Raw genomic sequence first — 72089 nt, 5'->3', positions numbered from 1 at the left:
TATCAAAATTCTCTGTGTATTTTCCATCTTTGTGCCTTTTATTTAAACCTCTATTTTGTTTATTTTAATTTTTTTGCTTTTTGAGACAGGTTCTCTGTTTCTTTGACCTGGAATAACTCTGTAGACCAGGCTGTCCTTGAACTCTCAGAGATCCACCTGTTTCTGCCTCCCAGGCATTGGGATTAAAGGCGTGTGCTACCACACCTAGAAGTCACAGAGGTCAATCTCCCTCTGCCTCCCAAGTGTTGGGATTAAAGGTGTGTACTACTACACACAACAACTCTCTTCCTTTTTTTTTTACTTTAAGAACTTCAACTTTTAGTCTGCATATATTTTTAACACACTGTAAATCACTTAAAAATTTTCTTTGTCTTTGAATCTCTCTTTACTTTATATCTCTCTTTTTCTGACCACATGAGCCTTTAAATTACTGAGCAATATGGGTGGGATTAAAGCTGTGGCTTTGGCAGCTAGATCAAGCCCATTCCTTAGCTTTCAAGCAGTTTCTTTATTTTTTAACCAGTGGCCTTCCTCCATCAATAGAGAACTTTGGTAATTTTTCTCTTCCAGCCTTAAAAATACATGATTATTTGACTAGAAAGCAGTGTATCCTTTTGAAATTAGAACAACACCTTTCTTTTAAATTTTGACAACAATATACAGTCTTAGTTAGGGTTATTGCTATGAAGAGACATCATGACCACAGCAAGTCTTTTACAGAAAAAAAATCTTTTTATCGATTTTTATTGAGCTCTACAGTTTTTCTTTGCTCCTCTCACTGCCTCTCCTCTCCCCCCTTCAATCCTCTTCCAAGGTCCCCATACTCCCAAATTATACAGGAAAACCTACATGGGAAGTGGAAAAAGACAGAAAAAACATTTATTTGAGGGGGCACACTTACAGTTTTAGAGGTTCAGTCCATTATCATCCTGATGAGAAGAATAGCAACATACAGGCAGACTTGGAGCTGCAGGAGTAGCTGAGAGTCCTACATCTTGCTGGCAACAGGAAGTTGACTGACAGTCACACTGAGGGAAGCTTGAGCAAAAGACACCCCAAAGCCTGCCCCCACAGTGACATACTTCCTCTAACAAGGCCACGCCTCCTAATAGTGTTATTCCCTTTGGGGTCTATTTTCTTTCAAATCACCACATATATTCTTTATCCTGCCAGTACTGCATGTGAAACCATAATTATTCTTCATCTCCTTATCTAATATACATTAGTTTTATAAACACATAAATATTCACATATAAATTTTGTTCCATTGCTGCTAGAAAAAGTAAGTAATCAATTGTGGTAGATAATTATTTGAAATTTAAGGCATATTTGCTTGGATAAAATTGTGGAGAGAATAAGCATATTAAAAATGCTAGGTCAAAATACAAATTTTTAAGTGACAAAATTCATTCTTTAATCATCCATTTATTTTCTCAATACTTACTGATTTGTGCTTAGTTAGCTATAAAGGCCTTGCCTTCTAGAAGTCAGAGCTCAAACTCTCTTTTTCTGTCTCCCTGTAAATGTGTTTTATATAGTTCACAAATAGCAAAAACAACCAAGTAACAACAACAACAAAATTCTTATAAATCAGGTTGAGAAGTTAGGAATGGATAGTGGAGGTCTTAAGTTTGGGTCTTTAGGAAAGACAATGAAAAGACATTGAGTAGATGAATGAGATGATGTGAGGGCTGACATGCATGGGTGTTGATCAGTGTGATTCTTAGTAGGGGGAGAAGCAAGAGCAGAGGCTGTGCATGAGGACATCCTGGCTTGCTGGAGAGGAAGCATCCATAGCTTTCTCAGCTTACTTTCTTACAGCACCTAGGACTGATACCTCAGGTGTGGGATTGTCCACAGTGAAATGAGACCTCCCATACCAATCATCAATCAAGAAAAATGCACCACAGACTTGCCAATAGATCAATGTAGTGAGGGCATTTCCTCAACTGGGGTTCCCTCTTTCAAAATGACACTGGCTCATTATCAGTTGATATAGCAAGCATATCTCCTGATGTTATTTTACTGAAGATGGTTACTACCGAGTTCATGGTCCTAATGGAAGTGGATGTCTCCTAGTAACTAAAGGAAGATGTTAGAAAATGGTTAGTGTTTAATCATATGCTGTTATTCTTTCTGAGGTCATGCATCCTATTCCTAACAGAGTATAGCATGTGTATTGCATGTGCTTTTAAGTAATGGTCTATATCAAACAGGGCAGCAAGGTTTGGTAATTTTCCATTTCATTCCCTTTGTTCTGTTTGGGACTTTGCCGAACTGATCCATCATTAACATGTATAATTTTGTATTGTCTTCTGGCACAGTGTGATGCTATCTGTGTTGCTGACAGATTTGTCTTAGTCTTAGTCTTGGGTCTTTCAGCTGTCTGCTCTCCTGGATTTTGCTTATCCAAGCATTTCATTTGTCACACTGCCTGCCACCTTCTCAGCGTTTGTCTTTATCCTCAGTCATTAGTTTCCTATGCTCTATCTTAATCCCATTACCGGGCTTGTTGGTTCTATTTTTATTTGTCACAGTATCTATTTTAGTAACAGATGTAGTTGTCAGGACATCTCCTTTACTCTTGTGCTTGGTGTCACATGTGCATGGAGTGTCAGATTTAGTCTTGGATGCTATTCTGGACATGTCTGGACAGTTGTGAGCCACCTTCATTGTTCTAATAGTATAGAATCTCTTTTCCACCTTCCTAGTGAAGAATAATCACAACTCATTCATATCATCTTGTCCCTTTATGATCTTGCTATCTTGCTTTGTTTCTGGAGGTCACAGATTTAGAAAGTCAGATTGGTGGCACAAGGTGAATGAAAGCAAATTTACAAATGTTTGTTCTGAACATGTGCATTTAGAGAGCTAAGCAGCAGTGTGTGCTCAGGATCATGTGCAGACAGAATGTATTTATTGAGACTTGATTACGTGCCCATCATGTACATTTTAGAAGCATATTCTACCTGATGAGAACTTTTTTTTCTATTGAAAGTTAGTATATTCCTATTGTGAGCAAATATAGGTGGTGTGTTTTATTATTCTTTTTTTTAAAATTTATTTATTTATTAAGGATTTCTGCCTCGTCCCCACAACCGCTTCCCATTTCCCACCCCCTCCCCCGATCAAGTCCCCCTCCCTCATCTGCTCGAAGAGCAATCAGGGTTCCCTGACCTGTGGGAAGCCCAAGGACTGCCCACCTCTATCCAGGTCTCGTAAGGTGAGCATTCAAACTGCCTAGGCTCCCACAAAGCCAGTGGTAGAATGATATAGCAAAGAGAAAGAAGTTTATTCAAAAATGGATTGATGGTCTGTAAAAACCTTACTAAGCTCTGTATGTGTGTGTGTGTAGGGGAAACTAAGGTTATTGGAAACAGAGGAGTGCATGCTGCAAAAACAGTGCTTGCCTTCACAGTGCTGTTTCAGATGTAGTCACCAGACATTTAATATGGTTGTCAAATAACCAAAAAATAATACAAAGTAGATAGTGAACTTTGACTTACTAGAAAATGAAAGGAAAACATTGATTTGTTGTTGTGTGTCCCCTTTCAGAAGAATTAGTGGCTTACTGTTTCCTTAAGGTACATCTAATCCATAATTTGTGAAAGAAAGTGAAGTATCTGGAACCCTTGGAATTCTCTGAGTCTGTGCAATGTTTTCTGTTCCATCAAATGTTTTGTTGCCAGACCTTACTGAATTCATGCAATACTCTCTCTTTCCCTGTCACATGATTAAAAATTGATCTGGAGTTGGTAGTTTTGGGCGTTTTGTCAGTTTTATTTTTGTAAACTGAAAAAAATTAGAATGTCAGTCACTGGTAGAACAGACTAGTCTTTGCCATGAAGAATCAGGAATCAAGGAGTTCAAGAGGGACTATATACTTGAACGTAGAGGACTGTGCATGTCATATGCATCATTAATTCTAATTTTATACAATTTAAACTACTAGGTATGTGATTTAAAGATAAAATTACAGTTTATTAGACTGTAGGTTTTGTAGAACTGACCAGCAGCAGCTACTGTGACTTTGTGAAGGATTTATAAAATTCAAGGAAAGGGAGTATTATTTTTCATGCTCGCACTATGACGTGATGAGATACTCAAAAGAGAGTATTATTCTTCATGTTCAGAATGTGAAGTGATTAGATACTCCAAAGCATTTTACACAGGATGTTCATATATGCATTGATTTGTTGATGTAAATGAGACTTGCTGGAACCTTAAGGTATTTTCTCTGCTAATTGGGAAATAACTCTTTCATTGGACTTTCCAAGTGGATTTTATTCACTTACAGAGAAGGCGCTGGATAGATCAATGACTGAATACAAAACAGATAGGCAGATAGGCAGATTTCATTTTCCAAGCACTAAGAATGTTTAGTATTAGTTTTTTTTAAAACATAGTAATATACCTCATAGTGGTACTTTGAAAAAAAGCTTTATTTAAGGAAATTTGGAGGGCGAAAGTCCAACATTGGGTAGTCCCTGAGTCCCCCATTGGCTATTGTGTGGGAGAATGTGTGGGAGAGAAAGTTACCACAAGGTGAGCTAGAGAAATCAGGGAGGGTGCAAGACTTTTTCATCTAAATATGTGTCTTGGGAACATAACAGAAGAAGTATGCTGCCCTGTAAAGACAGCATCCTCAGAGACCTAAGCACTTCCGCACATCCCAACTTCATAAAATTCCACAACATCCTCCAAATACAAACTCTTGAAGGATATATTAAAATAAAAACATAAATAATTCATAGCATTTAGGATTGGGGTCAGAGAGAAACAAAGTCATAGAATTGTTGGGAGCTGAGTAACATTAATGGAATTTCTTAGAAATGTTTCTTCTCTTGTGCACCAAATAGATCTCAGATGCCTAAAAGCAGAAGCATAGGATTCTACAACAATGTTAGATATAATTTGTATTCCTAAGTAATTTATATAGAGAAATAGAGGGAAGTTGTAATTGAAATATTAAAATAATAAATTGATAAAAATTTAAAAAATGAGAGTCTGAGGAGAAGGTTTAATTGGCAGGAGGCTTGCCATGCAAGCATGATGGCCTAAGTCTTATTCCCAGCACCCTCATAAAACCTGTGAATGAAGGCATACTCTTGTGATTCCAATGTTGGGAGCTGGAATCAGCATCCCTTGGGACTGCTAACTAGCTAGTCTCATAGGCTTTGTTACCTCCAGTTCAGGGAGAGACCCTGTTGAAAAAAAACAAAGTTAGAAAAGGACTGAAGAAAATACTTGCTGATTAGTTATTTCTGTCAACTTGACACAAACTCATGACATCTGGAAAAGGCAACCTCATTTGAGAAAATGCCTCAATCAGATAGGCCTGTGGGCAAGTCTGGGATATTTTCTTGATTAATAATTGGTGAGGGATAGCCCGTCCTACTGTGTACAATGCCAATCCTGAGCAAGTGTTCTTCAATGGGATAATAAAGCAGGCTGAGCAAGCCATGGAAAGAAGCCCATAATCAGGTGGAAGAGGTGTCTGATGTAGAGATGAAAAATTCCATGGAAGGGGAAACAGTGAGAAGAAGGAAGGGATCTTAGAACACGGTGAAATTGGCAGGTAGTGAAAAGTGAGCATGGAGAAGACTTTCTGCCTCGTTAACATTTTGTCTATATTATAATAATCACGGTATATAATGGAAGAATTTTTATCTGGTGTCCTTTAAGTTCAGGGTTGTGATCAAATTTAGTCCAGTGAAAAGTTGATGCTAATTTATTATGACAACTTCACTAGAAAGGTAGGAAAAGTAAATGAGGTTAAAACATATCTTAAAAATCAAGTTAATAGAATAAAATTGATTAATAAGCTATATTTGCTATATGTGTGTGTGTAAAAGAGAGAGAGAGGGAGAGAGAGAGAATGAATAATGAATAATCAATATTGAGCAGTGTGGCATTTTTAATGTGACTTTTTCAGATGTTGGCATGGTGAGATATTTGTTTCTTATACAAAGATGATTAATTATATGAACTTTTATGCTTAATAGTAAAAATATTGGTTACTGAGGATGATGGTCAAATTTCTTAATTTTCTAGAAATTGTGTAAAAGGACGTTACTCAAAGTTAACCAGAAAGACACTTTGAATATTTATATAAGTAGAAGACATATTCTGTTGAAGGACATATTTAGTATATTAGCTATCATTTATTGAGAAATTTTTAAATGCCTTGAGCCTAAGCTAAACATTTATATATTGCATTTTATTTAGTGGCTTATAACATACTGAAATTTATGGTAAAGGAAGTGTACAACGGAATGAAACATGAATGTTTTAAAATATGTTAAGAAGGTTTTACTAGGATAAAGAACTGTACTGGGGTATTGGAAATTTCTTTGGGCCACCAACCAGTTCCCAAATAAAGACAGGCAGACTTATTATTAATTATGAATGCTTGACCTTAGCTTAGCCTTGTCACTCTAGCTCTTTTTAACTTAATTTAACCTGTTTCTGCTCAACAACCTTTTGCCTCAGAGCTGCTTGACTTTCAGTCTTTGAGTCCTACTTTCCTGCTTCCACCATGTCTGTCTGTCTGGCCCCTATTGTCACCTCACCGTTGTCTCCTTTACTTTCTTCCCAAGCCTAAATTTGTCCTCCTATTTATGCTTCCTGCCCAGAAGTTCTGCCTATACCTTCTCCCTTGCTATTGGTCATTCAGCTTTTTATTACACCAATCATGTGCCTTAAGAAGGCAAGGTAAAATAGCAGCACATCTTTATATAAATAAACAAATATTCCACAACATAAACAAATGCAACACATTTTGATATGGTTAACCCAATATGCTGCAACATTTTCCCATTTATATCCAAAAAAGAGAAATATTTTAGCTTTAACATCGTAACACTATATACTATAAGAGCATGTATCGAATAAGAATTATATTCACAATATGCAATCCATTCGCAATTGCACTTGCAATTGGCAAATTAGAGAAAATACTCCATTATTTATCCTATATTGGTGAGTTTAAAGTTGTGTAGTTGTGTACCTAATTTACTTTCTATCCTAATTTGTATTACCTACCAAGAATTATCTTTTTATACCTTAAAACATTTTTTTTAAAATTGATTTTTATTGAGCTCTACATTTTTCTCTACTACCCTCTCTGCTTCCATCCTCCCCTTCAACCCTCTCCCAAGGTCCCCATGTTCCCAATTTACTCAGGAGAGCTTGTCTTTTTCTACTACCCATGTAGAATTATATGGATTTAAAATATTTTCTTAGATAATCAATTTAAGCATTTCTGTTTCTCAACATAATAGATTTTTCTTCAACCTTATAAAAAGTTTACGTATCTTGTATAAGTTTTTTTCTGAATATGGTAACAAGGAAAACAATAACTATACCTAATTTATCTTCAACTACATCAGTGACCCAAGAAGGACATAATAGTACCTGAGTAAAGAGGATGTGCGCAGCAAGTATTTTGTAAAATATAGAAATGACAGAAGAAGCTGTTTGCTTGGACAGTCATTCAAGATTCCTCTGCACCACGGGGAATCCACCTTTTTCCTACAAACCTAGATAATATGACAGACATTTCTGTGAAGCAGGAATTTTGAAGAATTGTTCCACCTTGTCTTGGCAAAGTTCATGAGTCTTTTTCCATTGTGTTTTACTTGTTTAGTTTGTACAGTATACTCTCAGCAGTCTAGGAAAGGGAAGTTTCTTGCTCAAATGGCTAGTTTTGTCACAATAAAAATAAGCTTCATACAGAGTTTCCTCAATGCCCATCATGTTGACTTTTATGAAGTAAAATGGTGTTGCTAAGAGCCAATATGTCTCACTGTCATGAAAAGCTTTAGGTTATTAAACATCATAAATAACATATTTTGTAGGTCTCTGAATCATTTGAAGATAATTTATCTATCTAAAATATCTCTGGTTAAGCTTTGAAACATACCCAATATAATGACAAGTTTGATTTTTATAGATGAACAACTACTAATTTGCATTTAAAATTATCCTAAACAGTTTGTAATAATAGCTATCAAGAACTAAAACTTAATATTGTATTTTAAAATGAACTTTATAGGTACAACACTTCAAGCAAGAGTAGAAGCTTATACACTATATAACAAAAATAACTTTACAAATTTGTATCAATATACAAAAATCCAAACCAATGTAAAATATTTGACATGAATATTTGTCTTTTTATCATATATTCCTATATTTCCACTAAATAAAGAGTGTAGTAGGAGGAGCGGGCTGTGTCCTGTCAATTGTTGAAGAAGAAAGGGCCTGCTTTTCATCCCAGCCACCCAGATAGCTCACATCTGAAATAATCACACAGAAATCGTATTAATTAAATCACTGCTTGGCCCATAAGCTCTAGCCTCTTTGACTAACTCTCAAATCTTGATTCAACTAATTTCTAATAATCTGTATGTTACCATGAGGTCGTTGCTTCCCTGGATAGATTCAGCATGTCTGACCTGGTAGCTTCATGGCAGCTTTCTCAGACTCTGCTTTCTTCCTCCCAGAATTCAGTTTTTTTCTCCCTACCTCAGTTCTGCCTTATCAACAGGCCAAGACAGTTTCTTTATTCAACCAATGAAAGCAACACAAATACAGAAGGACCTCTCAAGGAAATGGTTTATGAACACTGGGAAGTAATTTTTCAAATAGAAGAAAACATATGAAGACTGTGATGTGTTTTGCTCAAGTAAGAAAAAGAAAACAAATAAAAAAGAGAGAACAGTGTGGCTGCTCAGAATAAGAGATGATGGTTATTAATAATAAAAGCTTGAAACACCAGGATGAAGCATTACATGCTTTTGTAGAGTGATTCTGAAGACTCTATTTCCTTTAGGGAGATATTCACTGTTTTCAACAGATGTTTATCATTTCCTTGATGCAAAATATCTGATCCAAAGAAAGATCATGGTCTATTATTGAGGAAAGCCAAGGCCAGATCTCAAACAAGGCAGAAACCTTGAGGCAGGAAGTAGACACTGTGGAGGAATGCTGCTAACTGCTGTCCTCACAAGGTTGTTGAATCTGCCTTCTTATGAAACTCACAACTACCACTCTCAGTGGGAGAGACTCTCTCACATCAATCATTATTCAACTAAAATAATGCCCCATGACTTTCCTATAGGACAATCTGACAGAGAGAGTATTTTAGTTAAGATTCCTTCTTCCCAGACCACCGTAGCTTGTGCCAAGTTGACAAAAATATCTAACCAGTACAGTGTGTGTGTGCATCTCTCTCTCTCTCTCTCTCTCTCTCTCTCTCTCTCTCTCTCTCTCTGTGTGTGTGTGTGAAAGAGAGAGAGAGAGAAAGAGAGACAAAGAGTAAGAGAGACAGAGACACACACACAGAGACAGAGAATGCTCTTGAAAGAGAGTCCGTTGCTCAGAAGGCAACTTTCTAGAGTTAATTCTTTTGTTCTGCAAAGGTAGAATGCCCTAGAGTTATGCACCATGCTCTTTCACCCACTGAGTCATCTTGCCTGACTTAAACTTTATTTTTAAGATTTATTTTTACCTATGTAAATATGCATGTGTGTGTATGTGTGTGTGTCTGCATTGGCCAGTAGAGGGTGTTGCAATCCTCAGAGCAGGAGTTACAGATGCTTGTGAGTTCTCTAATTATGTATGCTGGGTACTGAACTCAGGTCCTGTGGAAAGGCAGGAATCATTCTTAATGAATTCTTGAATAAAATGTGGCATTTGATGTATGCATACCTCGTAGAATTATTTTTTCTGTAGCCAGAGCTTTTGACACAAACTTTATCAGTAACAATGGATTAAAGTCATCCACCCCTTCCTAATGCACAATGAAAAGTAAGAAAAGTAATTTGTTCAAGACCATGCTGAAAAGAAGAAAAGATAAACAGATCCCATTACTTGGGGTACAGTCATCAACGTTAGTTTTAAGTGGAGGAAAAACCGGGGGCAAAGAGGTAAGAAGGATATGCAATTAAAAGTCTGGTCTAATAAGTGACACAGAATGCATCTGAAAGTTGTTCTGATGAAGTTATTATTGCTGTGTTTGTGTTAGGGGAACAGTATCATATCAACAAGATGATCACTTCTGATCCAGCTTACAGCGTCACATCCTGAATACATGGCGAGTGGGTAGAGGAAGGAGGGTGGAGTCTCTCCTGTGAGATTCTGCTGTTCATAGACTCCAAGGTGATTAGGACAATGACTTATCTCTTGAAGGCGGATGATGGGAAGAACATCTATCTACTTAATGAGATGATACAATCTCTCTCCCCAGCTCTCTACTGGGGCACACCTACTGCTGCCCCGCCTCCCTCTTATGTCTTTCCATTTTTCTGAGTCTTGATTGAGGAAAGTGTAACTGTTTTCCCCCCCCCATATTCTCCATCTCTTTCTGATGCTGGTCAAAGATTCAGCATGTTCTCTGTGGCACTTTGGACTTCACCATTCTTTCTCTGTGGCTACTCTGTCTCTTTTGTCTTTTGAATGCTCTTTAACCTCCATGCTGAAAATGTGGACCTAAATAACAAGGTGTGGCCTTTTCCTTTTCTTCCTTTTCTCCTCTGTATTCCTCCTCAGAGTAACACGCAAGACTTACAGCTTGCAGGCTCTGTTTTTTTTTTTCTAAATACCAAGAAAAGAGTCCTCAAGCTTCTCTCTAAGTATGTTTGAAAAATCTTTTATTGAAGAAACTAAGAACCTGCAGAGGGAATAGATCTCCTCAGTAATACAAGATTTCTACCTCAATCTCTTTTTAACTAAAGCACAGACATACAAGAGTTAATTAGCCAAACTGGTTTGGAATTAATGAAAATATGTAAAAGTAAAGTGTAAATATATGCCACAATGAGGCATATGAAATATTTACAATAGTAACAACAAAAGGCTTTAGGATACAGAAAATAAACAGGTGGTTTTAAATTATTTCATTCTATTATATATTTTTATTAAGTACTCCTTTTGAAATTAATCATTTGTTATTGTATATTACTTTGTCTTGAGAATCAGATATAAACTAAAAGTCATATAATCTTTCCATATATGAACATGCGTGCATACATATATATGCGTGTGTTCATGTGCATGTATGTATGTGTATTCCCTTGTACTGCACTCAGATATATATTATGATGCTTGCATACATGATAAGTTCTTTCCTAAAGGTTTTGATTCAGCTTTGCTTATATTTATATACGCTAATGTTAGTTTATTCCTTGTTTTAAAGCTTATAGAACTTAAATAAATCTAGAAAAGTAATTTAACTTTGCTGGTCAGAGAAAATAGAGGTGTCTTCAGAATTTTAAGCAAACTTTGCTTGTGTGGCTAGAGGTAGATATTTAGGATTCATTATCTATATGTCCTCTGTTTTTGAGTTTTCATAAAATAAACAATATTTTCTTTTGTTAAGAAATTGATTTTTTTCTTTCAGTATGTCATTGTGGGTGGGAGAAGCTTCCTAATGCTCCACTCCGAGATGAGGAGCTCTGACCAATCAGTGACTGCTAGAGAGGCAGGACCAGTTTCCTTCAGTGACAAGTCTCCTGATAGGTTGTCCATTCTCAAGTGGTCAGTCCTAAACACATGGACATATACATGAGACACACTTAATGGACTCCATAAGTTGTGTGTGTGGAACGATAATAATTAAAATAGAGTTCATAAATTTTAGGAGTGAGGGGTATGTGAGAAGTTGAAGGGAAGAAAGAGGGAAGAGAATGATGTAAATATGGCCCTCACATGGAATTCTCAAAAAATAAAGGCAAACAGATGATTTTTTTCTAAATCCTCTTTATTTTATTTCATTTTTCCATTCAAAAATTTACATTTCCTCCCCTCCTTCCATTCCCCTCCCGCTCCCCCACTCCCCCTTCTCCCTCTTCCTCCCTCCTTAAGAGAGGGCAGGGAACCCTGCCCTGAGGTAAGTCCAAGCCCCTCCCCCCATCCAGGCCTAGGAAGCTTTGCATCCAAATAGACTAGGGTCTCAAAAAGCCAGTACATGCAGTAGAAACAAGTCCCAGTGCCTTTATCAATGGCTTCTCAGTCAGCCCCCATTTTCAGCCACAGAGAGTCCAGTTTGATCACATGCTCATTCAGTCTCAGTCCAGCTGGTGAGCTCTCATTAGAACAGACACACTGTCTCAGTGGGTGGACCAATCCCTCGCAGTCCAGACTTCCTTGTTCATCTTCTCCCTCCTTCTGCTCTTCAACTGGACCTTGGGGGCTCAGTCCGTTGTTCTGATGAGGGACCTTGTCTCTATCTCCATCAGTCGCCGGACGAAGACTCTGGTGATATTCGAGATAATCATCGGTGTGATAGTGGGGCAAGGCCAGTTCAGGCACCCTCTACTCTGCTACTCAAGGACCTAGCTGAGGACATCCCCATGGACACCTGGAATCTCCTCTAGAGCCAAGTCTCTTGCCAACCCTAAAATGGCTCCCTTAATGTAGATATATTCTTCCCTGCTCCTATACCCGCCCTTCCTCCATCTTCACCCTTTCACTCCCCCAAGCACTTTCCAGTTTTTCCCTTTTCCCTTCTCTCTCCCCTTCTCCCCTTCCCCCACACCCACCCCACACCCACACCCATGCTCCCAACTTTTGCCTGACAATCTTGTTTGCTTCCAATTTCCAAGAGGATCTATATATGTTTTTCTTTGGGTTCATCTTGTTATTTGGCTTGTGAACTATATAGGCTTAATGTCAAAAAAAAAAAGCATAAAGGAGCCATCATTTGTGAAAGAGATATAGCCTTAGAGGTATGTAATGTATTTCCCATAAAACTGGCCAATAAAAATATAAATGGTTTTAGTTGAGAAATTATCCTGTGCATTAAAATAATTTTTATGAAAGTGAGTTCTCATTTAAAATGTAAATAATCATATATAAGTATATAATTGACATTAAGTTCATGAAAGACAACAGTTGAGCATATGTGTCTGATGAAGTACGCAATAATTAGATGTTATCTTAAATACCTTAGGCAAAAATTAAATGCACTGATGTAACTTTAAAAACAACTTTCTATTGACAATAAAGTTTGCGTTTGTAAAGTCTAGGCGTTGAGAACAAGGACTTTATGTTTTATCCTTTCTGTTTATGGCTCATTTGAAACATTGTGGTTAGAACTTATCCAAAGTCCTTACCACCATAATGTAAGTGTCTTACTACACTTTGTATAGTTTCCCACTGGGTTTGAAACTGGGTAGGCCAAGAATTAGCTATGAGTTAAGTGCGTAATATTTCAGCTTCTTCTAAGAGTTATAGTTTCTGATGTCAGAACGGCTCTTTGTAGTTAAGCACTCTTGAAGCTGCAGGTGACTCATTGCTCCTATATCGAGATGAAGGCTCCAGGAAAGTTCCCCATACATGTATTCTTTTTAAGGATCTGAATCCTCAGAAGTCCTGATGTCACTGTAGTATCCCTTGCTTTTAGTTTTGTTACCTCTCCTTTTGGAGCATTTCCTTGAGCAGCATGGAATGCAATGCCCTAAAAGAGACATCAGTCCTCTATGATTTGGAGAAGAAAATTTACCTAATGGTATGACCTTCCTCAAGTGCTCATAAAACCTTTAAAATGCACAGCACAGAACCCCTTGGGCTGTTCCCTGTCTTTGGTATTACATTTCAGTATATTTGGAATTTTTTGCTTTATTTAATTTTGCTAAATAAACTTCTGCCTAAACCATCTATGGCTCTTAAATAAATTATTTAATGAAATCAAGAATTTAGAGAACCCAGTAATGGGATGGAGACTTCTCTTTACGGAATTTACCATCTCAGGGAAAGAAAAATTCTAGTAGAGTTATCCCTATTTAGCTGTCTTAATAAAATAATTTAATGTTTATTCAGTAAGAGTTGGCTAAAATATTCAGAGTTTAGATTGCTAAGGATCTGTTTTAAAATGTTCAAAAGAACTCTCACTTCAATTTAGTTTTGCTTTTTATTATTTATGCTTTGTTGTTGTTATTTTGTTGCTTCTATTTTTAAATAAGGTTTCACTATGTTACTCAAAAATGTCTTCAAGTTGCTAAGTAGACCAGGATGGCCTTAAACTCACAAAGTTCTGCTTAACTTCCTAGTTAAGGAAATAATTGTATGTGCCACAAAGTCTGACTGGATACCTCTGTTTCTAACCAAACTTCTAGCCAAAAGAATAGATTTTCTACTAATAGAAAATGGATACTGATATTACCTGAGTCAAATAAATTAGATGATTTTGTTTCTATTGACACTGAACATATTAAGATGGACAAATTCCTGCTATTATAGTAAGTGTTTTGCTTGTAAGTGCATAATCTATACTGATAATCACAAGTTTTGAAGTATGGCTACCTATCCTTCAGTATTGGACCTACCCATACCTAGTGATCACATAAATTCAATTTATAGGAAAATATAATGGACTAAAATTCCAATGAAACATATATGGTAAAACCTTTACTCTGGGGAGCAATGTGTCACACTCAGGCTATGCCAACTAAGAGGGTCTTCTATTCTATTAACTTATTCAGAATATTTCAAGATTAGGGCCTGATTCTTGATAGTTCAGTTGTACAAACAAAAACAGGCTTCAGTGGTAGCCAAATTCATGATTCCGGTAAAATCAAATCTGTTCAAATGCTATAACTACAAGGACATTGCTGAGGTTTAGGTACCAGCCTAAAGACTTTACGTTAAGTTTCATTTACTAAAGATAATAATGAAAAATATATACTAATAAAGGAGCAATATCTAAAAAGAGCATACAGAGATAATATTATTTTTAGAAAGAGGAAACGGAAACAATGAAGCCATGATTGCTGATTAAATATTTCTTCAGTGTATTCCATAGTTTACTTAGCCATGACTGCAAAATTGCCAACCAAATATAATATTTCATAGTGAGAAATAGAGGGATTGTATTAGGAAATTTTTCTCTATTTTTCTGTTTGTGAATGAAGGGAGAAGATTTGGTTATATCCACAAAATGTATGAAATTGTTGGAATTCTTATAAGTAGGCACATTTGTTTCTACCCTTCACTAACACTATTTGATACATGGGAAAAGGAAATTTTTGCTGGACAAGAATTGAAAATAACTATGTGAGTAATCATTAGCTTCTCAAAACTGGATTCTATAACAGAACACATGAAATTATTCGTCACAAATAAGAGTTACAACAATCTGGTCAATGAAGACTAGCTTCCCTACAGTTAGAGCTAGCCACCCCACATGAGGCTATGGTAACTGTAGAATCAGACTGGACAGAAGAAAACGTGGAAAGAAAATAAATTATTTAAAACATATCAAGTACTAAATGAAATATTTTGTGGTGGGTAAATAACTATATACATGATAGGGGGGAAAACCAGCTTACTTAAAGAATATTATATATTAGAAGATTTTGTTCTAATTAAAAAAACTTGCTTTACCTTGCCAGCATCATAAGCAAACAAAATCCAAAATGTGTAAAAAGAAAACATGTACACCTAGGTCATGATAGATAACAACATTACCAGAATTCATAGACTTCATTGTACACTTTATCTCAGTTTTCAGGTCTTAGGAATGAGCCTTTTTAAGGCTATGGAGCATGAAATAGCATCTGGCTTCTATGTGCATGAAATGTGATGTTTACTTGACCAAAAGAGGGAACTGTAAACATAAGATCCCCAAGAGAACAGCCACGCAGGATTCTTTTTTGTTTACTGTTTATTCCTTATTGTTTTATACATTCCCTGTCCTTCCTCCCCTCTCTCCTCCACCCTCTCCTCTGCCCCCCGCCCATTCTGCAAACTGATTAGAAATTCCATCACTATGGAGAGTTGGGATATTGCAAACTGAGAAGCAAAATTATTTGGGACCCTTTCAGTCTCCTAATAGCCTTTTGCCATCTATTTTTATATCTGATCTAACATCCATTTGACTATCAAAAGGACCATTTTACAGTTTATTCACTTAACAGACGATTAGCTGTTACCAACAAAAGCTGAGAATATCGAAAATACCTGAGAACTACAAAAGAGATTTCTTCAGGTCCTCAAAGAGTACTGTGATATGCAAAGGCTTTAATAGACCTATTATCAACTAAAAGTTTTACTCTTATATAAAAAGGAAAACTTTACCACACTGATTACACTTAAAGAGTTTCTGTGGCCAGACTATAGTGGCACACACCTTTAATCCCAGAACTCGGGAGGTGGAGACAGGCAGATATCTGGGAGCTCAAGGCTAGCATGGTCTACAAAAGAGTTCTAGGACAGACTCCAATGCTACAAAGAAACCCTATCTCAAAAAAATTAAAAAAAAAAGAATTTCTCTGAAGTATGATTTTTTTCTCATGATTTTAAATATTGATGACACATACAAAAACTGTAAACATTGACTAAATTTGTAGGGTTTCTATCCAGTATGTGTTCTTTGTTGGATGTGAAGACTTCTATGACATACAAAGGCTTTACTACATTGATTATATTTATAAGGTTTCTCTCCAGTATATGTTCGTTAGTGACGATGAACACTGACATATGAAAAGGCTTTACCACATTGATTACATTCATAGAGTTTCTAGTGTGGGTATGTGAATGTTCATGCTTGCCCCCAAAAGATTAGACCCTTGTGTATTCCTGTAGCAGGAGCTACAGGAAGTTCTCAAAAACCTGACCTTTTTCTGGTAATGAACTTGACATAACTGCTTGTCCATGTCTCTACTGCTGTAAATATTTTAACAACTTTTTGTATCATCCTGATATCAGGTAATTGGGAAGGGCTCCTGCAGGAAAAAACTCTCTTTATGTAAATAATTTGATAAAGACTTTAGACATCACAGTTGACTTTAGTTTCAAGAAATTCACTCCTGTATTGCTGGTGGGAATGCAAGCTGGTAGAGCCCCTTTGGATGTCAGTGTGGTGATTTCTCAGAAAATTAGGAAACAACCTTCCTCAAGACCCAGTAATACCACTTTTGGGTATATATCTAAAGGATGTTCAATCGTGTCACAAGGATCCGTGCTCAACTATGTTCATAGCAGCATTGTTGGTCATAGCCAGAACCCGGAAACAACCAAAATTCCTCTCGACTGAAGAATGGATAAGGAAAATGTGGTACATTTACACGATGGAGTTCTACGCAGCAGAAAAAAATAACGTCATTGTGATTTTTGCAGTCAAATACATGGAGCTAGCAAACATTATTTTGAGTGAGGTAACCCAGACTCAGAAAGACAATTATCACATGTACTCACTCATAAGTGGTTTTTAAACATAAAGCAAAGAAAACCAGAGCACAGAGAACCTAGAAAGCAATAAGGACCCTAAGAGACATAGACCTAATCTATATGGAAAATAGAAAAAGACAAGATTTCCTGAGTAAATTGAGAGCATGGGGACCTTGGGAGAGGGTTGAAGGGGAGGGGAGAGACAGAGAGGGGTGCAAAGAAAAATGTAGAGCTCAATAAAAATAAAATTCTTGTTTCATGTCCTTTTCATCATGAAGAAAGTTAATTATTTACTATCTTCACTCAATAATGATGGTAGAGATCACTACATTGTGGTTTCTAATTTGCAATGTCTGAGATAGATATTAAAGTGTTCTATATGCTTAGCAAATGCAACAAGAAAAGATTTTCTCCACCTTGCTGCTATTCACCTACCTACATCCCTGGTGAAATGTGTTAGCTCAATGCATTGATTTGCAGCCATTATTTGCTTTATGTCTATAAAAGCTCTTGTGAACTCTTCCACAGTGAGACCTGACATACAGAGCCACCCCAATCTGTGTTCCAGGCAATTGCCACTCACATTTGGCTTTCATAATATCTCCCTGTTTTCTTGGCAGTGAGAGCCATTTTGTTATCTTTTTCTAGTCATCTGAGTGAGTATCATGTAAGGATATTTGATTATGTCAAATACTTTTCTGGTGTTAATTGATGTGATCATATGCTTTCTCTTCTGTTCATGCAGTGGGCTGTATTGACTCATTTTCAAATGTTGGAATAACATTCTACATTTGGAATCATTTTACACAGTTGTGTTTTGTAATTATTTCATGAATTTTTGGATTCAATTTGCTAATATTTTGTTGAGTTTTGTGTATTTGTTTGAGTTACACTTGTCTCTTACATTTCTGTTTTACAATGTCTTTGTCTTGATTGAATATTAGGATGATATTGGCTTTATAGAATTAACTAGAAATGTTTCCTCTTTTCTCTTTTGCTGCACTTTATAAAAGATCGAAGAAAGCAGACATCATTTCTTTCCTTAAATGTTTGATAAGATTCAAAAGGAATCCATCTGGCCTAGCATTTCTATTTTATTATTATTTTTTAATGGAAAGTTATTCATTGCTGGTTCAATATTCTTCTGTTTCCCTATCATGTTTTTTTTCTCTTTTGTTTTATGTTTTGAAAATTAACATACAGATAAATACTAAATTTTGGTCATTTTTAATCACATATATTTTAATTATTTTTATTTCATTTTACATTCCAGAGTTCTCCCCCACCCCTCTTGCCATCTTCCTCACCTTCTCCCAGTCCCCCCTGTCCCCACCACCACCATGGCTCTCTGATGTGGGAGGGTCTTCTGTTTTGTGTTGATTTCATTAGTTAATTAAGAAACTGTGTTGGTCATTTGATGGGACCCTGTAACAACAACTCCACCTGGTTGATATGACATCACGATACTGATAGCGCTACTACAAGACCTGTTTTGGGTACCAGCTGCACAAGACGGTTCCAACTTGGTTAGCTAAAATGGTGCACATTGTACAACATTCTGGCCAGACCTGCACAAAATACTCAGAGAGTATTTGCAATTTTAAAAGACATTGATCTTGAAATTTAACCATCATTTTACTTTCACAGGATCCCCCAGAAAGAATGTTGCCCCCATGACAGCTGGAAGTAATTCTAGAGGACGACGTCCCTTTCCCAGTAAAGTTTGTCCTTGGGTTTAGGGACATCATGTAAGGGTTGATTATAATTAGTAATTAGTATACGGTTGAGTGTTGAGGGGTTGGGGGAGGAATTTTATAAGCTCAGGGATCTTTTTGTAAAAAAATAGGAATAATTGGATGATGGGATAATAGATTTGCAATTGTGAGTTACTGTTTTTAGACAAACATATTGGTATCAATTTTTGTATATTGATACAAAGTTAAATTATATTGACTATTGTATGCATGCATGCTTCTACCTCTGTTTAAAACATTTTTTATGTATTGATATATATTGTATATATTTACCATATTGCAGTGTACATTTCTACCTCTGATTAAGATATATATGGTTTATGTATTGATATATATTTATCATATTTATTGTATATTTGTACATTGTTTTTATTAGGAGATCATATTGTCCTCATTTATTGCACAGTTGTTTATTGTCTTAATCTTTAAGTTAGATAGGTATTGAGAATTATATAGATCAGTGGTCATCTGTTTTTCATTTATAGTTAGACTAATCAGGTTCTTTAGATACATAGAGATTATATTCAGTATAGATAGATAATCTTCAACCTCTTCAAAGAGCTGTAGAAAACGGCCTTTAATCTAACTCAGTGTTCTGTGGTAGTGAGACACAATCGCTCCTGGCAACACTGATCTATTCCCGAAAGAATGTTGATCACCAAAGACACTCCACCTGGAGCCTTTCTTCTTGGCAGAACTGGCCTTTGGGCAAAGAAATGCCCATACCTCAACCACTGACAGAGATACAGAGTATCTGTAAATGGATAAAACAGGACTGTCATATCATGCCAAGACAGAGTAAGATAGTTTTGAAAAGTTTCTTGCCTTTGAAAATGGTATGTCATTTATGTTAGGCCTTAGCCAAAGTTGGTTGCTTCAATGCTGCAATGTGACTTTGGGTGATTGCCCAGGTAGCTAGTTGTCTCTGTGATTTGTTGCATGTTTTGGAAGTTGTTTAATTGCACTTCCTAATTATTCAGGTAACATTATTTCTTTTCTCAGATATTCAATGGGGTTGAAGACTAAATAAATGTAGTTACTTTCCTCTCATGACTTGGCCAAGTTATTTATTATACAGGACTTAAGCTAGTTAGAATAGGATATTTGTACTTATTGTATATAATTTCATAGTAGGTTTAGAACTCTCTTACTTAAACAAAAGGGGGAGGTGTTGCAGGAGCTCCTTCGCGCTCCTTCAGCCAATAGCTGCTGAGATACCAGCCCATTAGGGCGTGGTCTCTCTCTCCTTTAAAAAGCTGCCACTGCCCTCTGCTCTCACTCTGGCTTCCAACTCCTCTTCTGTCAACTAGGCTCCCTTCCTGATTGCACAGAGGGCTGTTGTCTGGAATGGTGATCTGTAAATTTTTCCCCTTTAAATAAATAACCATTCTATTAATCATAATTCCAAACTGGTGTGGGATTGTTTGTGACTTACGCCTTCAGCCCTCTTCCATTTCTTTCTCTTCTTCTTCCTGAAGCCCATCTTCCTTCCCACAAGCCCTCTTCTATTCTGATGATTCATTAATTTTTAAACACTGAGTTTAATTATTGCTCCTTGCATGAGTATGTGGGTTGTGGCCTGTTTGCCAGAACATGGACAACTTGGCAGCAGCTACAGCCCTGATGAAGGTGCCTATTCCTTCTCTGATCACCATATTACTGGCCCTAAATTCCCCAGGGAGGGGCGGGGGTGGATGAGCTCCTCCTACATGTGATGAAATGATGGGTCCAGTCTTATACAGGCCGTGTAAAAGTAGCCATACCTGCTGGGAGTTCATGAGAGCAAAGGCCCTGCCACGTCCAGAGGACACTGTTTCACAGAGCGCCTCTCCAAACTTTAGCTCTTCCGTTCTTTCTGGCAATCTTCTAACATGTTCCCCAAACAGGTCATTTGTGTGTCACCCACCCCCGTGTTCCGGAGTCCTTGATTATCACGTTTATTTGTATGGATGTTGGTAGGTTATATCTTTAATAAAATGTAGCAACATAGTTATTTTTCCTGATGTTCCTAATTACGCTTTCAGTGTCTATGTGATTAAGAGTGAAAATCTCCTTTTCCTTTCTGATATGGCTACTACTCTCTTTTGTTTCTTGGCTAGGTTGGCCAATTAGTCTTATTGATTTTACAAGGAACAAAGTAAGTTTCTGGTAAACCTATTATTTTTCCTGTATTATATATAATTTGTTCTTCAATGTTTATTATTACCTTTGTTTTCTAGCTTCAGGCTTAAGTTGCTTTTCTTCTAGTTTCTCAATATTGAACTTTAGATTATTAATTTTAGATTATTCCTTTTAAAATTTTAAACCATTTTTCTTAGTGTTTTTTAGTTCTCTAAAACTGGGCTTCATTTTCACACATGTATATAGAATAATTTGATCATCTACACCTTATTGATTCCATGAATAGCCTGCTGAGTACTGCTTCTACTGCAGTCTACAAATTTTGATAAATTGTTTTTATTTTTATTAATTCAGTTAAAATTTCCATTTGTTACTTTTCTTTGATCTCATGTGCTCTTAGAAATATGCTGTTTTCATCTTCATTTGTTTTTTAGATTTTCTAATATGCTTTAGCTTTTGATGTGATTCATGGTGGCATTGGTATTATTTCTGTTCTTTTAAGATTATTAAGGTTAGCTCTAAGGACACCAAATATAGTACCGTGCTGATGAATATTGCATGAGAGAAGAATGTGTATTCTATTGTGACTAGACAGACAATTCTATAAATGTAAATTTGGTTAAATTGATTGATTATACTCTTTAGGACAACCATGCTCTTGCTGATTTCTTTCTGCTCTTATACTAATTTCTGGGGGAAAAAAGAATTTTAAAGTCACCAACTGAAAATATCCCTTACAGAAATTCTCTCACCTTTTAATGTAGGCATTAGGAGTCATACTTTTGTGTATGACTGGCCTCTTTATTTTTCTTCTCAAAAATTTCTCATTTTGAAGTACCTGTTTTGCTTATACATATTTGCTTTTTCAGACAGTTTTTCACTTCATGTTAGTATAGTATACATTTACTTGTATTATTCTGAGCAGTCAGAACCTTTTTCAAAGATTACAGGTAAGTCTGGGCTTTTACTTTTTATTGACATTAACTTTTCTGGAAAATACAATCATTTGCATCTACTCAGTTGCTTCATATATGTAGCATTAATACTCACCTCTTTTGGAAAAATAGTCTATATATTTAAGGGAGATTTCTCATAGACAACATATAGTTAGATCTTAACAAATAATACCAAAACACTGAAGTCTCTATGTTTTAATGGGTGAATTTAGACAATCTACATTTAAAACTTTTTTTGATATATTTGGATAATGAAATCTATTGGTGTATGTGCTTGTGTGTGTGTGTGCTATATGGTATATGTATATATGCGCGTGCTATATAGCATGTGTGTGTATGTATGTGCTATGTGTACATTTGTAGTATTAGTTATAAGTTGATTGAAAGAATATACATGCACACACGGCGGGGGACGACTGATTTATGTTTTCTTTTCTTCCATTCCCATTTTCTGCCTTTCTCATTCCTTAGTTTTCTTTGGTGGAGTGAAAATCTTTTGTGTTTTTTGAATGTGTGTAGATAACCCTGTTCCATATACACAAACCACGACTTCTCCAAATGTTTCTGATGTTTTGCATTTGTCCAAAATTGTGATGTGTTCATGTGATGGGTGCTTTACATTTAGAGGGAGGTTATGCTCATTGCAGATTCAACTCTTCATCCTGGAGTAAAACCTATAAAGAGAAGGTGTTCTATAAGTAGTGTACACATGATACTAGTGAAGTATGATTAAGTCACAAAAGAATAGTAAGCTACAATTGACTGTTGCTTGGCTATTATTCTACTTTGAAGTCATACTTAAGACAATAGTTGTAGTCTAGTCTAGATAGTTCTTTGTCATGAATTTGTATGAGGTCATATTTTTCATGGTTTAGGCTAGAAAGTCAAAACTCATAGCGAATAACAAGGTGTGGCTACTGCCCAGTAAGGATTCCTGGTTTCAGCAGCCTTTCCTGAAGCTCACTTTTGTGGTTGCTTGCTTTAAAAATAAAGGGCATGTCTAATAATTATTCATGAGTGTAGATAAAGAATTCTTTCTCTTTGTCCATTTAGAAGTCCCAATTTTTGAGGTAAAAGATATTCAGAACACTATCAATGGCAGAAAATTATGTCTGATGTGAGAAATACAAATGTTGTGGAATATTAGTTTAAGGTGAGTTACATTTGTTTATGCTATAGAATATTTGTTTAATTTATGAAAAGATGTATTACATTTTTTTATGTTACATTTGATTATCTCTATACAGCTGTGTTACTTTGCCTACCTAAAACACTTGATTGGTCTAATAAAGAATTTAACAGCCAACAACTAGGCAGGAGAGAGAAATAGATCGGGCTGGTGAACAGGGCGAATAAATAGGAGAGAGAACAGAAAGAAAGAAGAGGAGGAGTGAGATAAGGAGGAGAGAAGGATGCAAAAGGCCAGCCACCCAGTTGCACAGCAAGTCACATAGTAAGAAGGAAATAAAGGTAAAAAGCCCAGAACAATATAATTTCAGTTAGAAAAGCTAGCTAGAAAACAAGCCAGGCTAAGGCTTGGCATTTATAAGTTAAAAATCTCCAAGTATTTATTTGACAGTTGGAAAGTGAGCCTCCAAAGAAAGCAAACAAACAAACAAAAAAACAGCTACACAGAGAGTACTTGGCAGAATAGCTGACAGTGGGTAATCAAGTTGTGAGGGCTATATACAAATCTAAGTTGTTCCTGAACTACATTCTTTAAAACATTCAATAATACAACAATAAAAGTTTCAACATTGTTTAGTATCTATGAAAAATTTAGAGAAGGCCTTATTCCGTCCTTTCTAAAAGAATGAAAAAAGCGTCCCTAATTATTCAGACTAATGACTTTCAGCTGAGGTTGATTTTGTCTCCCAAGCAGCATTGGTAGTCTCTGAAGACTTCCGCCACCCTTGCAAACACAGCATGGACTCAGCAGACAGGAAAGTACTGATATCCAGAGGGCAGTGTTAGACATGCTGGTAGTCTAGAGGGTGAAGGTCTGCCATTCATAAGAATTATTAATCCTACTTATCGGTGTTTGAGGTTGAAGATCAGTGGGGTTTGGAGGTTTTGGGGGGGGGTCATATGTGGTCTCTGGGAAGCTTGAAGTGCTAATTGTGTTTTGTTTATCCTTATAAGTACATATTTTCCTTATAAATATTGAGCTTCATTATGACATTTTCAAGCATGTATTTAAGATACTTTCATTGTGTTTACCCTGTAGTGCCCATATTTATCCTTCTTTCCCTCTTACTGAATCTCTTTTCATTCCCAAGTAATCTACCTTCTGCTTTACTGCTTTTAAAATTTTCACATATGAGAGGCTATATACAATATTGGTTTTCTTAAAGTTGATTCATTTCATATAATATGATGAAACAAATTATAAGAGAAGGGAATGGGGCATACTTGATATCTACTTACCTGACAGCTCATAGATAGAAAGCAAAAGCAACAGCAAGAGAACAAGTATTTGAGTTAATAAGTGGCAAATGATCTGATTCATTTGTTTAAACAAATATATTTTACCATTACGATCCACATTCTAATTACAGAGTAGTTGCACATATCTGAAATAATTTCTCTCACATTTATCTTTTTGATCATGAGTAGGACATTGACCTTTAAAAATTAAGTTGCGTTTTGTAGTCTTTCATCACCACATGAAAAGGAACTATCAAACTTCAATTAAATCTTTGGTTACAAAAAGCAAGACTATTCATCTTTTAAAAAGAATTTTTTGGCACCTAAAAAATGGAATAGGATTCAACTCTAGAGAAAAATGCAAACACAAAATTTCAGGAAAGTGGTTGAACTTATAATAAAGTATTAAGCAGGATTATATAAACTCAGAAAGATAAACACCACATTTTCTCTCATATGCTGAATCTAGTCAATGATATATATATATATATATATGTAAATAAATATATATGTAAATAAATGACATGTATGAACAGCATAACATGTTGAAAAAAGAACAAGAAAGGTTAAATATTAGGGAATAAGGAAGGACTGAAAGCAGGTAACAGGCATGAGTTATACAAAGATCTATTGATAAATCTGTTCACTGTATGTTCTGTCTCATTTTAAGGGTGGAAAGATAGCCTTATTCTCTGATTTAATTTCTGTGATTATTGGAGAAACAATATCAGGGAATGACTTTCATAGATACTTAGAAACTGGATAAAAATGCTAGAAACAATACACATCTCTCTGTGCCTTTCTGTTCTTTCTTGACCTGTGGTGGTCTTTAGGAATGAGTAGCTCTCAAACGCAGTGACTGCTAGAGGAGTTTGGGAGGCCATATTGCCACTCGCCTGGTGGCTGAGGAACTGCTGTCATGTGATAGGCCTCCCACGGATAGCCATTACCTCCTGTCAGTGAGAAATGTTAAGATTAAAAACAGTGTCTCCAAAAACCAGTACCATCCCGCATTTTTTATTTAAGAGCTGCTGAACGATTTCCTGCGGGCTGATCAAATATGTGAACAGCTGGCTCCTGACCATAGTCTGTCACTTGCAGCACACTGAAAACTGCCTATTTAAGATCAACCCGAGTGTCCCTGGGGCAGTGGAACTTACAAGGAAGCATGAAGTGGGATGAGAACATGCGTAATTCAATCCCTGTTAATTGGTCTGCTTCCAATAGAAATGCAGGTACAGGGAGGCCTCAGATTGGTTTAGCCATGAGTTGCGTTGCTGGCCATTCAAACTGTTGTGAATGATTAGATAGAAATCTGTGTTACTAGTACATTGCCTGAGTAGCAGAAATGGTTGCCTGGAAATTCCAAAAAATAGTTCTCTATATGTGCCTGAGGATCTCATTAAGAACTTATTTCTTTAAGAGATTTGTAAGTTTTTAAAAAGTGTGTGTGTTTGTTGTGTTCTTTTCTAGTGACCCAAATTAATCGTACTCTTCTCTATCCCTCAGCAAATGAAGTGCCAGTCTGGCTGATATCCCTGTAATAGAAAGTCTCGTTTGAATTGATTGATCAGCTGGGTAACTTAGATAAAATGCAGTCTTCTTGTATTCATCTTCTGTTTATAATGAGCTGCCTGGAGTTTCACCCCCTGTGATATATGATGTATTCTAATAAAAAGCAATCAGCTGCAGTTTGCTCAGTTCTGTGCTTTTGGTTTCTTGATAACATCGAAGTTCTCTTGCTGTTGTGATGTTAAGACGCTAGCTGGAATTGAGTGCCTGTGTGAGGCTTTTTAAAATGAGTACTTGCAAATTATCGATTCTCAGCCTAAATATTGGTGTCCTTCTTTGACGACCTCCCAAATGTCATCCTAGAACAGTTAGTTCCATCTGCCTCTATAATATTAGGCTGGAAAAGTAAGTAAGAACTCATCTGTGAAAGGCCTTATTTTTCCAAGATACAACACTTTATCCTGTCCTGTGTGATGGTGAGCTTCAGGGAGATGATATAGTCCCAGACAAAGTGAAAATTATGATTAAATCAGAAGCCAGATTTTTGAGGTGGTCAACTAAGTTTTTTTTGGTAGATTAAAACAAACTTATCTGAAATTTCATCCATGAAGTTGTCAATAGAATATATTACTATTTTAAATGATATGGTACACAGTCTTTCATCAATATATATTTCTATACAGAACAGGCAAAATACTTGAGAGCACATATGTTATTAAGTTCTTTTATTCAACAAAGAGTAGAATTTATTTTCTGTGTCCTATTTATTCTGCATCTGTTTGTTGGTCTCACGGATGGAAAATGTGTTCTTTATAGAAGAATATGAAATGATAGAGGAAAATAAATGAACAGTAAAAAGTTGAATATGATAAGCTCAAAGAAAATGGTAAATATCCTTAAATTCACATTACATAGATGGTTATGGCTTTAATTATGGATTTTGAGACACTGAAGTGCCTAAGTATCTGAACATTTGAAAGTATTAATATTTTTTTGCATTTATCTTGTCTCTCCAAAAACATTACAAGATTTTTTTTTTGATTTTTATAGACAGAATTTTTCTATGCAGTCCTGACTGTTCTGAAACTCTCTCTGCTACCAGGCTGGCCTTGAACTCAAAATGACCTGCCTGAGGGTGCCTCCTGAGTGCTGGGATTAAAGGTGTGCACCACCACTGTTAGGCACATTACAGGATTCTTAAAGCAGTTTATTTTCTGTCATGCAAAGCACAATATACCGAACATGTTAAGTAATTCTTAGTGACTGACAAACTCTTCTCATTCATGCTTTGAAGCCTGTGTCTGAACTGGATGCTGTTGAGGATTTAAAGGGATGTCAGATAGAGTCACCGCCTCTCAGTATTGCATTGTCTCAAAGTAGAATTGGGAGACCTGAGATTTAAGGTCCCCAGGATTTTCATATATGTTCTATGCCCAAAAGTTTGAGAGACTGTCAGAGTTTCAGAAAATTGTCTTTATGTCATAGTGAGTCATAAACTTGATAAAAAAGAACAACAAAGTATCCCAGTGTTCCTACAGTAGTTGAGGAAACAATTGAAAGTAGTATATGCTCCAAAGTGCAGTCTGTAAGAATTGCAGTTTTTTAAACATACACAGGCCTGATTGACTCACTGTCGCTATTAGACCTGTTCCCTGTACATCTGCAGAGAAGACATCTTTTGAGGGACTGATGCAACATTCCCAAAGCAGATACTTTCACATTTTATCAACTATGGAGAAAAGACAAGAGCTCTGGGTTGTGGTCCTCCTTGCTGCTGATGGAGAGCCAGGGCAGACTCTGTTGAGTACATCTGAGAGCATCTCACATCTTTCTTCAAACTTTGCTGGAATTTTTTTGCTTCATTTTCTAACCTTATTGCATTGTGTAATGATAACTTTCGAATGAATCTTTATAATATGGGGACATGTCCTACAAATTTAATAATGGTCACTGCGAACAGCAGTATGCAATAAGGTTTCCTCAGCAGGGACATATTCTTTCTGGAAGGGAAATTTAATTATCTAGCTTGACTACTGTGTAATTCAAGTGCTTGATACTGCAGCTTTCGTGCTGCACATGGGTGTTAGTTGTGCACAGAAGAGTGATGGTTTCCAACCCATAGGCAAACTCAGAAAGCTGAACTGCCCAATAGTTTGCTATCACTAAAGTTTGGAATTAGCATTCAGGTCTTTAAGCCTAATTCCCTTATAAATCAAATGTGATAACACAGAATGTTAATTATAGGATTAAATGCCATCTTCATTCCTTATGTTCTTTCTGTTATCACTTGGTAGGTACAGAGGATCCAAAAGGGAAAACATCAGAGTCAAACAGCTTAGACTAGAAGGAAAGGCAGTTGTACTACAACGTCTTTCTACCAATCCCCTGAAGCAATTGCCAAAACCTTTTTGAGTATATAGAAGAAAAATATTATATGAATGTAAAGTTGTTTTTCTTATGATGCTAGTATTCTTAAGAACACAATTAAACCATGGGAAGAGAAGTAATGCTAGGGGAGGAGCAAGCAGAGTGAAAAGAAGCCAGATGAAAGATAAAGTTTGGCTAAGATTGTGGTGAAGGTCAGAGTGTCCCATGGGCTTGACTTTATAATGATCTGCTTTACCTGACTTTCCAGTATCTGAGACCAGAAACTGAATGGAGGTCTTGAGGGAAGCTTGGCCAGTCAATCAAAAAATGAGCCAGCTGCTTGCAAAACTACTTGGTTGTAATAGCATAGGCTGTGCATGGTTCATTACTTTCCTTCAGATGTAGTATTCAGTGGAAAACTGAAATAAACTCTAATGTGGAAAATAAAAGTTCTAGAAATATGACTTGATTTTGTAACTTCTTAAATTCATAGTCTTGTTACTATATTAAAAAAAGTCGGAAGTAAAGCATGGTTTCTGCACACCTGTTGACAACCTGGCTGGGATGCCATGTTGGTTATATGAGATACTGAACTTGAAAGCGATGTAATATTTATAAAGATTTTGAAAATGTGACAACATTTTCAATAATAACTAAGGAGAAAATAGTGCCTAGTACAAAATTAAAAAATCATGTCTCTATCAATTCCTGTAGTGCATATACAGTTCTATACAGTTTTGCTGTATAGGATGATGGTGCTAATTAACTTATCCTGACTTTTTCTTTTTTACAGAAATATCACTTTTAAGTATCGTAAAAGATTTGTGATGGTATTTACTTTTAATTGTGTCTAATTGCTGAAGCAAGACAAGAGGTCTCTCTCTCTCTCTCTTTCTCTCTCTCTCTATGTAGCTATATTTGAAGTGTTATATTATCATAGTACTTTTGTGTAAAGTATATGACAAGGCAAGGAGCAATTCAACACACATGGATTCTGAATATTCTGGTTGCGATAATCTTCACTTCATGATCAGTGTATAATGCTGATCTGGTTATACTCCTTGTTGCAGAAAATCCGTCATTGTAAGATAAAAACCCAGTATCATTTGAGCTGCACACAGCTCATAGCTGGAGCCCTTTCTTACTAGAGTTACCTCTTGGTTTTTATGCATTTAGCTTTTTGGCTTGTTTTTCACAGTTCTCTCTTTTCAGTGCTTTTGTATGCGCTGTTTCGGTTGTCAGTGGTGCTCTTGCTGATTTGTTCCAGTGAAAAATGCTTTTCTAGTCTTCAAGGGCAAGTTCACAGTTACCAAACCATGACAATGTATTTATATCATGTGTATAATATGATGTTAATATTATACACATTAATATTATATATCATATAAGATGATGATAATACAATATGTGTTCTACTTTTTCCCTCTAGAGAATGGAAATTATTAGTATTCTAGGACTGGAACACGCTGATGTTGGATAGTGTTGTACAAGGGAACAGGGCCATCTCTTACATTGTAACATTTCTACAGATACAACAACACTGGTAATGACAGAATTGTATGCAATCATTTTTAACTTGATCAGGAAGTAGAACTAGAAGACAGATGACTCCTTCAATCAGGGCTGAATATAATTTCTGCTCTTACTGGGATCAAGGAAGAATGCTGGAAATAAATCTCATGTGCATGTAGATAATCAAGAGATATTGTGTGTGTGTGTGTGTGTGTGTGTGTGACAGAGAGAGAGAGAGAGAGACAGAGAGAGAGACAGAGAGAGACAGAGGGAGACAGAGAGAGAGAGTTCTCTGTTCAACAAAACATAGCATTTGAGCCTCAATTACAGTTTTTTCATTATACAATAATTCAATACTATTTGTTCTGGTAATGTAAAGCCCTCTGATGTACCATATTCTAGAATGCTTTGGCTCTTTAAGGGGGTTGGGGTTCTGGGAACAGTTACAATAAAACTGTGTGTCATTATTTCAAATTACACCCTGATTCATAATTCAGTTCTCAAACTGCAGGCTTATAAGAAATGGCATATATGCTAATGATTCTCATATTTTGGCATAGTGTTGTTGTATTTGATATGAAACTGGGGTACTTTAAATCCAAGAGGACCACTTCTTGTAATCATGCCAATACCTGTGAAGCTTTGCAGTATACACTTGTGGAGGAGAGCAGACTTGATTGGGGTTAAGTGTCCTGCAATCCAGAAAAGTCACCTCAAAAGTGAAATGCCGAGAGAATGCCTGACCTCTAAGCTTTTATGCATCATCTTGGCAACAAAGACTTTTAGAGAGAGTGAATACAAAGTTACATGGCTCAAGAATTTCTGTGGTAAAACTGAAGAACTGTGTACCCACCCAATTGTTTTAAAATAATGATGTATTTCTACATTAAGCAACATCAAGCCTGTTATATTTTCATGTGAATCACATCAGTTAAGTATTCCAAGTTCACCTACTTGAACAGGTACAATGTTGATAGCCTTCCTGTAATCTAACCCTGAGAACAGGGAATAATGAAGCAGTCTCCTTTCTGTGGTCAGGGACCACTTTTATTAGAAAAAATGGTAAGATGTCTATCAGGGATGTATTTTAAGAATATTTTCTCCAATTGACCTATACCTGAGTTAAGTGGCCTTTCAGACAATGTGCATGTATGAACACCAATGCTGGTCACAGAGTGACATTGGTCTTTAATCCTTTGTATGGGCGGGGGGGAGGTAAAAATTTATGCAATTGTCTCCACATGTAAATTAAGATGTCAAATTTACCTTCATTCTATGTAGTGTTTGGTCACTTCTACCACTGATGTTTCTAATTGCTATGCATTGGGCATATTTTTCTTTGTAAACATAATATTGGAGTATTCCATCTCTATTGAAGATTCAAACTACACACTACGGAGGTGATTATCAAATAGTATTGGCAATTTAAATATGTATCTTGAATTTGCCTCTTAATATCTACTTTCTTGCCAGATCAACCTGAATTTACCCCAAATCTGAAAGTAGCCAAAATGTTCTTTCCACAGCTCCCTGATCTCTCTTCACTAAACTCTCTCTGATCTGCTTCCCATGTCAGGAAAGGGGACCAGCAACAAACTTTAAAAGTCAGTCAGAAAGGGGATCATTCCTATTCTCCATGACATTATCAGCCCAACCAGCCTAGCCTGACTGCCACTCAGTCAGTCATTACTTTGATTTTTTGTCTGTTATGAGATCTCTATTACATACAAGTTTATCAATGAATAAACATATCCATGTTAATTTTCTATGTGAGTATTTTAATCAAGATTCACTGAAGGAACAGAACCAAAAGAATTTATAAGATTGGTTCATATCATGTTGTCTGAATAATCTAATGATTATTATTCCCATAGCCAAGAAGATGAGAACCCAGTAGTTGTTTAGTTATGACATTCCATTCCTAACTCATCCAAATCTGGTGCCAAGGGACTAGAATATTCCTGGAGAGCTGCTGGTCTTTACTCCACATTTGAAGTCCAGATGAGCTGGTTCTAATATCAGTTATGGAATCAGAGTGGCAGTATTTGGGCTGATGAACCTGTCAGCAAGAGTAAACACAAGATAAGCAAAACACAGAAGCTTTCTGTCTTCTATACCAATTTATCTGGACTGATACCAGAAGGGGATGTGCACATTTAGGGTGGGTTTTGCTGTAATAATTAATGTGATCAAGAAAATGCCCCACAGACATTCCCACAGACCAGTCTGAGGGAGACAGTCTCTCTTGAGATTTTGTAACTCACTCAATGATTCCCAGTGTGTCAAGTTGATATTAGTATTAACATCACAGTGAATAATATCAAATTAGTTTCTAATTTGTAGACAACAGTTTTTTGTTTTACCCTATGGCCTACTATTACTCCTAGGACTTAACTCATGTGCCTGCTTAATTTGCTCTTATACCAACCTCTGATTACTACATTATGAAAATAAAATATTAAACTAGTTGAATTATAATTTTTTCAGAGCCTTCAAATTTTTGTTTATGAACTGCCACCAAAGGACCATGTTTAAGGGCTTAGTTCCCATACTATGGTGTTATTGAGAGGTAATTGGATTATAAGGTCTCTTGCCTGATCAAAGGATTTATATACTCTATTCATGGGTGAATGGACTACTGAGAAGGCAGGGTCTTTCAGAAGTTATGTGACTGTAAAGGATATATTTTGGACTTGATCCTTATTTTCCACATGTCACCTGCCATATGAAGTTCCTCTACCATGCCCTTCAGCATGGGGCTCTGCTTTGCGATAGGCTTAAAGGCAATGAAGCCAAAATAAATCTTTTCAGTTGTTTTGTTCAGATATTTTATCATGGTAACAAAAAGCTTCCAGCAAAGCCTTTAAAAAAAGTAAATTCCTAGCCCTCATCTGGGTTTTTAATAGTAAACTATATAATGATGTTCTGGACAATATACTTTTAAAAATGCATTTTTCCATTCATTATATGAAAAAAATGTGTCAGGCACTAGAAATACAAAATTAAAGCAGTGAAAAATATTCTTATCCTGTGGAATTACATTTTTGTAAGAGAAATAGACAATAGGAAAAAGTCACAGAGAAAAAAATATAAAAATCCTTTACAGTTGATCACTGATATTTTGTGAAATGAAACAGAGAAGAATACCAAGAAACGTGCTGGAAATATACAGTATTGAAAGTGTACTTGAAATAGAATGCACTGATAAGCCCACACACGTACCACCCAGCAAGACTAAATAGATGCAGCAGGTTGTATGTACACATGTAGTATAGTGTGATGTGGTGTGTGTGTGTGTGTGTGTGTGTGTGTGTAACGATAACAAAGAAGGAAATTTAACAAGTTGGAGAGGAAGTGGGGAGTCATGGGAAGAGTTGGGATGTGGAGAGAAATGGCTGGAAATGGTCTAAGTACAGAGATCACATATGTGATTCTCAAGAAATAATTAAAAAATAATTAAAAAATAAAATGAATGTTTACTCAGAGTGATGATTGATGGAGATTAAAGGACATCGATGGAGAAAACCATACCAATATCTCAATGCCATGAGGTGTCTTGGGAGAAAGAAGACAGGTAAAAAGAGTCTACTGGGGATTATAAAACTAAATTTCAATGTAGTCATGGGACTAAACCGCTGTGTTGGAGGGCCTGAAGGTGTGGCTAAGGGGGAAGAGATAATGAAATCCAAACATCTAAACTGTAGACTTCCGACTCTTTGCCTGAGAAACTGAAAGTTTAGATGCATTGAGATGACATCATCCTTCTTGTTTAAATTGGGTAACTGAGTGCAGAATATGTGGAAGCAGGGAAAATTCTTAAAAGATTTCCCCCTCCCTCAGTAATTCCAACAAGAGCTAGTGATGACTGTGAACATATGGTTAATTGGTTTGGAAGTGATTAAAACCGATTCTCTGTCTTTGTGGATAAGAAACAGTATTGCAATATGTTGGACAAGAACAAGATGAGAGAAGATTGGCAAAAGGTGATGAAGAAGGGAGGGAGAACAGCAAGAAAAGGGTGAGAGCCCAAGCCACTTAGGCGGCTGGATGAAGACAGCTAGGGGAAGAGGTGTGGCTGGGCATGAGCAGATGAGGTGACCCTTGGATGTGCCAGATGTGAGATATGTTTTCACACTCAAGTAGAGATATCAATATGTAGTAGGATAAGCCAGTATTAAGCTGAAGAGCAAGGTTTAGGTTCGAGGTGAGTTTCAGCACTTAAATCAGTTTTAAACACTAGGTTACGTCGTACTTTGGTTCACAGCAAGTCCGGCTCTGGTGAGGTGCCTTTGGGTTGTTTACTTATGTACAGGTCCCGGTTCACCTCATACTGGAGAACCACTGGCCCTGTGGTAAAGTGAAATTTGCAAATATATATATATATATATATATATATATTGACAATAGAGGCAAGAAGACAAGACCGCATGAATATTTGCTTAGGAGACAGTGGGGTTTAGGGTCATTCCGTGACACTAGCAGATGTCAGTTGCCCCTTTTTATCATGTGGGTCCCAATTATTGAACTCAGGTTGTCATATTTGGGGCAGACTGCTTAAACTGCTTAAATTGACCCATCCTGTTAGCCCCCCTTTATAAATTGTTTTACTGCATTTATTTTATTTAAATGAATTATTAACATGCTTTTCTTTTTATATTTCTTATGAATTTTAGTAATGAATATAAGTTAGTGGCTCGTATTGGTATAAGTAAATATTTATGGATTCAGAGGGTATTAGGTTTTGAGTCACGTTTCTAGTACTTAGTCCCCAGGATGTGTTTTATTTTGGGAGGCCACTGTGACTTTCAGAGGTGGGACACAGGTGATGGAGGCAGGCCACTAGGGGTAAATATTTGTGAGTTGTACCCTGCCTAGAGTTCCTAGGACTCCCTGTGGTTCCTAGTTATTCATAGTGGGAAGAGCTGCTGCTTTATGCTCTTGGAATCATGTATGATAGACACTTGCGTGCCTTCTTGAAGTGATAGACTGAGACCCTCTGAAACTGTGAACGAACTAAACTTTTTATCCTTTACACCTTCCTATCAGCTATTCTGTCACATCCCTGAGAAAAGTAACTAATACAGAAAAGTGACTGTAAATATGGAGTCACTGCTTTCATTAAACTGAGCATGAGTGCCTTAGGAATTAGTTTATAGGTACAATTTGGAAGTATGGAAATGTGTGCTAGACCTTCCCAGATTATTGAAATCTCTGTTTAAAGGGCAATGTTGGTGGCAGTTAGAAGTATAGAATGCTAAAACAAGCATAGACAATAAAATCTGTCCATAAAGTTTTAGGGGGTAACAAGCATTTTATTAGGAACAGGGATAGAAGTCATTCATGTTACATAATGGCAAAGAACCTGTGTCTGCTTTGCCACAGACTGAAAACTTAGATAAGGCTGAATTTTAAAATAACAGACTCATGTATTTCAATGTTATCTGTTTAGGTTTTGTCGTGGTCACTGCTCACTGCTTTTAGCCAGACTGACTGTGTGAACTGAGAGTAAAGAGCAGAGAAGGAGGGTGTAAAATGTGTAGTTTGAGATTGTGAGTGCAGATGAAATGCAAAACAAACGGGAAAAGCTGAGGAAGTTGTTGAAGAAATTAGTGTATCTGAAGAGAAGCTGTAATGGGACAATAGGAAAGGTGCCTGGAGTCTGACACCCCTGCCGTCAAAGCCTCTAGGATATAAAAGGTAAAACTATTTCAATTAATTTACAAGGACAGTGCTTTCAAAGGGAGCAATGAAAGGAGCAAGGTATGTCAGTGTCCCACGTGAAGGGAGCCTCCTAAGAAAGTGGTTGATTCTATGAAGCAGTACTGGCATCTGAGGCCACAGAAGCCATGGTTCAAGGAGGTCAAATGACTTTTCGAGCTGGCAGAGGAATTGGTGTAAACCACATGCTGCTACTTCTTTAGGCGTCTTGAATACAAGAATTAAGGATTCATGATGGCATAGCTCAATGTTCTCAGATAAGACAACAGAGACTAATCTAACCAGCCACATTCTTATAAGTACTGCATAAACCACGCTTCCATGGTTTTGTCCCATTCATGGTTTCTAATGCCAGGTCAGGAAGTAGAGATTCCTAGGATACCATAAAACTCACTTTGTGTGACACTATTTTTGGAGAGACATGAGCAAATGTCTTTTCAACCAATTGTTATGATGATGGTTTTCTTTATAGGGACCACAAGAATTTCCAAAACTTCATGAGTGTTTTTTTTTTTTTGTTTTTGACAGTATATTGAGGAGATAATCTTGCATTGGATTGGTAGTAAAAGTCTTCTTCAGAGGTAGGACCAGATATCTTTTATTTTCTTGCTGTATTTTTCTAAGGTTTTACCAAGAAATTATCAACTTTGAGTTTTATAGTCAGTACCTATGACTTTACTTACTCTAATGTTATTGACATTCAAAGAAACTAAAATATTGAATAGATCTCCTCCAAAACTGACTGGATACTTGTGCTAATGTCAATGCCCTCTTAGAGTACTTTATGTATTTTGTAGGTTGCTACCTAACTTATCCTTCCAGATAACTGTGGAAAAATGTAAAATAAAATATGAAAACATGCAACGTTGTGGCATGTAACATATCTAGCCATGCTTTATGGAGAGGAAATAAGTCTTTCCGTAGGGCAGTCCCAAGCACTGAGTGCCTTCCAAACTCTCATATTGCAATGTCTTCAAGATCAACTGGGCATGTGAATGGTCATGACTCTGTCATCAGTCAGCTTTTGAATCTCAGCTGGGATTCTAATCTAATGAATTTCAAGAATTTACATCTCATATAATCTAAGAATGTCTACAGAATTAAACTAGGTGGTGGTGGCGGCAGCGCACACCTTTAATCCCAGCACTTGGGAGGCAGAGGCAGGTGTATCTCTGAGGAAGAAGCCCTGTCTCAAAAAACCAAAACCAAAATAATGACTGTCTACAGAATTAAAATGACAGTGTTTGCATATCCATTACAAAAGGAAATATTGGTGACTGTCAGAGAGTATAATCAGCAAAGCTGAAAGCCAGTCACCTTAGCCTGATTTGTATCCCTTAGTATTTTTTTTTTCCTTTAGCTGTCCAAGATCCAAGTTCTCATAGTGTTCTTTCTTCCAGTTTGGTCTCAATGATGATCCCCCCTCTTGCATAATATTCTGCTGTAGCCTTTCCAAACTTATATATCTTTATTATTTAAATTCGGTTAAGTTCCCTCTTTTCAATTAATGTCTTTATCTTCTTTCTTCCTGCTCCCTCCTCTCTCCCTTTCCCTCACTCTCTACTTCCACCCAGTCTCTTTTGTGCCCTTTCTCCCTTTCCCACCCCTGCCCCTTTCATTCTGTAATTATAACCTGTCCTAGGGTAGTAATTGGGTAGTTGATAATTTCTCAGCACTACATCTTTGATATACTTTTACGCCCATTATCTATCACCTTTAAATTTTACCACCTTGTTTACATAAAACAATTTATTTTCAAATAACTGGTTAAAAGTATTTAGAAAGATAAGAAACAAATGTTCCAATTACTATACCAACATATATGTTAAAACCAAGTAGATGTAAACCAACAGCAAAGAATAAAAAGTTACTCAAATTTGAAATGTGTCTTAATAAACTTGTAGAAGCAATACAGAGCCTGAGCTATTTTTCTGAAGAAGAATAAAGTCTGCACATCATTGAACTCCAGGTTTTGGGGGAAAGTTCTAGCCCACTGCTCTTCAGTACTTGAATCAGCTTACAGGGAATTGTCTGCTGTGCTCGGTGGTTTGGTGAATCTGGAAGCTGCCGGATGTTCTGGACTCAATGGGGTGGAACAGCATGGGCTAACACTGATTCATGATCCACTTAGTGAGGAAGGAAAGGCTTCACCTGGGGAGCTGTCGTTTCTGTAAGGGTGAGCCTGACTTGTGGCTTGGAATAATGGCACAAAATATTTCCAAGTGAGAATCTTTTCTGCTTGCTTTCAGTATTAGGGCCAGCACATTTGGGATTTCTCCATAACATTACTCTTTAAAATTAACTGTATTTAAGATGTTAAGAAATGAGACTTGCAAAGACTTAGAAAAAAAAAAGATCTTTCTTTTCAGCTCATTAAACCAAAAGTTATTTTGAGAAGTCTACAAAAATACATTTGATATTTTAAATAATAGAGTATCTTACAAATGTGTGTGTGCAGACGATCTTATTTGATAGTGTCCCTACAAAGGGGTTCAATCAGTGCATGTCCCTTAAGCTACACAAGAGGAAACTGAGACCCCACAGAGGGACCTGTTAATATCATCTTTGCTGTCTCTTCTGCATCTCTAAGATTCAGACACTGCCTTTTGGGGTTCACTCTTCAGATACTGTGAATCACTTCTTTAATCTGAAAACCTTTCTGTCCCCTTCTTTCCATTATGTCTTGAAAATTTAGCTGGAAAATGAGTCAACCCTCCTTAGTTTTGGCCATGTTGAAGTTTTCTCACACACTCATTTCTTTAGCTGTTCTTACCTTTTGACCTTTCAACTTCTCTTTTATCTTTACAAAAAGGAAATGTCTTGAAAAGACATTGATATACATATCTGCTAGTCATTACTGTCCTGCTTGGAATCTTTCATAGAGTGTGTGGAACATAGCTGAGTATCACATTTGAATCTCTCTGATGGTTTTTATCACATTATTCAAAAACCATGAGAAACTAGAGTGTCAGAACACAGTCAAAGGAAAGATGCACAGGGTGTTGAGGTTCCAGGACACAAGGCAGAGAGCCTTTTGTTCTCTGGATTGTTTTTGGACATTATTTCAAGCTTCCTGTGTTACATTTTATATTCAGTTCATAAGACATGTTTATTCTTTTGGATATCTAAGCATCCTGTGACTGTACCCTGAATCTGGAAAGGGCCCTTTGCCTTGTTTCCATACTTTCCCAGATATAATCCATAGAATGTGTCAGACAATAGTGTTTCACTTGTTCTATCTTGAGACAATTCTGAAAAATAGCCGCCCTGTTAATATTTAGTATGCGCTTATTGTAAACAGAGACTGCTCATTTGTTCCCAGCTGCCCAGGCCCAAATAATCATACAGAAACTGTATTAATTATAGCGCTGCTTAGTCAGTGATTCAGACATATTTCTAGCTAGCTCTTACATCTTACAATAACCCATTTCTATTAATCTGTGTATTTTCATGAGGCCGTGGCTTACCAGAAAGTTTCTAGTGGCAGAGTCTTTCTCCTTTGGCAGCTACATGGCATTTCCCTGACTCCACCTAGTCTCTCTTTTTATCTCTGTTCAGATTTCCCACCTGACTTTATTCTGCTAAGCCATTGACCGAAATAGCTTTTTTATTAATCAACAATAATAAAACATATTCACAGCATACAGAGGGGAATCCCACATCAGCTTATGGATATTTATTTATATATTTTTTCTGATTATGCATTTCTGATCATGTCATCCTGAACTCAAATAACCTTCCTTGGATCATTACCTTCTATGTTACATTCGGATATAAAAAAACACTGAAACTGAAGTAAAGTTGTCTACAGTATTAGACTATTCTTCACCCTAATCTTTCAGTTCATCAGATCCCAGGTCCAGCAGACAAGATCTGCACAGGATGGCTGAGAAGCTGAAGATGAAGTTTCAGTCCTGTTCGGTCCCACAGACATTCATTCCCAAAGAAACACACAGAGGCTTATATTAATTATAAATGGACCTATTAGCTCAGGCTTATTATTATCTAGAACTTATACCTTAAATTAAACTATAATTCTTATCTATGTTTAGCCACATGACTTGGTACCTTTTCTCAGTGCAACATTTTCATCTTGATTCCTCTGCATCTGGGTTGCAACTGCAGACTGAACTTTTCCTCTTCCCAGAATTCTCCTAGTGTGGTCACCCTGCCTAGACTTCCTGCCTGGTTACTGTGCAAACAATGTTTTATTAAACCAATACAAGTGACAAATCTTTACAGGGTACAAGAGCATTATCCCACAACAGATATTATAGAAAATTACTACTAATTTCAACCAAAAATAACCTGAGTGACTTGCTCAATCCTGCCTAATAATTTTTCCTTTTTAATTTGAAGTCTGGAATTCATGTTTTAAAGTTTATCTGGTGACAACCTACCTCCTAGAAAAGTCTTTATTTCAATGCTTTCTTCTCTTTTATTAGAGAATTAGAATAATTAGAATGTAAAGGATCACCTTCACCAGGAAAGCTCCTTGAGCAATAGCAGTAATTCCATTTTTTTGTACATGCTTATGAGCAATATTTTTTTATTTTTCTAAAACAACATCATTTTTAGTGCATCTTTTCTCTTTCCCAATCCCAAAGCAAGTTTTTTGTTCAACCTACAGGAGTGTGGCTTAAGGTTTGTTAACCAGATTGTGTGGGAATTTGTTCTCAAGTCTTCCTCTGAGAAGAACCAGAATATACTAGAAACGATGGTGATATTAAAATGTATTGGATATACCACAGTGCAATGAATTGTCACACAGTGTAAGAGAGGTAAATGAAAACTTAGGTACTCCCTATATTTGTCTCAGCTTAGAGATTCAATTCTGCTTAGGAGAATTTAAAATTGTTTATTTTCTTTTGAATTTCCATAGACACAGAGAAATGCCTAAGATAACACTGGTATGAAAAATTGCTTTGTGTCACTACCACATAGCATAAAAAACATAGCATACCACAGAAAGTCTCTGCAATGTTCTTTGCACCTCTGCTGAATTTTCTGTTGCCCTGTTCTTTGCTTTCCTTTAAAGTCTGTGTCAGCTACACTGATGGATGCAGTTCATTCTCTACACTGTCTCCTATATCTCCTTTATCAAGTACTATAAGTTTTAGATGGTATAGGCCACAGATATCCATTTAAGTAGAATGTTGCCTTTGTCAAGTGAGAATTTTATCCCAGGAGGCCATGGGGTCCCCTATACCTGTAGCTGTCATGTTGACTATGGCTTTAAAGGCCATTTCCCTCACTGGTAGCAGAGAAAGCATGGATGCTCCAGTGCTTTACATTGACAATAGACTAAAATAATTCCATAACTGAGATCTAATCCTTGAAGACTTCTTTTTCTTACCCCTTTCTTCTTCCTTCAATGGCACTTCAGTAAAATGAATCTCTTGAAGAATTCCTTTTTCAGGTTTTGATTATAATACATTCAATCTTAGTACTCCACTGCTATATAACATGGCACAACAGACTTACGGATTAAAATAGCACATATTTATTACCTGCTAGATCCCATGGGTCTGAACCATTTAGAAGGAGCTTAGCTAGTTTCTTTCCAGGACTGTGGTGAAGATGTGTGCTAAGGATATTGTTTCACATGAATCCCAGTCTTCAAAGCTTGTTCCCAAGCTTACTTGGACTGAAGGAAGAACTTGTTCTGACATTTCTCTCTGTATGTAAGTCAGCTGGAATCCTTCCTTCATGGAGCCTCAAGAAACAGCAAGTGAGAGAGAGGAGATTAAAGTAAGACTAACACTTTTAAAACATGCTTTAAAAATTAATTGATTAGTAGTCATACAATTCAAATATTTATTTGATGCTATAGGATGTTTGGATCAATGCCTATTCTGTAATTTTTAATCTTTGGAAATAACTGAAAGATTGTTCAGCAGTTAAGAGCATGTACTGCTTTTGGAGAGATCCTTAGTTCACTTCCCAGAACTCACATAGGATACCCGACAACTACCTGTAGCTTCAGCTCCAGGAGAACCAATGTGTTCTGACCTCTGAGGACACTGTATTCATGGATGTAGATGCACACATACACATAATTTAAAATAAATCTTATACCAGGAGAGACATATCTTTGTCCTCACACATTATTTCTTTGTGATAGAAACATTAAAAAAAATCATTCATTTTAATAATTTTGAAAGATATGGTTTCTTACTGATATCTCTAGTGATATTCCTGGTAAAAGGTGCTCAGTAGTCACATTCATATAGTTGGACATATCCCCAGGCTTATTCCACCTTATCCTTTGAAAGAAAGTCACTGACATGCATTGATATGTGCAACTGACCTTCTACCTATGTGAGTGCCCATGTTTCTTAAACCTTAGCAAGCAGAGGAATCATGGTGAAGACATTAAACTACAAGGGCTGCATCTGAAGTCTAGAGCATCCACAGGACTGTCATATCATTGTTCCAAGGATACTGATGTCATGGGTCTACAATGAGGACCATTTGCTGTACAACAAAGGCCATCCTCAAGTGTAGTGACATAACAATCATAGTCCAGGGTCATGCCATTACACTCAAAATCAGTAGCACCTAAAATTCTCCGGTAGTAGAAACAGTAAGGTTTTTAGTGTGTTGAAGTCTAGCAACTGTATACTGGAATGTTAGTCTAGTTCGTTTCACCAAGTCTTTTTTTAAAAATAGGTTTTTCTTTAGGTTATATGGCATGCCTCTACAAGTATACATTTTTCTTTCTCTACCTATCTTTTTTATTGAGTTAATTATTTATTGAGTTTTTTTATGTATTTTGAATACCACTTAGTTGATTTTTAATACTGCAACAAAATTTCTCATTTTGGCATGATCTGAAACCTTACAGGTATTTTTCTGAAAAGAAATTCTTGGGCTAGTGAGATGGCTTGGCTGGTATAGGTGTATTGTGCCCAGGCCTCATAATCTGAATTTGGTTCCCAGATTCACCCAAAATATCGGGAGACAAGTGACCCCCAGGAATTATTTTCCAAGCTCCAAATGTGTGTTTTTCCACCCCTCCTATATACCTCACAGTGAAATTGTTTTATTTTCAAAAAAGAAATTGTTTATTTTTGAAAAGTATTTTTTTTTAAAAAAAAACTACACACACACACACACACACACATATGTAGGCATGGAAACATTTTCTGTAATCTTTTCAGAAAGTTAAGTTGCTGTTCTCACTGCTTCTGTTTTTCATATTATAACACATGATTCACCTGGAATAGAGTTTTGTGTGAAGTATAAGATTGAGAATTAATTTATCTCTATTCATGTGTGTCTGGTTGTCCCGCGATAATTTTTCAAAGTGTTTTCTTTGTCATAGTGAAGTGTGATGATCTATGTGTCACTTTCTCTGCTCTCTATTCTGGCAATTTGTCTACTACAATCTTGGGCATCTTAGCAGACTGTCTGCATAGTTTAGTTTTATTGTAAACCTGGAGTTTGACAATATATATTTCTGTTGAATGTAACACATCTTTCTTTATGTAACAACCATTTTTATTTAACTCTCTACCTTACAATAACTTTTTAAATTTTATTGCTATTAGATTTGAATTTTTGGCTTAACTTTTCTTTCATCATTTTTTTTCAGATTTATATAAACTCCTATTTCAAGTATGTAGACTTAAAAGGGTTTGTAGCTAGTCAACAATTTTAAAACTCCATAGAAGAAACAATACTTGTAACTAAAGTAGGTGATTAATTTATTTTTAATGCAATTACTAAAATATTTTGGTTTAAATTGATTGTAATCTTCTCTAATTAGTAATTTATTTCCCTTTTCTCAATTCCCCTTATCCTTTTTGTTGGTATGCATCAAACAAATATTTTATGAACTAGGAAGTTACCTTTCTGTATTGTGTTGCCATATTTTTGATTTCTAACAGATTACTACCTGAGCTACCCTTCAGTAAAGTCTTGGATCCTAGAAACCCTTATTCTAACACCTTTCCCAATAATATGCTGTTGTTATGTGTGCTTGAATTTACTCTGTATCAAATCTCTTAATACATTTGCTTTTGTTTTTAATAATCCTTGTTTAACTTTACCAGGTGTAGATCACTTTTTTCCTTCACAGGGGTAGCAATTCTGACATGTATGTAGTATGAGTAGATCTGTTATTTTCTGTTCCTGGTTAATTCTAGGCTTTCAAAGGCCTCCTTTGCCTACTATTCCTCTGTGTTTGGCTCATCCTGCATCACCTTGACTCTGATACCTTCTTATGTTTAATAAAGTGTTCAAAACTTACTTTCAGACAGCCCTTAAGGCCTAAGATATTATTGTATTTATGATTTCTAGGGAGAGAGTAGTCAGACTTCCTGGAAGCAGTAGGATTCACTGCAGTAAAGAACTTTGCGCTTGGACACTAAAGAAGACTGCCTGGTGACTGACTGTAAACAGGCCCAAAAGAAACTGGCTGAGCTCTTTGCCTGTGCCATTTTAGTTGTGCTTGGATACAACCCCTTTCTGAACTTGCACCAAGGCTAGAATATGGCAGTAATTCCGGGACATCTAATTTACCTATCCACTGGTCTAATACTTTCCTTTATCTATCCTGACCAGAAGCCAGAAGTCAAGTGAACCTTGTTGATGCATACAGTAAAGGCCCAATGGCTTGAGAAAGAACAGAGAAGAGAAAAGGGCCGAATAGATCTGGATGGCAAATAGGAGAAAACACAGATGTTGGACAGGTTTTCTCTTCTTAAGCTCCTTTCAGGAGCCAGGCCTTGAGCTTGTGTAGCTCACACACCCTGGGATATAAACAATGCAACTTAGGACTTCCAGGGTGGAGAGTCCTCCAGATCAGAGTACAGAGGCTGCTGATCCCCAGAGTCTGCTGCCTTGGTGTATGTTATACTCTGTGAACCCACAAAAGCAAAGCAAAGGTTCCCTGAAGTTCATGTAAATCTTCAGGACTGAAACTTGCTCAGCTCCATTGTTTTCTGATCTACAAATGGAGATGGCTAAATCTCCAGTCTCTGTTATGATTGACAGTTGGTGGAGGAATGAAACTACTCCCTGATTTTTTAATAAGATAAATAATAAATAATAAAAGACAGGGGCTTTGACTAGCCATCACTACTCAGCCAGATTTAGTCCAATGACTGCTTTGCTAAATAAAGTGTATTGGAAAAAGATATTTCCACTACAGCAGAATTGAATAGTTGTGGTCATGACTGACTCACTCAACAATTCCTAACGTTGACTATCTAGCCCTTTACAGAAATAAGTTTTCTGAATCCCATTGGACATGTATACCATCACCGAAACCCCTAAGAACAACATGTAGGCTCACACCAGTCACCAGTGTGAGTCATCTTCATCTGTATTAGCTCATTCAACTTCAGTTTCAAAATTGACTGGACTAAGTTTCTTTCACTTATTTATCTAATAATGGTGATGCTAATAAGTTGTCAAATATTAAAAATGAAGGAAATTGGAAGAAAAGTAAGTACAAATAAGTGTCCAGGACCTGAGGAAAACAGATCAAATTACTTCTGACAGAGATAAATGGAAAACAATAACTTTAAAGTGATTAAAATCTGATTAGTGGTTTAATTAAATGTGTACACAAATAAATTTGGCTACATAGTCCTCTGAATACTGTTTGATGCTATGTGGTACCTAGTACATATGATGCTGATATGCTGTGAGTATTATAGAATCATTGTCCAGGTCAAGAACTAACCTCTTTTGAGTTAATTATAAATCTTTTCTAAATAGGTAGCCTGACTTCTAGAAAGTTCAGCTTCCTTGATTGCAATCTCAAGCTTACATACAAGCAATTGTGCAGAACTGCAAAAGGCCATGTCTGTGTTTCCTTCAACAGGCCTGAGAGGCTCTGTAAGCTTTGTTTAAACAAAACACAATGGTAATCCTGTCTCTGACTTTCCCTTCCAGTTTTAACGTGGAAAAAAAAGCAACCAAATGACAAAGGAATACTGTTCCCCTCTAAGACGCACTAGGACGACCCAGCTTGATTTGAGCTGAGGAGTACTGACAACCCCACAGCAGCTAGCTCAAACTGCCTTTCCATCGAACTGCTTAAGCCTGGCCTAGAGCATTTTCTCAGCTCACACCTGCTGCTGTACCAACAACCCTGTGTGGCTTCAGAGGCGACGAGAGTCTTTGAGGTATCTTCTGACTGTGTTATGTATTTATGATGTTCATGAATATCAAAGCAGGGAAGGACAAGTCTGGAAGCCTCAAATAAATGGCAGGGAGGCTCTTGGACCTTCTAATCACATGGTGAGAGTCCTCTTTCATTTGCATTCTCTATAAAGCCTTAAAAAATAATTTCCTAGGAGACTCACCTCAGCCTGGACAATTAGAACGTTATGTTTTGTTCTGTTCTATTGGCTTTCAAGTTTTTCTGCCTTTATAATGTCCTTGATTGCTTTCTAAGCAAGTATTAGCACTTTTGCTCTAACTTTGCCAAACATTTTCCCCGAGTCTGAGGCCAAATAGGAATTAATTTAGTCCCTAGATAAATGATTTCACTTTGACTGATAAGTAATTAAAAAAAAATAGGATTATGCAGATGTCTTACAGGCTTGATTTTAATAGCTGTGAACTGAACAATAGATTAAAATGTTTTTGTTTTTAAAAGTAATTCAGTAAAAATGTGTGATTAAACTGCAAAGGCTATCAAAATGGTACACACGTTTACATATTGTGATTTGTCTGAGATAAGAGATGGGTCAGGTAAGTTCCTCATTCACAGTGTTCCTCTTTCGTCTCACCCTTTCCTTCTCCAGTGTTATTTTTTGGGCATTAATTAAAGGCCCGTCTCAGCACAAACTTGGTGCCAGAATAGTGCTTGTGCTAGGGGTAGCGGGATCTTTAAGGATGCGGGGTAAAGAGAGAAAGTGAGATTTCTGGAGTGGTCCCCATGATAGACTTATTGGCCTTGGCTTCTCCTTTTCCAGAATGTCCCAGGATTAACTTTGGCATCTTGTACTGTGCAACCAGAGCTCAGATCGTCAGGTTCAAGTGATCATTGCCCCAAAACTATGAAACCAAGATGTATAATAAGTTTTTTTTCTTTTAAGCTGATTGTCTCTGGTATTTTGTTACAGTAAAATCACGGACTAGTACACACATTTTCTGTTCTATCTACTTAGCTTCCTACACCTTAGCACACTGCTGAGGAAAACAAAGAAACAAAGAGGAAGAAATTATTAAAAGGCAGAAACATCTAGGTTTTTAACAGGAAAACTCAAGTCATAAAACATCAGTGATGAACCAATTTACTCAGAGATTTAAATGTCTCCTCTTAGTATAAAATAACAAATTTTATGCAATATTCAGAACAATCTTGTAGTCTTGACAGAAATCCAAAATCGCACCCAAACTCCTACCCTTTGCATTAGGGTAAACTTACATTATGGGAAACTGATCTATGAAAATTACATGTATGATTGTGAAAGGTGAAGTTAAGTGAAAACATTGGAGGAACCTAAAGAAAAGCTCCCATCCTAGCTATGCATGATCTCAGTAGACCAATCACTCACCTGTAAATAAATGGAATGTTTTTAAGAATATAACTATGTCAGATTTAGCATTTTCTTTTATATATTAAATATATATCTTTCAAAAAATAATATGGTGGCTTAGTTTTACATATTTTCTATGAGGTCAACATAAGATAAGGAGGTATCCTGGGCTACTGTTGAAATGACAATGAAATAGGTTTATGCTATTGCAGTCTCCTTTATTGTCTTATAACAGGATCCTCTTAGCCAGCCAATTTAAGAAGAAAAGATACTTAGGCTTTACAGTTCTGAAGTCCAAAATGGAAAGGCCCACTTCTTGTATCATCTCATGGTGAAGATGAAAATATATGAGAGTGTTGGAAGCATTAGAGAGAGGCTTGATCCTTTCGTCATAAATTCAGAGACTTGAATCCACTCTCACAACTGAACAAAATCATTCATGAGGGCAGAGTTCTAATAACATAGTACTTGCTTTTATTAGTGTGTGTGTATGTGTGTGTGTGTGTATTTGTGTGCCACATGTGTGTAAGTGTTCAGACAGGCCAGAGAGGGTGACAAATTATCCGAAGCTAAAATTACAGGGAATTTTAAGGTGCTTGAGATGGATGTTAGGAATTAAACTCGTATTGTTTGGAAAAGCAGTAAGGGCTCTTAGCTACTGAGCTATTTCTTTAGCTACTTTGTCCATTTCTCACTATTATTGTACTGAGTATTAAGATCTCAATGCCTTTTTTAAAAAATTTAATTTATTTTTAAAAACTTATCTTTTCTCATTTTACATGCTAAATTCATTTCCTTCTCCCTCCCGCTTCCTGCTCCCTCCACTTTCCCCCCTCACCCGTCCATCCACTCCTCAGAGAGGGTAGGATTGTATTAAGCAGAAATTTAAGCAACGTGTCTATGATGATATAAACTGAGGTATTTTGATAGTGTTGTGTAAATTGTATTGTATTAATATAAACATACTAATAATGAATTATCCTTACAATCAAAACAGAGTAATAAAACTTTGAAATGATGCATTAAAATTTAAAAAAAATATTTTAAATACCTATACTTTTGGGGACATATTCAAACTTCAAAAACTTCCTAATGAAGCATTGTTCCTATGAATACTTCCTATTAGTCCTAAAAGCCATTTACTCTGTTTTCTTAGCCTAATCACTATTCTGGATTCACTAGTATAACATATCATAAAAGATACTTTCACTGTATATAATTTTCACACATTCAACAAATGTACATGGCATACCATCCCAGTGTCATTTATTGTCCTGAACTGTGGTAAACAAAACCCCCATCTCCCTTATCCCCATGTCTCCTACGGTTATGTGAGAAGAAGAGAGAAATAAATTGGCATAAAATACTAAATCTAAAACCGTGAAAAGATAAGTGTGTAGTCACTACAAGAGAATTTAATCAAGCCATCAGACTGTACTTCTCCTTGGAGTTACTTAACATAACCTGTTGTTTTGAGATTTTTACCTAAGGTTGTACATGGCTCCAAGAGTCATTCTCTTTAATAATCATCAAAGTGAACGGTTTGAGTCACATCTAGATCAAAGCACTGTTTTGAATGCAGTGCAGAATTTCTATTCATCGCAAGATCATCACATTAATAAAATCCCTGGGTGTCAGAGAGAACTCACACATCCACATAGTATGCAGATTCAATGTCCCTTTTCAGTATTACTCTAGTTCAAAGGAGAGGTGGGTGGTATGATGGGCAAAAGGGGATTCTTTGTTATACAGTTCCAAGAAAATTTAAATATTCAGTGTTTTATTATAAAACTTCATGAGTGGTCTTAGTTGATGATGATAGATGGACATGCTAATATTTCCAGGGAAAATCACATTCACTGCAGTCATTGAATGCCAACTATCTTGCTCAAACACTGTTAGTTACCTCAGAAGAGACCATCAAATAGACATGATGGCCAACACATACACTAATGATATTTTTCTTGCATTTATTTTTTCCTGGGAGGAAAATCATGAACAAAGGAACAGAAGCTTGATCATCATAGTAGGCTTAAGGAATGATTGGTCAACACAATTGGAAGGTTCAGAGAAGGAGAATGGGCTTCAGGCCAACCAGAGCTGAAGTTGACAGGCAGCTGGCTAAGCATCGGTAGACACTGTAAAGCCACTGAAATGTGCTGTGTGTGTGTGTGTGTGTGTGTGTGTGTGTGTGTGTGCACATGCCTGACTAGGGGAGGGACTTCCTAAGATTATTCTGAGAAACCCAAGAAAATGGATTAAAGAGGAGAGCTGTGGGCTGCCAGGCTGTGGGGCAGATCTAAACAGCAGAAATGGGGCAATGCTTGAGAATTTAATACTAGAATCTCTCCTTAAAGAAATTCCTGTTTATTACTTAAAGTTCTAATGGATTTCAATCCATAATGAATTAAAAATGCCAATAAAACTATCTGGTATTTTGAACAAACTGTCAGTACCAACAATTTTAGAGTACTCGATTATTTATTTACTTAGGTTGTGACAGGGTCTCACTATGTACCTCAGGGTGGCGTCAAATTGTGGTCTTGTTTCAGAATCCTGAGTACTGAGATTATAAGTGTAAATTTTTATGTAACTCAAGAATTATTACATTTATTACATTGGATTCGCTCAGGTCCATGTTGTCCAATATTTAAAAATATATTTATATCAATCAGTTAGAAAACCTTCATCCTTGTTGTCTGCTACGGAATCCTAAGCATATCTGGAGCATATTATTTTAGAAACTACCATAATTAAAATGCATTGTGTCAGCATGTCTGAAGGAACTAGGGTAAGGCACCTAGGAGTGTTCATTTGAATACAGCTTTTAGGCTATTGACAGAAATTTGAGTTGGAGGCCAAGCAGATCATTGTGGGCCCAGGGAAAGACCAAAGGCAGGCATGAATATTTACTGACAGGCAGTTAAGCAAAACAGCCGCTCTGCTGTTTGTCTCTTCACTGTCCTGAATATTTGCTTCTTATTAATCTTTTAGGATGCATTCTTCCTTTGCTGAATCTATTATTAAACACAGAGCAGACACTGTGTTAGCTCTGTTGTTCGGGCTGATGGAAGGAGAGGCATCCATGCAGCTGGAGGAAATGGTTTTACTGATCTAATAGCATGTGTTCATAAATGGTGCATTATCGTGTGCAAGATGCATTTTCATTTGTTTTTAAGTGAGAAAACATATTTCAATACTAGAACACAAAGAAGTATCTCATAATTTCTCTAAAATCTTCATCTTATTCTCAGGTAGCTTTTAGAAATTTAAAAGATATTTTATTGATATAATTTTCTGATTTAAAAATACATTGGAGGCAGCGGCGGGGAAGAGACAGAAATCTTTAATAAATAAATAAATTAAAAATAAAAAAATAAATAAATACAAGCAAAAACAGAAAAAAAATACATTGGATACCTGCTTGTTTCTGAATGGAAACAGAAGAATAGAAGTGGGGGAGAGGGTAGATGGGGCAGGAATTAGGAAGAGTGAAACTGAGTTCAGGATATGATATATGAGAGGAGAATAAAAGTAAATTGAATTTCATATTTTATTGATAAGCTGAGGATTAATGTTCTATTAATCTGTGGTTTTAAATGTTTTATAATCACTTAAAATATTTTAGAATAAATATTCAGTATTGATACATTGTCAATTTTTTAGAATTCTTGTAATTTATAGATTAATTGAGAACCAATGAATGTAAGTGACTTGCTCAGCTATAGATATTTATATAGATACTGATATTTATATTTAAGATTGTATGCAAAAATTTCATTCTGCTAATATTTTTGAACAACTTTTCTTAGACATAACTGTCCTTCTGAATTACTTTTTCCTATGCAGATGAATAGGAGACATGTTGCAGCCATGACTTGACAGTTTGGAAGCAATAAGACCACAATCAAGTAATAAGTGCCAGCCAAACTTCCAGTGCCCCCTTATTAGTTTTTCTAAATAAAGACTTTAATTATGGCCATAGAAAGCTATTGACAACACTAAGAGAAGTGAGACACAAATAATTTTAAATAGTATTCTATTCAAGAGATTTATGTTTTTGTCTTTTTGTTTTCCAAATGTGTCATTTTCAGGCAACCCAAAACTCCACTTGCATTTGACCTGACTGGGCTGTGGGAAGCCGGGTGACTCACTGCTGATGGGTAATGTCATAGTGAGTGGCATCTACATGGACGGAGTCAGTGATCCCAAACTTTCTAAAGCTCATGTTGTATTTTAAGGATGTATTTGTCTTCCCAAAAGAAAGTTGTGTTCAGTGGCAAGCAAACAAATTCTGATATTTTTAAAAGTCAATTGCATTAAATTTGTGCAACTGCAACTCGGTCAAGAATTAATATACTTTAGAGCTCTTCGAATTAGATTTCTATTGTTGAGGCCTCCTTTTATATAATACCCTGAGTGATTTCTGAGGGGTTAAAAAATTCCTAAAGAAAAAAAAGGTATTTGAGATATGTAGCCGTGAAAATCTTTCAAAAATAATAGATTTGGGCTTGAATTTTGCAGTTTATGTGAACTCGGGCAGAATATACAATATTCTGAGATCCTCTTACAAATTCTGGAAATAGATAATGACATTATTTATTCCATAAAGATGTGATATGTTAAGAGAGGTTTAAGTGCCAAAGCATGGTGCAATATTAACATGTAAAGTGTTGTCGCATGTTCAGAAGGTTGCATTATTTTATGACATATGTTGAGTTGAAATATGCCAGCAAACATTGCTACTGAATTGCTAAATGTGGCAAATACTGGAGAGTATGAATGAAATAAAGATGTTTATCATTCATTTCATATTCTTATGTAGTAAGAATTTTACAAGACGTTTTCTTGCTAATAAGCGTAGGTAAATCTTTTATGAGTTTTGGATATACAGTTGAAAAATTATGGTATATATCAACCCACCCCAGTGTTGAAGTTCCTTTGAACTGGAACATCATTGCGCACACAGCTGTATTATAAACCTGAGATAATATAATTCAGATGTTATTACAGAATACACCATCAGTCTTTTAAAATGTACTGTGGAACTATTATATATATATATATATATATATATATATATATATATATATATATATGTCAGTTTTGACATTTGAAAGAGGAATCTGCATTACTACTTCACCCCAGATATCATTCTCAAACAGGACAAAGAATCTCACAATAGGCTGTTATTTTCTGTATGTCTCACTTTGAAAAAACTCCTTACTATTCCTTCTCTGGACTACTTTTATCCCTAAATTCAGAAGTCTGAATAGTTCAGCTCAACATCTGTGGATACTAGATTTCTGCTATCATAGATTGCTAATGTGTTAATTTATTCATAAGAAAAGATCAAACACTATATCCTTGGATAATACAAGCAAGGAAATATACTAGGCCTAAAAATATTCAACAAATGGATAGGATTGTTTAACATGGTTGATTTGTGGTAATTACCAGGGATACAGAATAAGGAAGAATTTTTTTTGTCCCTCAGAAGTTTCTGACCAACTACTGGCAGAAAAATCATCTCCCCCTGATGTTTATTGTTTAATCTAGTGTAGAAGATGTTCACATATTAGTAAACAAATATAAACGTATTTTTTTTTTCATCCACTGTTTAAGCTATTGCTCTCTGTGGTATATTGGTCAGCCTTTAGGTAAACAGAAATAGTATGAGACATATTCTTTTCTTTTTCTTTTTTTTTAGCTTATTACCCAGGGAATAATTCAGGAAGAAGACTGATGGAAGGTGGCTTCCGTGCCAGCTACCTCAGATCTAAAATTCTCAGCAGCTTGGAAAAGTGGGGAATGACTTCTAGTTGAAACTGACCTGGGAGGTTTCACAGAGTTAAGACCCAGACAATACTCCAGCTATTACTTTACATGTTGCAGGTTTGCCAGGCCTGAGTAGAGTCAACAGAGCTCAGAAAATTCCTCTTTTCCACCTTTCTTTCCTGGAGTATTTCCTTTCTTTAAAGACATTCTCTCTGCTAAAGCAGCTCAATTAGACTCAACCATTGCTCATTTCTTATTAGTTACATCATGCCAAGGATTAAGTTAGATTAAGGTGAGCAGCAGCAAGTCATGCCATCCTGAGATTAATAAAATAGATCCGAGCAAATGTAGGCATTATACTGGTTGTCTCTTTTCACTGAGTTCCAATTTAAGCCTTTGACTCCTAGACCACATGTAGCCAGCTGGTCCTCAGGATATTTTCCTGAATTTTGGGGTAGAAATGAACACTCATTGTACACTCTTCCTCAACGTCTTCAAATATTATTTTAACCATAAGATATAACTGGAGGCTTTTGGCATAATTTTGTCATATTACTTGAAGTTTAGCTTTTCAACAACCTGGTCTGTACTTTTATTTTATGACGACAAATGGCACATGAAATATTATGCTGAAGTGTGTGTGTGTGTGTGTGTGTGTGTGTGTGTGTGTGTATGTGTGATATTCTCCCACCCCCAAAGAGGTGACTGCTTATACGGAAATGAAAATAAAATTTTCATAGGGTACAGGACAGAGCAAACGCTCATCATAGACTCCTCTGACAAGTCTCCTTCAAGGGCCTGTCCACAGTTTGAAGATTCACTCTTTACTCAATTTGCATCCTTGGCCCAATAAATGTTTTATGACCTCCCTCTATGAGCACTCACAGCCAGAAGGAGGTAATGCAAAATTGATCTGTATATTAAAAGTGCTGAGCCAAGCGGCCTTGCTCCTGGAATTACACTGATTATGTGTGTGTGTTTCAACGGGCCTGATTGAAGCACCAAACTGACGAGGGAGGGGGACTTGATTGGGGGAGGGGGAGGGAAATGGGAGGCAGTGGCGGGGAAGAGACAAAAATCTTTAATAAATAAATAAATGGAAAAAAAAGACACCCACTAGCTGCATTTTCTATGACAGCAGTTTTCTTCTTTTCCTTACTCTGCTAACCCTGTGGACAAACTCTTACATTCATGTCTTTAATGCCCCTTTTGGATCATGAATAGCAATAAACGTTTTCAGGAGAGATGGTACCTTACTATTATATTCATCAATATAGTATCTGTAGGACAATAGGAAAGATACGAACTTTCGAATCAAGTACAGAGGGACTAGAATGCCAACCTCACTATTTACTTGCTATGTGATTCTATGAAAATTGTTTTACCCATTGTCCTCATATTACTGTTTGAAAGCGCCGATAATAATACCTATCACTGTGAATTGTCACATATGTGGCTTATATGACTAGACTTCTGCTACCTGTGAATGTAAAATGGGACCCACTTCATTTAGCACCCAACTTATGATGCTGTGAATTAATACTGGCGTGAGAGGACCTTTAAATTATGCTCAGTTTTTCTAGAAGTGATGTCAACTTTTTCTTACATTACCCTTCATCCAGTGTCTTCATTTTGTTCCTTCTTGAGAAGCTCCCAAGAGATCTAATTATTCACCGACATTCTTATTGGTCATACATTTTGTGTGAGGATGTTTTCTGGTATATATGTTGAATGATAAATGGAACAGGTGGGCTCCCTGCTTTCAGGGAGCTTGTAAGCAATGACAGATGAGGGTTCAGGAGTTAGACAAAATGTATTAAGAATTATGTATAGAAAAAAATACTCCAAAGGATATGAAACAGAACAATCTTGCATAAACCACCTGGCAAGGTAGTTAAAGAAGGCAGCATGAGAGAGGGCTTACTGTAGTTTTTTCCCAAGGTCTTAGTGTTTGAGGCATAATGTTCATGGTGTCAAACTCACTTCTGAATATTTATGATTATATCCACACATTTATGTTGTTCTCAGCTTTTGACAGAGAAACTTCTTTTTGCAGAGGGTAGTAGTTAATTCAGAGACTAATAACTAGTCAAGGCATTGAGTGACAGTCAACTGGAGTATTCAGCTGTGCACTACTGGGCACAGTTTCATCACTTTTCCCAAAAGCTCAGGGAAGACAGAGGCCATGGGGAGTGCTATAGATTGCTGATTTCTAGACATGATGGGTATTGCAAACACCAGTTGTAACTGTGACTGTCTGCACTGGAAATGCAATCAGGTCAATCAAAATTCAAGGAAGGATGGACAGGGCTTTCTAAAGCCCACCCTTGATAGGAGGGCCTATTGTCACCTGATGTCTGCAGAAGAGAAAGAGTCACATCCCTTTGGAATTAGACATGGCTGCTGTTAGGTTGCCCATGCTCCAGCTGATGACTCCCCAGGTATGAACTTATGGGCAGTAGTTATTGTAGTAAAGAAGTTATTAACAAGGAAAAGCAAAAGATGACCTGAAATTGGGAGACAGATGGGGTGGACGGCAATATGGGAAGTTGGAGGAAGGTAATGGTGGATGGATAGGAACAAAATAGATTTTAGAAATGTGTGAAATCTTCAAAGAAAAAAATAGAAATATTATTATGAAAAAGAAAAAAATGTCTGAAGAGATGATTATAAAGAGGAACTGTGTTCACTTTGCAATATCCGTGTCATGTGGCTCACAAGTGCTCGTAACTTCAGCTCCAGAGAAGCCAATGCTCTCTCGTGGATTCTTTGGACATCTACACTCACACATGCATATAGTCTTCCATTCCTTTGACACATAAGTCAAAATAAATAAATACTTATAAAATATAAAAAGTCAAAGGTAATCATGGTATTGAAAGTGATCATAGTACATTATGAGAATATATGCATATGTCATAATGAAACCTGTAATCTTATGAAATTAGTATATACTGACAAAACTATGAAGAGACACAAAAAAGGTATGGTGGAGATGCTAACTGAAGATGACATGTTAAGAAGGACATTCATATCAAAGGAACAGAAAGTGCTAAGCTCTGAGAATGAGCTACCAAGTTAGAACAACTGAAGAAATGGATGCAAAGGGAAACAGTGAGAAAGAGACAAGGTTTAACAGAAGTGGGCTGAGAGCCATTCACGGGCCAGATCCATCATGAACTCCAGATCAGAGCTGATCCATTAGGATGACTGGCAAATACTAATATGTTAAGATATGATTTACATTTTTAGAACTCAATTCTGGCTGCTGTATGAGCTTTGTTGAGATGTCTATGGAGGGAAGTAAAAAGAGGAGACACTAAAGACTTTCATTCGGTGGTAGATATTAGCTACTGTATGAGAATGAACTGTTAACAGATGAGAGGGGAAGTCATTGCTGGAGTCATGTTTTGAGAAGACCTCACATGACTAATAAAACACAGGATCTTTCATGACCTTTCAGGGTAAAGCCTTAGAATCCCCTTGAAAGAGAAGGGAAAAAAAATCACAGAATGTGAACACACACATACACCTTTCCAAAATCTTTTTTCAACTCTGCATTTTTTTTTTGTCCTCTCACCTCCAGAGTTGATTAGCAGTTTACTTTTTGAGAGGTAAGGCTTTACTCAAACAAATTGTGTGAACGTGCACACAAAACAAAAAGCCATGTTTACAGTCTTTTGTAAAAAATTGATTTACTTATTCCTATTTTATGAACGAGTGCTCTGTTTTTGTACCTGCAGGCCAGAAGAGGGCACCAGATGCTATTATAGTTAGTTGTGAGCCACCATGTGGGTGGTGGAGATTGAACTCAGAACCTCTGGAAGAGCAGGCAGTGCTCTTAACTGTTGAGTCACCTCTCCAGGCCCCATGCTTATAGTCTTTAGTATACTCTTTAGCACCTTTTGAAACATTTCTTGTGAGCAGTTTATTTCATAGAATGTTAAGAAATAATATTAATCCATATTAACACATCATACCATTTTCAATCTTGCATCTTTGGAAATAAACTTTTTTTTTCAGATTGCACACAGACAGATCATGTTTTAAATTCGTTTTTCCTATTTGTGTCTTGAATTTAGAAATTCAGATCCATTTACTTTTCAAGTAATGCTGGAGCTTCCATCGAGGCCCCCAAACCTATGTGTTAGACCAGGTTCCCAGTCTGTGACATTTGGAGGCATTTTGTCCCAAGATTCCTCCTTTTCCTCTTCCTGCCTCCTATTTCCATGAGCTGTGACACACACGTACTGTTTTACTGCGGGCCCAGACAAAGTAGCCAGTGATTCTGCACAAACTCTCTGGAGCTGTGAGAGGAGCTCTTACACGGTGCAAAAATAACTACTGTCCTCTTGCACAATAATTTTAATGTCGTATCTTTGAGATTCAAACTCTTTGAATCATTCTAGTAATTTTTCATTCCAGTTATATTTTTTCAGGTCTGTCATTATTTGTTTTCATGTCCTTCCTGACATTTTTTTTTTACTGATACAAATTTTTTTTATTAAGAAAAGAAGAAAAAAAACATAAACAAAAAACAAGTTTCCACCTCCTCCCAGCCTCCCATTTCCCTCCCCCCCCTCCTCCCACCCTTCTCCCCCTCCCCCCACTCCTCTCCCCCTCCCTCTCCAGTCCACAGAGCAGTCCGGGTTCCCTGCCCTGTGGTAAGTCCTAGGTCCTCCCCCCTCCGTCCATATCTAGGAAGGTGAACATCCAAACTGGCTAGGCTTCCACAAAGCCAGCACATTAAGTAGGATCAAAACCCCGTGCCATTGTCCTTGGCGTCTCATCAGCCCTCATTGTTCGCCATGTTCAGAGAGTCCGGTTTTATCCCATGCTTTTTCGGTCACAGTCCAGCTGGCCTTGGTGAGCTCCCCGTAGATCAGCTCCACTGTCTCAGTGGGTGGATGCACGCCTCGTGGTCCCGAATTCTTTGCTCATGTTCTCCCTCCTTCTGCTCCTCCTTGGGACCTTGGGAGCTCAGTCCAGTGCTCCTGTGTGGGTCTCTGTCTCTATCTCTATCCATCACCAGATGAAGATTCTATGATGATATGCAAGATATTCGTCAGTATTGCTCTAGGATAGGGTCATTTCAGGTTCCCAATCCTCAGCTGCCCAAGGAACTAACTGGGAACCTCATCTTGGGCACTAGGGAGCCCCTCTAGGGTCAAGTCTCTTGCCCACCCTAAAGTGGCTCCCTTAACTAAGAATTGTGGTTCCGTGCTCCCCTATCCACCTTTCCTTTATCCCAATTCTCCTGTTTCCCCAGGTCCCCCCTCCTTCCCTTCTACCTTTTCTCTCCCCATCTCCCCTTACCCCCATCCCACCCCACCCCCAAGATCCTAATTTTCTCCCCGGCAATTTGGTCTACTTCCCTTAGCCAAGAGGATAACTATATGTTTTTCCTTGGGTTCACCTTCTTACTTAGCTTCTTTAGGTTCGCCTATTGTAGACTCCGTGGCCCTTATTTATGGCTAGAAACCAATTATGAGCGAGTACATCCCATGTTCATCTTTTTGGGTCTGGGACACCTCACTCAGGATAGTGTTTTCTACTTCCATCCATTTGCATGCAAAATTCGAGAAGTCATTGTTTTTTACCGCAGCGTAGTACTCTAGTGTGTATATATTCCATACTTTCTTCATCCATTCTTCCATTGAAGGGCATCTAGGTTGTTTCCAGGTTCTGGCTATTACAAATAATACTGCTATGAACATAGTTGAACAAATGCTTTTGTCATTTGATAGAGCATCTCTTGGGTATATTCCCAAGAGTGGTATTGCTGGGTCCAGGGGTAAGTTTATCCCGAATTTCCTGGGAAATCGAAACACTGACTTCCACAGTGGTTGCACAAGATTGCACTCCCACCAGCAATGGATGAGGGTACCCGTTCCTCCACAGCCTCTCCAGCAAAGGTTATCCTTGGTGTTTTTGACTTTAGCCATTCTGACAGGTGTAAGATGATATCTCAAAGTTGTTTTGATTTGCATTTCCCTGATTGCTAAGGAAGTTGAGCACGACTTTAAGTGTCTTTTGGCCATTTGAACTTCCTCTGCTGAGAATTCTCTGTTCAGTTCAGTGCCCCATTTTTTAATTGGGTTAATTAGCATTTTAAAGTCTAGTTTCTTGTGTTCTCTATATATTTTGGATATCAGACCTTTGTCTGTTGTGGGTTGGTGAAGATCTTCTCCCAGTCAGTAGGTTGCCTTTGTGTCTTAGTGACTATGTCCTTTGCTTTACAGAAGCTTCTCAGTTTAAGTAGGTCCCATTTATTCAATGTTGCCCTTAATGTCTGTGCTTCTGGGGTTATACATAGGAAGCGATCTCCTGTGCCCATCTCCTGTAGGGTACTTCCCACTTTCTCTTCTATCAGGTTCAGTGTGTTCGGGCTGATATTGAGGTCTTTAATCCATTTGGACTTGAGTTTTGTGCACGGTGATAGATAAGGGTCTATTTTCATTCTTCTACAGGATGACATCCAGTTGTGCCAGCATCATTTGTTGAAGATGCTTTCTTTCTTCCATTGTATACTTTTAGCTCCTTTATCAAAGATGAGGTGTTCATAGGTTTGTGTGATAAAATCCGGGTCTTCTATACGATTCCATTGGTCGACTTCTCTGTTTTTATGCCAGTACCACACTGTTTTCATTACTGTAGCTCTGTAATAGAGTTTGAAGTCAGGGATGGTAATGCCTCCAGAAGATCCTTTATTGTATAGGATTGTTTTGGCTATCCTGGGTTTTTTGTTTTTCCATATAAAGTTGATTATTGTCCTCTCCAGATCTGTGAAGAATTTTGATGGGATCTTGATGGGGATTGCATTGAATCTATAAATTGCTTTTGGTAGAATTGCCATTTTTACTATGTTGATTCTCCCAATCCAAGAGCAAGGGAGGTCCATCCATTTTTTGGTATCCTCTTCAATTTCTTTCTTCAATGCCTTAAAGTTCTTGTCAAATAGATCTTTCACTTCCTTGGTTAGATTTACCCCCAGATATTTTATGCTGTTTGTGGCTATCGTGAATGGTGAAGCTTCTCTGATTTCCCTCTCTGCTTCCATATCCTTTGTGTATAAGAGGGCGACTGATTTTTTGGAGTTGATCTTGTATCCTGCCACATTACTAAAGCTGTTTATCAGCTGTAAAAGTTCTTTGGTGGAGTTTTGGGGGTCGCTTGTGGACAGCCTTGTCGTGTTCCTGAGTTAAGTGGGATGTCTTTGAGTTTCTCTCCGTTTAATTTGATGTTAGCTGTCGGCTTGCTGTATATAGCTTTTATTATATTTAGGTATGACCCTTGTATCCCTAATCTCTCCAAGACTTTTAACATAAATGGATGTTGAATTTTGTCAAATGCTTTTTCAGCATCTAATGAAATGATCATATGGCTTTTTGCTTTCAGTTTATTTATATGCTGGATTACATTGATAGATTTTCTTATGTTGAACCAGCCGTGCATCTCAGGAATGAAGCCTACTTGATCATAATGGATAATTTTTCGGATGTGTTCTTGGATTCGATTTGCCAGTATTTTGTTGAGGATTTTTGCGTCGATATTCATGAGTGAGATTGGCCTGTAGTTCTCTTTCCTGTTTGGGTCTTTGAGTGGTTTTGGTATCAGAGTAATTGTGGCTTCATAAAAGGAGTTTGGTAATGACCCTTCTGTTTCTATATTGTGGAATACATTAAGGAGTATAGGTATTAGGTCTTCTTGGAAGTTCTGGTAGAATTCCGCATTGAAACCATCTGGTCCTGGGCTTTTTTTGGTAGGGAGGTTTTTGATAACCTCTTCTAATTCTTCGAGACTAACAGGTCTATTTAGATTGTTCACCAGGTCCTGATTTAACTTTGTTATATGATATTTATCTAAAAAAGTATCCATTTCCTTTACATTTTCCAATTTTGTGGCATATAGGCTTTTGTAGTAAGATCTAATGATTCTCTGTATTTCCTCTGTGTCTGTGGTTATGTCCCCCTTTTCATTTCTGATCTTATTAATTTGCAAATTCTCTCTCTGCCGTTTGATTAGCTTGGATAGTGGTTTGTCAATCTTGTTGATTTTCTCCAGGAACCAGCTTTTTGTTTCATTGATTCTTTGTATTGTTTTCTGTGTTTCTATTTTGTTGATTTCCGTCCTCAGTTTGATTATTTCCAGTCTTCTACTCCTCCTAGGTGAGTCTGCTTCTTTTTTTTTCTAGAGCTTTCAGGTGGGCTGTTAAGTCTCCAATGTGAGCTTTCTCTGTTTTCTTTAAGTGGGCACTTAGTGCTATGAACTTTCCTCTTCGGACTGCTTTCATAGTGTCCCATAAGTTTGAGTATGTTGTTTCTTTATTTTCATTGAATTCCAGGAAGACTTTAATTTCTTTCTTTATTTCTTCCTTAATCCAGGTATGGTTCAATTGTTGACTGTTCAGTTTCCATGACTTTGTATGCTTTCTGGGGGTAGCATTATTGTTGAATTCTAACTTTAATCCATGGTGATCTGATAAGACACAGGTGGTTACTAATATTTTTTTGTAACTGTGGATGTTTGCTTTGTTACCGACTATGTGGTCGATTTTCGAGAAGGTTCCATGAGCTGCAGAGAAGAAGGTATATTCTTTCCTATTTGGATGGAAAGTTCTATAGATGTCTGTTAAGTCCATTTGATTCATTACCTCCATTAATTCTCTTATTTCTCTGTTAGGTTTCTGTCTGATTGACCTGTCCATTGGTGAGAGAGGAGTGTTGAAGTCTCCTACTATTAGTGTGTGCGGTTTGATGGCTGCCTTGAGTTTTAAGAATGTTTCTTTTATGTACGTGGGTGCTTTTATATTAGGGGCATAGATGTTCAGGATTGAGACTTCATCCTGATGAACTGTTCCTGTTATGAGTATAAAATGCCCCTCTCCATCTCTTCTGATTGATTTAAGTTTGAAGTCAACTTTGTTAGAGATTAGTATGGCCACACCTGCCTGTTTCTTAGGTCCATTTGCTTGATAGGCCTTTTCCCAGCCCTTTACTCTGAGTAGGTACCTGTCTTTGTGGTTGAGATGTGTTTCTTGTAAACAGCAGAATGTTGGATCCTGTTTTCTTATCCAATCTCTTAGCCTGTGCCTTTTTATAGGTGAGTTGAGTCCATTGACATTAAGTGATATTAATGACCAGTGGTTGTTAACTCCGGTCATTTTTTTTCAGTCGTAGAGTTTGTGTGTTTCCCTTATTTGTTTTGTGTTGGTGAAGGGTCTCTAGATGTCTGAGTTATTGTGGTCATTGTTGGACTCCTTGGTTAGTGATTTTCCTTCAATTACTTTCTGTAAGGCTGGATTTGTGGCTGCGTATTGTTTAAATTTGTTTTTATCCTGGAAAACTTTATTTTCTCCATTTATAGTGAATGAAAGCTTGGCTGGGTATAGTAATCTGGGCTTGCACCCATGGTCTCTCAGTTTCTGCAGTACATCTATCCAGGACCTTCTGGCTTTCATGGTTTCCATGGAGAAGTCAGGTGTAAGTCTGATAGGTTTACCTTTATAAGTAATTTGGCCTTTTTCCTTTGCAGCTCTTAATATTCTTTCCTTATTCTGTATGCTTTGTGTTTTGATAATTATATGGCGAGGGGATGTTTTTTTTTGATCCAGCCTATTCGGTGTTCTGTATGCTTCTTGCACCTTCATAGGTATATCTTTCTTTAGGTTGGGAAAGTTTTCTTCTATAATTTTATTAAATATATTTCCTGGACCATTGAGATGCCCTTCTTCTCCTTCTTCTACTCCTATTATTCTTAGGTTTGGTCTTTTTATTGTGTCCCATATTTCCTGAATGTTTTGTGATGAGAGTTTGTTGGACTTGCTGTTTTCTTTGATCAGTGTGTTTATTTTCTCTATGGTATCTTCAGAATCCGAGAGTCTTTCTTCTATCTCTTGTATTCTGCTGGTTATGCTTGTTTCTGTAGTCTCTATTCGTTTACCTAGATTTTCCATGTCCAGCCGGCCCTCTGTTTGTGTTTTCTTCTTTGCCTCCATTTCAGTTTTCAGGTCTTGAACTGTTTCCATTATCTGTTTGATTGTTTTTCCTTGGTTTTCTAGGGTATCATTCACTGATATATTCAATTCCTCGTACTTTCTGTTATATTTCTCATCCATTTCTATAAGGGCGTTTTTTTTACATGCTGTTTAAGGGTGTCAATCACTTTCATGAAGTCAATCTTTTCTCCTTCTTCTTGATTAAGGGGTTCTTGTCCTCCCGTTGTGAGGTCGCTTGTTTCTGGTGGCTTCATGTTGCTTTTCAGCTTGTTGGGCGATTTCTTGCCTTGACGTCGGCCCATCTCTTCTTCCAAATGCTCCCTATGGATCTTCTTTTACTGGATCAGGCCTCCTTGCCTACCAAACGCTGGCTCTCCCCAATGTTGGCTCTCCTGGCACCGAGAGATCATGCCTCCGTGCTGTTTGGGCAGCTCGCAAACAAAGCACCTACCCTGCTTGGTGCAGGCAGGCCACAGAAACAAAGGAACTGCTGCCCGCCCGGGAGCCCCGAGTACTCGGACCCAGCACCCAGATAGGCTGGGCTGGGCGATGCCACACGCCAAAAGATGGCAGTGGGTCCGAAGTGGGGAGGGCTATGGACGGAAGCTGGGTGGGCCAGGAAGAAAGAGGCAGCACCCAGAGAGTAGAGGCCCTGCAGAGAGCCCAAGAAGGACAGGGGGCCAAGAAACCCCCGAGCTCCCCGTCCCAGGCTGGCGCCGTGGGCTAGAAACTCACCCCAATGCTGGGTCTCCTGGCGCCGAAAGATCAGGCCTCCGTGCTGGTTGGCAGCTCGCAAACAAAGCACCTACCCTGCTTGGTGCAGGCAGGCCACAGAAAACCTTCCTGACATATTTTTAATGAATCATTTTCTTTATCAATATTTTCCTTTAGTTTTTCAGAGATCTTTACCGTGTCTTAAAGCTTTGTGTAGCGGGTTGGCATCATCATTTTTCTTTTGTAATAATTTGTGTTAGTTTTTTTTTTAATTTGAATAGTTAGTATTTTCCTCCTTACTTGCTTGTATTTTTCTTTACTTTTTGAAAACAGGATGTTTGAGTGACAATGGCATAACTAGTGTGTTGTTTTGTTTTGATTATTATAGATTGTCTTCGTGCCAAGGTTCAAGCTAAGGGATAAACATACGGTCTCCTGGTTTAATGTTTTAGTCTGCACTCAGAATGTCCACTCACATTCTGATTTTGCTCAGTTGAATAATTTTGCTTGATGTCAATGTCTTTGGTGTATAGTTCAAGAAAAAAAAAAGAAAGAGAAACAGGTACAAGGGGGCAGGATGAGTAAATACTATATCTTAGGTCATTCCAGCCACAGGGAGACCAGAGGGGAGGGTAGTAGCAACAAGGACCACTCCCCCATTTATCTGTACCTCTGTGACCAGCAGCAGTAATGAGTGATCAGAGGCCTAGCTCCTGATATTTGGGGAGAAGGTGGCTTTTGACCATGTAGTTCCCACATGCTGCATGTCTGCATTTGAAAAGGTGAAATTTATGAAACTACCCAAACTTCCAAGACTTCCTTGGAACTTATAAGCCTTCAGTACACTGGGGTTGTAGCATAACTGTATCAGGCAGTTTCTGCCAGGACAGTTGTGTAGGTAGGAGACAGATTCCAGGTGCTTCCCACTCTACAACCTGAGAATCCATTCTCTAGTTCAGTTTTAGGGGAAATGGATGGATGCTACCTTGAGCAGTGGCATGACTAAGATGATAATATACGGCACCTGGAACCATCCCTAAACCTCATTGTAGGACATTTGTGCCCTAGTTCAGCCACACATTTTAAAGCTTGGGGTTAAGCCCATATATGCACTGCCCATTCTCTAGCTCTCTGCTCTATCGCCATTGCAAAGGAGATTTCATTGACCTGCAATCTTTTTCTTATTCCACATCCATCCCAGAACATGGTTTGCAGAGATACAGCTTTTGTGCAAGGTAATTTTAGATAGAATTCGTGGCTCTGAATGTTTTACATTTCCCCACCATAGAACTATGTATGCAATTTGGCTGTTTCATTTGTGCAATTATGGCTTATTTAAGATTTTTTTTTTTTTTTACAAAACAAGATATGCTTGTTCCTTCTCAAAAAGCATTTGAGATTGCCGTCACTGACAAACATTGCCATGTTTAAGTAGCAGCTGTCATAGGTCTAAAAGACAGCATTCGGTTTGAGGAATAGCCTGCAGACTTTGTCAAATTAATCTGAGAGAACACATATTCAATATATCTGCAGTAAAGTAATGATTCCAGTTTTTCAGACTTGAAATTATATCCCAGGGAGGCACAGACTTTTGTTGTAAGTGAATCAGATAGTGTTATTATATAGCTAGATTACAGGTAGGTACCTGGGGAGCAGGTACATTTTCTGTGTATAATTTTAGCTACAATAATCTTTAAAATATAAAAATAAGTTACTCTAATACACATCACTATTAGTGAAAGTGACTAAAATTGCTTTATGGATGATAGTCCTGACTCTTTTGATACCTCTTCTTGAGCTTATTGTCCCAATTTATTAAAAATTGGCATTTTGTGTTGGATGAATTCATCTTGAAATGTTCCCAGTGGACTTATTTATAATGCTGATTTAATTTGGCTTCCAGTATATATTGAAAACAATTAGCTATAGCAGTAAATTTTTATTATATCATTTTATTAAAAATATATTACTTGCAATGTTAAGGATGCGATATAGTTAAATGATCACACTGGGTAAAGTTATATCACAATTAATATATACTAACAAAACAAGACACCTAAATAATATCCTAATTTATAATCACATATTTTGTTCAATACATGCATTCAATACAATAGGATACAGCAGCTCATGAAACAAGCGACAGCATATGCTTGCTGTTATCATCATACGGTTACTTCTATATGTTACAGTTGTGAACTTAGAATTTATTTTGAACTCCTACAAAGAAGACACTTACATGAAAGTTACTGTAGAGCTTTTCATTTATGTATGTCTTTGTGTTGATGAGCAAAACCTTGTGAGATTATATTTAAATTATTGTTCTTAGGATAACCACTGTTCCTAAGCTTAGAACTGTGTATAGATATCTTTCATTTAAAAAAAAAATCAGATGAAATTTGGAAATGGTAACTATGTATCTGCTATGTGCAGAATGTGTCTGTTCATTGCTTATTATGGCTACTGAGCATCATATTCATCGTGTGGTTCTATAATACAATGTCCAGTTTTATAGATATTTAAGCATGACATTTTGTGGAATCAGCAATTGGTTGTCATGCGATTCAGAAAGAAAATAGCTGTGTTCTGTGCTTGTGGGGGTTTCATAATGTTCAAATGGGGCAATAAAGGTAAGGAAGCAAACTATTCCTGATATATATGTGATGGAGGAAGGTCATTGGCCAATAAAGAAACTGCTTGGCCCTGTGGGTGGAGTCAACAGAACCAAATGCTGGGAGGAAGAGGAAGTGAGCTCAGAGACTCCACAGCTCTGCTCTCCTGAGCAGATGCCTCAGCAGAGACGCCATGCCCCGCTCCCGGGATGAAGTTCCGACCCAGGATGGACTAGGCTAGAATCTCCCCGGTAAGCGCACCTTGGGGTGCTACACACAGATGATTACAAATGGGCTAAATTAATATGTGAGAATTAGCCTAGAAGAGAATGGGCCAAGCAGTGTTTAAAAGAATACAGTGTCCGTGTAATTATTTCGGGGCATAAGCTAGCCGGGCAGGCGGCTGGGGTGTTGGGGACGCAGCCCCGCCACCCCTATTACTTCATATATGAACGCAAACAACTTTTTGGGCTCAGTTATACCATATATAAGGTGGGAAATTAATATACTAACATAGTTTTAGGGATTAAGATTATAAACCAATTATAAGATCATGATTTCTTATTTTACTTCTTGGTTTATAATTGGCTTCTGTCCACTTTGATGTTCAAGTTGCCCCGTATTCATTAGTAGAAGCTCCATCAATTAAAGGTCTGTTTTCTCAGTATCTTTGCAGTATTAACACTTTATAATTTAAAAATCTTTAAATTTGATCAGTTTATAGGTTACAGAAAAGTAAAGTTTATACAGAAACATTTCACACACCTCAGAATAAAGACCTAAACAGTTAGCAATAACACAAAACTATTATAACCCTCTGAAAAGCCACCTCATCGTGGAGTTTTCCACACCTGTGGGAGGTGTCTGTGACAGCAAGCACCCGAATGGTGACCTCAGGTGTTGTTTGCTCTATTCATAGGTAGTACACAGGGTAACCTGATTAAAAAGTAAATAAATAAGTAAACAAAACTTTCTTCTTACTTGTTTCATAATTTTAATCTAACCAAGAAGGAAGAGCATAGGTTTGAAGGTGAAATTCTAATATTTTGGTTCCGATTCCTGGGAAGTAGCAGAAATGGAATGAACAGAAAGAATAGCCGAGGCGTGTGATTTGCTTCACTGAAAAACATTTCCCATAGAGTTTGTTAAAGTAATGAGGGGAGTAGAAGTAGAGGAAAAAAAAAAAAACCAAGCAAGGGTCAAGACTCACAGAAAAAAAAAACCCGAATCCGAAGCCTGAGCAAACTTCTGGTTGAAGGCCATGCCTGACATTGAGCCCAACTTAAGGTGGCGAAGCTGGGATTTCTTCAGTCACCTATTTCCCACTGCTGCATCTTTTAGGTCCAGGAGAGCATGAGGCTTCCATACTCTGAAGACAGCCTCAGGACAATGAAAAACAAGAGGTATGTGTGGGAAAGCTGGAGACAGATGTAGTATCAGCCCAAAAGGACTGGTAATAAGGTCTGAATTGCAGCATAGGTCAGGGGATATGATAAGAGATCATGAGAGAGAAAGTCAAACACTGTTCTCAGCTTCATCTGGTCTCTTATTCTTCTCCTTGCATTAGTCTTCTAAGAATTGTATCTGCTTCATTATTAGCTACCCAAGGGCCCCTGCTTGTAGAACTCCTAAGGCCCAGAGAGACCAAGAAAACCTGGTGTAATTTGCCGAGGGTGTAGTATCTTTCTAGTCTAGATTTAGACTTCAAATCTCAGGTCGTAGGGAGGCTATTTTAGAACATATAATGGTTTGGCTTATATTAAACTTATAGGATAACTTAAAATGTGCTGTAAATAAAGCAAAAGCTATTAGAAGTTACTTGAATCTCTGTCCTTCAGGGCAGCAATGTAGTCTGTGGTCTTGACTTCTTGTGCTCTGCCAGTCCTGGGAAGAGGAGTGGCCTCTGAGTATAGCGCAGGGAGGCGATGGAGGGCTCTAACCTGTGTATGTCAGGGCCACTCTACCAGAATCTGACTGTTCCTTCTGGAAATAATCTTTGGCAAATGAGTTCTACAGTAATGGAACCTGAAATGAGGCAACGCTTCCTGGTCTTGTGGAGGCTCTAACTTGTCAAACAGACAAAAGCACTAAGCAAAGGTGTGAAGAACAACTTTACATTTTTGTCGCCGTTTTCACATCCCTTCTATCCGGAGGCGCTGCTCAGAAAGTTGCAGCTTCTCCTATAGAATCTGTTGGGGTGTGAATTTTGAAACCTAGTTCTGACCTTCTCGAGTTTACTCTAAAAAAGGCTTGATTCAGGCTTTTTCTTTCTTTGCAAACATTTATTTGGATTTCTTTGGGATTATATATATATATATATATATATATATATATATATATATACATATATATACATACATATATATACATATATATGTATATATATACAAATATATAACTATATATTTAGTATCTAACAATGTACTAGGTAAGATGAGAAAAATGATAATGGCTTTGAATTCTACTTTGCCATTGATGAGGTTTATGCTCAGGACTCTTTATATATGTAAAGTAGGAATTATGTCTTCCACTTCAGTGGTTATATAGAAAAACAATATGTCTTTTCTTTGACAGCATACTGCATAAAATCTTTAAAACAATATCTAATAGTAAGTCATTCAGTTATTAGATACCAGGAGAATCATAAAAATAATGTCTTGTCGATACCCTAAAAAATTCTTCACATAAAGTCACATGATTTTTCCAGAGGAGACAAATGTCTGCTCACCCCAAATAAGGTACTGATGACATCAAAGAAACAATTCCATTCAAATCTAGCATAGTAAGCCAGTGCTTTCATTAGGATTATTTACTGAAAAAGGGCAGAGAGTTACTCACAGCAAGGAGGTCCCCACAGTGATTGTGTGGCTGCAATCTCACCCGTGTTCATGTAAGTTGTATTCCTGAGCTCTCTGTGAGACTAGCAGGTAACTTACTTGCTTGAAAAGTCTCCTCTCTTATAATCTTCACTGCTTATTTCACCACAGGCTAGGGCCTTGCGAACCACATGACATTCTATAACTTTATCTTTATATTCTTTAGTGTTAAAAAACATGCAGAAATAGACCATTGTACCAAACCCCAAATTCTAGGAGGTAGACTTGTTCTAGATATTTCCTGAGAATGAGAGGCCATAGGCATTTTTGATCCTAGGCTTGGGCATTAGGGATAAATTATACCTGCCTTCGTCTGGACTTCATGTCTGTCAAAGACCCCACCAGCACCTTGGGCACACCATGGCATCCAAAGAAGGGAATTCCCCACGAGAACCCTGAGTACACTTGCTGCCAGCCTCCCCAGCCCCTCTGGACCTCCTGTTTTCCGTGGGGAGCAAGGGTTCTCCTTGCATGCTTCTGGGGATCTTCTTTTTAGTTTTTGAGGAATTTAAGTACTGAACTTGACTATCCTTCACAGCCGGGCTGAACACGTTTCCCTTTTCTATTTATTTTTACATTAAAGTTAAAAGTTAAAAATCGAAAAACGGTAAAATAAAACTTTAAAACATATTCTTTGAGATTTGTAAATTGTTTACTTCTGGGCTTCCGAAGTTCCATTTTTTTTCTCAGTCTTAACTAATGTCCTTCTTGGAAGGAATGTTCCATTTTGAAGGAAATTACCACTGAGCAACAGCAGTGCACACACAGGGTAAACATTTTGAAAATGCCTATGTGAACATTGAAACATTTCAATTGGAAGTAACATGCCAAAGGAGAACATATCTGATGAGGCCATCTCTCTATTTAAGTTTTTAATGTGCTTCCGTTAGCAGTATAAATGTTTGAAAATGAAAATACACTTAAGAGTCAAAAGGGATGTGGTCAGATCATAGGGACCATGGTTATCACAAAGGGAGCATTAGAAAAAATAAGTCAGTGCTAGAACCTTTGGGGCCTTGGCATCATTGGAAATAATTTTAAATCTGTTGGCATTGCTGTACAGAGATACACAATTATTTAAAAGAAACATGGACTGAGCTGTTGCAGGATCTGTATTCTATTGTTTTAAATTAATGACACATTTGAAAGAAGGACAGATCACAAAGTCAAAATCAGTATGACCATGGCTGATGGTGGCTCCATTGAGAGGTGAGGTTGGCAAATAAAGGTCATATCTGGGTAATTTATCAAGTTGCACATGGAGGAAAATATCATGATAGATCAAGGTTGACTCATGGGTTTTAATTCCAGTAAATGGATTCATGTTGGTGCCTTTTTCTCTGAGAACTATTATCTGGATCCCAGCAATCGTCATGCTGGGTCATGTTAAGGTTAAGATACATCTACTAGGAAGACACATCTAAAAATAAAGCAGCTGATTAAGTCATTGTCCATATAAATCTTGTGATTAGAGCTATTTCAAAGCTCACTAAAAGTATACATTTTGCTATCTTCATCAATTAGGTTAGTCTTAAAGCTAAAGGTGAGGTAAAATATTTTAGACAGTAAATATAATTTTTAGCACCTATTGAAGATTTTTATTAGTGATGCATACACACACACACCACACCACGACACTAACCATTCCAGTTGTTTACCTAGGCAAGAACAATTCAGAATTTGAGTCTTTGTTATCTGATCCTAGTTTACAGAAACAAAACTGAGGAGTGAAAATAGAGACTAGGGTTCAGCAGTAATGCAACTTAGTATTTTGAAGTTTGATTAGAGGAAATAGGATCTGCAAAAGAATGGAAGAACAGAGGGGAAAGAGTCTAAGTGGGCTGGTTCTGTGTACATAGATTACTAAAGAAGAGGTTAATATATCATATTGCAAGACATTGCATCACAGACTGTGAGGAGAAGTGGATAAGGAAGATAAGCTCTTGACATGGTTGTGAAGTGCACTCTACATTTTAGTAGCATATATTTCACACTGGATAGGAATATAAAATTCATTGGATTAATTATATAAACATGAAAATAAAATCTTTGATATATTTGAAGAAATAATTAAAATAAAAATATTTAAAATTAACTATGAACTATATGTGAGAAAATTTAAGATAAAATAGCCAACATTTAAAAAAGATTTAATATATTAAGTTCAACTCTAATAGGTTATACAGTAGGATCTTAACTTCTCCACAATTCAACCATATAAGGTGATGCTGGTTAACTAACTGAGTGAATTGAAACAAGCTGTTAAGTACCCAGGGTTGTTCCATCCCTGTGAGGTATAACCAGCCCCAACCCTAGGAGTCTGAATGCAGAAACTATGTTGTTAAATGACATTTTTTTTCATATGTCCAACACATGGTGGAAGTGAACATTCCACAAATCAAAACATTAATCACCTTGATTGCATTTAATTAACCTTCTAATATTTGATATCATATAGGAAAGGAAACAAAGCAAACTTCAAGCTAGGAAGATGGGTCTCCAACACTGTAGCCAACAAACAATTAATATTAAAATATTAGTCAGAAAAAGACAATTTTTCAAAGGAAAGCCCCCCCCACACAAGTGGGAATAATTCATAGGGGAAAAAGGTATTTATAAATTTCTCAAAAATATTTATTCGTCTTTGGAAGTATTATAATACCATTTACATTATCACTTGATTCTCAGAAGATTGACAGCATCAAACAATATGATAATAGCGCTTTGCTGAGAGTATAGAGCAATTCACGTTGTGCATGAGATGCAAATAGGAGTATTGGGTTATGAAAATAATTATCTTGTATACTTGAAAATGTGCATGACCCCCCAAAATAACACCATTAAGTATCTGGTTTGCAAAGACTCTAAAGTATGCTTACCCGAAGATACATACAAAATTTTTATAGTAGATTAAATTTTAAAAAGAACAAAAAAGGTAGCAAATTTGAAATACTCAGTGTTCACTGATTTTAGATTTGCATTAATGTGATGGAAGGTTCCATTTTCACTGTTGTTAGAATGTCAATCTTTTGTTCTGTTTTGGTGAATTGTTTAAAGCATAATACATAAAAT

The sequence above is a fragment of the Microtus oregoni genome, unplaced genomic scaffold, assembly GCF_018167655.1.
Source record: "Microtus oregoni isolate MIOR12 unplaced genomic scaffold, Mior012 000005F_ref0000423, whole genome shotgun sequence".
NCBI classification, from domain to species: Eukaryota; Metazoa; Chordata; class Mammalia; order Rodentia; family Cricetidae; genus Microtus; species Microtus oregoni.
The sequence above is the reverse complement of the archived record's forward strand: the minus strand, read 5'-3'. Positions refer to the sequence as shown.